General features: G+C 43.8%; 2 pseudogenes; both read right to left on the reverse strand.

The window, feature by feature from the left end:
• Positions 1-3,100: 3,100 nt before the first annotated feature.
• On the reverse strand, positions 3,101-37,449 carry LOC121817529 (pregnancy-associated glycoprotein 1-like; annotated as a pseudogene).
• A 28,485-nt stretch (positions 37,450-65,934) lies between these two features.
• Positions 65,935-72,089, reverse strand: part of LOC132657125 (pregnancy-associated glycoprotein 1-like) — a 9,125-nt pseudogene continuing 2,970 nt past the window's right edge.

Below are 72,089 nucleotides of genomic sequence, written 5' to 3' on the forward strand. Positions count from 1 at the left end.
AGATCTGCATAGCTGCTATAGATTGAATTTTGTTTCCTGCAATTCAGACGTTGAATCCTTAACTCCCGATGTGATGGTATTCGGAGGTAGGGTCTTTGGAAGGAAATTAAGTTGATATGGGTTTTTGATGGTGGGGCCCTCATGATGAGATTAAACTCTTCCCCTCTGTTTCTCTCTTATTTTGCCTCTTCCTCCATCTCCTCCCCGACCACACATGAGAACATAGAAAGAGAGCTGAGGCAAGTCAAGAAGATTGTCTTCACCAGGAACCTGATTGTCCACTACCTTGACTTGCACTTCTAGTCTCTGCTTTATGACAACCTATGGGACTCAGAGGGTAGTTTTGTAGTTATTGATGCCGAATGTTGAAATACAGGGTTCATGAATACTATTCCTTCTTATTTGTGTTATGTTTGACATCATTTTGTAATAAGTTTCCAAAAGGTGCATTTTGAAGGCTCTGTCTTAGTGGTACCCTGTGAGGCCCAAGAAAAGCAGATTCAGGCAGGCACCCCAAAGACTGAGTGGTTGGAGACCCTTTTGCTCTCTGTCCAGCTCTTCTGTCCTCTGATCACCATCCCCCACACCCAAGGACCCCACCCTCACCCCCATCTGCACTCCCCCCTGCTAACTTGCTTGTTCATCCTACTGGAGACTCTAATGAGCCAGGTCAGAGCCTGGAGGTAGAAGGAATGGGGACATTTTTAGAAAGAATGAACTGGGCAGCCCCATCCCTGGTTTTCTCTTCTATGGTGTCATCTGCAGGTAAGGGAGAGGGCCTGGGTATGGAAGGAGCCACTAGTGGGGCTCTGGGGACATTTGGAAGGAAAGGGAGGAGGACTTCATAACTCAGGAACCAAGACATGGGCAGATTGCTCAGGATCCAAGAAAGAAGGAAGAAGCACTGGGAAAAGAATGGTGCCAACCAGAGGGCCAAATCCACCCAAGTCTTCTAGTTAACCTTGCTGGAGGTCATGTTCTTCTTGTTGCAATTCCTGGTCTGGACATAAAGGGGATAGAGCTGTACTCACTATTAATGAGTCACGGCGAGAGGGACAGCTTCCCCCAGGGGCCCTTTGGTTCCACTATAACTATGGGCATCATCTCAAGCTGGGCGGCAAAACGGCAGGTCATCCAAGCACTTAAAATACTTCCTAATTTTCTAACCATCCTGGTGGGTCTTGTGTCCAGAGTTCCTTTTAGAAAGTTAATTCATCATCACAAATCGAGTTTCTGCAGAGGAAACTACAAACTTCCCAGTTGGTAACTTCTGACTTTTAGCTACCTGATCCTATCCCGCAGAACCCAAATGGTGGTAAGTTCCAGTGGGCAAGGCCTCTAAGGTCCTCCATCTCACAGCAGCTATATGCTAAATGGTCTTCCACTCCCAGTTCTGAGCCCAGGATCCATGGATATCACCAGGCATGGCCCCCTGCCCACTAGAGGCAGCCTCAGCATCCTTGGCAACACGTACCTCTGAGCCACTTGTCCACTGATTGATGCTGAGCTTCAGTCTGGAACACGTGTTCTGGGGCAAGTCCAGTCTCCCTCATCCAAGACATGGGAAACTGAACCCTGGGGTGTATGACTCACTCTAAGGCTGCAGGTAAGTTAGTGAAGACCTGGGAACCAGAAACTCTTGTTCCCAGGCTAGGAGACCTTCAGGAAGGGAAAGATGAGAGAAAAAGAAAGATGAGAGAAAGCTCAATTGCATCCACTGCTAGGCAGCTCTCAGAGGTCTGCAGGCACCAGAGTGGAAGTTCCTTCCCCATTGTCCCTCAAGTCTGGTTGTGATTCCATCAGAAGACTTGCTTTCTGGTAGCAGCAGGTTCTTCGAGGTTCCAGGCACAGTGGGGGAGCCCCAGCTGGAGTGTCCCCAGGAAGCAGTCATGCAGATGGTGCCCGACTCACTCCCAGCTCAGCAGGCCCAGAGTTTCTGCTCCTTATTTACACAACACAGACCCTTGAGACACTGGGTCACATGGACCTGCATTCACAGTGAGGAGCATTCCATGTTCAGCTCTCTGAGAATTTAGATGCAGTGTCTTACCCTTTCCTCAGGGAACCCCTGCCTGAGCGAGGTTTGGATTGAGACAAGCCTATAATCAAGGTACTTGTTCCCTCTTTGATGCTCAAAAAAGATCTTGAAGCTTTGAATGCTTTGAGAGGGGGTGAACCAGTCATGTTCTTTGGGGACTTTGCTTTATGGATCTGGTTGGAGAAAAAGGACAGACACTCAGGACAAGGGTGGACATCTCTGGGTATCAGCTGGTTGTGAGTTAAATTCAAGCCACCAGACTTCAGGATCTGGTGCTGATGTTATTCACAAGTCAAATTCAGAGAAGGAATAGGAAGGAGATTTTGCCCAGAGTGCAGTGTTGTCAGCTGGCCATGGGATCACACAGGGCAAGACCGGACAAGAGCTAAGGTTTGTCTCTTGGCTCTATCAGTTCCCTGGAGTTTCCACCCATGAGAACAGGCACACAGAGATAGCCAGAGTCATTGGTGATGCCCCTGGCAACCTGATGCCGCTGGTGATAACCAGCTTGTGTACACAGCCCTGGGCCCAGGGCTGACTCAGCCCTGTGGCAGCACCAGGGTCTCCCTTCTGGGGAGCATGAGATGGTTCACTGCTGGTAATTCACAAATGAAGTATGTAACGAGGTCCTGGTTAGTGACCTGTGGCCAAATTCCAAGCATGAAAGCAATATTGGAACTGGAAAAGTAGCTATTCATTAAGCTTTGTTACCTTGGGCCTTTACAGTGACTGTTTCTCACATCTAGAATGTTCTTCTCTCAGCTTTTTGCTTTACTGGCTTCTTCTCAATGTTTAGCATCATCTCAAATGTGTCTCCCTTAGGCAGGCCTTCCCTGGCCACTCCAATCTCACAAGCACAGAGCGTGATCCATTCAAAAAGCCCTCAGACACTGACTGTATTTCCCTCTGTGCTTTTCATGGGCACCTTTAGAGCTTGCAGTTATTGAAATCAGTTGGAGTTAGGCTCCTCTCCCTAGTGGTTCAGACTTGGTTCTAAATCCTCATTGATTATTATGCACCTCCCAGACCCAAACAGAGGCACCCATTTGTTTTAGCACCATTAAGAGTGAAACTTTTTATTCTTTACTGAGAATAGGGTTTGCAGAGCACCAAACACAGTTCACCAGCATTGCTGGGCAGGAGTGCCCTAGTGTGAGCTAGTGTGTGTTAGGAGCGGCCTGATTGATTCCTGAACCAGTCCAAGCAGTCACACTGCTGGAGCCAGGCCAATCCTGTCATTTCCTCAATCATAAACAGAGAAATACAGCCTTAGGAAGATGTCACCCAGGATCCAGGTCTCTGTAGATGTACTCACTCTGTTCTCTTTAAAGGTGCCAAAGCAGTGGCCTCGAGAATCCTGGGGGAGTCAGAGACACACACCAGTAAGCCTGAGTCCTTACCTGCTGCTGCTGCTGCTAAGTCACTTCAGTCATGTCCGACTCTGTGCGATCCCATAGACGGCAGCCCACCAGGCTCCCCCGTCCCTGGGATTCTCCAGGCAAGAACACTGGAGTGGGTTGCCATTTCCTTCTCCAATGCATGAAAGTGGAAAGTGAAAAATGAAAGCGAAGTCGCTCAGTTGTGTCCAACTCTTAGAGACCCCATGGACTGCAGCCTAACAGGCTCCTCCAGCCATGGGATTTTCCAGGCAAGAGGACTGGAGTGGGGTGCCATTGCCTTCTCTGAAGCCCTTACCTGCAGCTGCCCTCAATATCCAGACTCAGCATACTTTTTGGTTTTATTTCCCTCTTTTGGTAAGTATCAAGTAGTTTTCTCAGCAGCTGCGGATGTGAGGGTTCATCCAAAAATGAAAAAGGCAAAGATATGTGGTTGCCATATGGCAGGAGAGTTGGGGAGGGGAGGATAGGGAATTTGGGATTATCAGAAGCAAAGAAATATACCGAGGATTGATAAAAAACAAAGTCCTAATGTATAGCACAAGGAACTGTATTCAATATTCATTGATGAATTGTAATGAAAAGAATAAGAAAAAGAATATATATTTTTGTATGTGCGTAACTGAGTCATTTTGCTGTGCAACAGAACTTAATGCAACCCTGAAGATCAGCCTTACTTCAATACATTTGTTTAGAAAAGAAGAGTGTCCCATAGTCCTCCTCACACTTTGTTTCTTTCCTCTGACTCCTGCTCCTTGCTTCGCTGCAGAGAATACCTGTTTTTCTCCTGCATCTGCACAACCTTTTTTTTTTTTTTTAAGCTTCTAATTTTGTTTTGGAGTATAGCCAATTAACAATATTTTGAATTTCAGGTGGACAGTAAAGGGACTCGGTCATATGTATCCATGTATCCTTGTCTCAAAGAAACCCCCCGCCCCCATCCAGCCTGCCACATAACTTTAGCAGAGTTCCCTGTACTCCTCAGGAGCTGGTTGTTGGTTAGCCATCTTAAATACATTAATAGTAGTGCACACAACAGATTCTCTAAGACTTTGCTCAGGCCCTCTGGGGAGACTCCTTGGACCCATACTCACTCTCTTTGGCCACTCCAGGCTAGGTTGGGTGACTTACTCTGGTGCTCCACTCCCACTGGTTGGTCCATAGCCCTCATCACCACTAATCTGTCCCCTTTAAGAGCACCTTGGGATGCCCTTTTCATGGAATTTAGTGTAAATTAGCCTAGACGCAAACAGGTCTCCTTATAGCTCCATGAACTGTGGGGTTAGAATTACTGAAATTCCCTCTCTTCCTCAAAGCCTTCTTTGAGCCCATCAGCCTGCTCTGAACTCCCACTGGGAGCTGACATGAAGCCTCCACCCTGTGCCGGGGCTGAGCAGTCACTGTGTACCCTTTATTCACCTTAGCATCCAACCTCCCCACAGAGGGGACTGATACCCCAACTCCCAGAGGGGGAACTGGGCTTAGCAAGGGGCAGTTGCAGCCAAGAACTATGGTAACCAAGAACTTATCATTCAAACCAGGAAAACTTTGAGAAGTGAAGGGAGACAGTTACTTTATGGTGGGACAGCGCACCGGGACTGTCCCTAGCCATTCTCCTTGTCACATGGCATATTTCATGGAATGCTAGAGCTGACTTTTCTTGTTCATGTATCTGAGGGCTCTGATTGATTGAAGCTCTCTGAGGACTGAGGACCTGAGTGTTCCCCTCTCCTTGTGACTCCCACCATGCCAGCATCGGGTGGTGTCTCCACATTTATTTCAGAATGATCAGTGGCCCAGACTACCCTTTAATCTCAAGTGATTGGTCTTGTGGGAGGCTCTGGCCCAGTCACAGGGGCTCAGCAGCATCTGCAATGGTGTGACATGGTCTGCAGAGGGCAGCCTCCTCCCAGCAGCAGCGAAAGGGTTCCTGCAAGTTCCTATTTGAGAACCAAACTTCAGGGTGAGGTCCCCTCACCTTGAGGATGTAGACTCCAGCTGGCATTGGGTAGTTGATGCCATTGATGGTGAAGAGAATTGAGGGCAGGGTATTGATGGCAAAACATGAAACATAGTGCTGTTAGAGAGAGAAGGAGAGTGGTTGGCCCTGGAGACCCTTGTTGTGTGTGGAGACTGGGAGTGACCCCGTGGTATAACCTCTCACTTCGGAACCCTGTGGCCTGGTGTGATTAGCTTCTGGATGTTGTTTACCAGTCTTGTTGGGCCAAGGATCACTGATGTCCCAGTGTCCATAATGACATGACATCCTCCAGAATAAGCAATAACCTTTCTTTTCATGGAGATGCTGAGACATCAGGACAAAGCAGGTGTCAAGGTTTCTCTGAATCTCCCCAGAGCTGCCCTCTCCCCGACTGTTTCCTGAACAGCCCTTCATCTCTTGCCCTCTTTTCCTTTGCTCTGGACATGACACCTTCCTTGACAGCCTTGAATGCAGTACTTGACTACATCAGGCTCTTTTGCACCTTGACACAAGTTGGTCTTCCTTTATAAAAGACCCTCCTCCTCTTTGACTAGCTAACTTCTTCTCATCTTCCAGATTCCAGCTGAACTGTCACGGTTTCAAGAAAGTCTTTCCAATGGTATATATCAGTCTCTTGTCTTGGTCACTTTCTGTAGACCCTTCCTCATGTCTAGCATGTACCAAAGTGACAGTTTACTATGTGTGTGTGAGTCATTTCTTGTACATCTGCCTTCTTAGATGTGAGGGAAAGTTTTATTCTCATCACGTCCCTAAAATGCCTGGCACACAGTGGATACACAATGTTAGTGTGATGAATGAGTGAATGAAGACTGTGAAAATAATGAATGAGGACCATCAAGAGAACTGTATCCAGTGTAGAACAAAAACAGGTTAAACGCACAGTGAACATGGAGGTTCCCAGGGGTAGCAGATTCTCATAGGGGTGGGGGAGACTGGCTGCCCTGGGAGAGGGTGTCTCCCTGCACTGCTCACTCACCCAGCTCAGATACTGAGGCCAGGTGATAATTGACTAGCCCAGGGGACCTCCAAAGGACAGATCAGCATTGTCTGAGGATACTACTCAGAATCCCATCAATTATTTCCCCTTGTTTTCAAGTCATTTATGGATCCCACCTTCCTGATTCTCTCAGTTATAACACCTGCTGCACTGTGTGCCCAGGGTAGATAGCTATAGTTATGTGGGGTGTCTTTTATTATGAATTGCTTTCAGATCTCAATACTGTGGCCAACCTCTCTCCACTGCTGGCTAGCTTCTCCCTAAGGAGACCAGTTTTCCCCATTTGTTCAGCACTTTCCCTGTTTTTAAACTGACAGTGATCTGTAATGAGAACTTACTCTGTCCTGGGTAAACCTGGACAGTTGGTCATCTTATCATAACTCTGTTTGGGCTGAGGAAATTCTCCCTAATCCTTTTTTCACCAGACTGTAGGGTCCTCTAACTGTGCTCCCCACATCACACTCAGGGGTGCAGTGCTCCCCCCGCTGCACAGGCCTCTCTGGACCCTGTGAAGGACCCTGGTCAGGAGGCTTGGAGTGATTATGAATCCACAGATGGTTTGTATATCTTTGTGTTTGTGTGTTTATTTGTGTGTGTACTCCTCTGTGGCTCTGTGTGTGTGCTTGTGTGTCCCTGCCTGGCTGTGCATGTTTATCTGTGCCTGCATGTGTTTCTATGTGCCTGCTGATGTGTTGACATGTGCCTGCTTGTGTGTTTGTGTGTGCCTTGTGTCTGTATGTGTCATTGTGGGTGGTGTATATGTCTGTTGACTGTGTGTCTGTGAGTCTGCCTGTGTCGATGTACACATGTGGGAGCATCACTTGAGGTAGCCCTCAGAGGGAGAGGCTTGCTGGTCCATGTTTATATGCTGGTCAGCAATTTTGTCCAATGGTACCCAGTTGAGTCCTTCCTGGTAGTAGTCTTTGTCCACACCACCAAACATCACCACAGCCACTTACCCTGCATCTGTAGAGAGAATGAAGACAGGGATCCTTGGAGGACAGTAAATAGTACTATTAGGGCTCTGCTTGTCCATGCATCAAGGCCCTAATAAACTCCTTGTTTACAGAAGCAGAGATCAAGCCCAAGAGGGCTTGAGAACCTGGCTGAGGCTAGTAACTGGCTAATGAGTGGACAGAGGTTAGAAGCTGAGTCACCTGGCTGGGATCCACCTACCCAGGCTTCTGAAGAGACCCTGGACCTCCTGAGACCTAAGTGCTCAGATATACCCTCAGAGGACAGTATGCTGAAGGGTTTTGGTCTTCTGCTTGTCCAATTTGTCATTTTTCAGAAAAATCAAGGACTGAAAGCACTAAGAGTGTGGCTTCTGGTCACCCATATTGGCTTCATTGGCCATGACCTGTGCTATCTATAGGGCCCCACATCAGCTGGGCCGGCCGCCTCTGTTATCCCTGTCTTGAAATTTCCAATACTTGATGAACAATGGCTCCCACACTTTCACTTTTTACTGGCTCCCGAAAATTGGGTAGCTGGTGTTTGGTTCCCAGTGAACTGATAGTGAGGAAGGAAAGATTTCTGCCACCCCTCTCCTTCCTTCCATATCAAATCCATCAGCAAATCCTGTTGTCTTTTCATCCAACTTGTATCCTGACACCTTCCATTGGTCTTTCCCTTTCCTCACCCCTAGACAAAGCTGCTTCTTTTGAGCCCAGGAGCACAGTTGTGTTCCAATAAAACTTTATTTATAAAAGCCAGTGGTGAAGCCAGGTGAGGGCTGGGGCCATAGTTATCCTGGGTTAGATTATCTCTCAGGATACTTCTGTATCAAGTGTTCAATAATTTTTGTGCAATGGAAAGCATCTTACAGCTAATTTGGAGAGAGGACTTGTCCAGCTCAGACTTACTTGCTCAAGTAGAAGGCAAAGACAGGCTCAGAAATGGCACCTTGTTTCTTCAGGTTGTCAAAGATGGGGATGGCTCCTATGGCGGACATGCGGGGGTAGTTCAAGCCCAGGAAGCCATCAAAAGGTGTATTATCAAACTTGTTTAACTCCAAGCTTAGGCCAAATGGCTGGTCAGTGCTAACAAGGTCCCCAGTCTGTGGAGAAGAGAGTATTCCCACACAAAGATTTAGGAAGTGGGGCTGGGACTAAGCTGAGGTGCATTGCCATTAGATCCTCAGAGAAGAGCTGAGGCTAAGCTATGTCTTTGATGGACCTCAGATGGTTAGACCAAAGTGGGAGGGAAATTAGGGTTTCATTTGTGTGGGGCTGTGGATTTTAAAACATCTGCTCCTCTGTCAAATTGGCCTCAAGCCTTCAGTCCAGGTGGGGCAACCAAGAGACTCAGGTCAGGACCCAATGGTGCCCCCTTCAGGACAAAAAGAGGAGAGAGCAGGAGAGCCTTCTATTGGCGTCACTATGACTGATGACAGAAACGGGCTGAATTGATTGCATTGTATTTTGGATTCTGCATCTGCACAGGATGGCAAAAGCCAATTACGCAATGTTGCTGGCAGGGTTCTTATGAAATTACCTCGTGGGAAATACACCTTGGGGGATATGTGTGTCTTTGTGTGAGTGTGTATGAGAGAGAGAGAGTAAAAGAGGGAGGGGAACTCCTGAGGTAATTTGGGGGAGGCAGGCCGAAGATTTTATTAGACTCTCAAAGGCCCCTGAAGTGAGAAACCATTTATTAGGCCCCACAACATCTCTGGCTTCCTTCTTTCCCAGCCTGGATGTCTGAAGTGCTTGACTGCCCCCAGGGTCCCCAGATTAGTTTTATCCTGTCCCCAAACATCTTACAGCAGCTTCAGTCCTGACAAGCCAGTCCAGCTCCACCGCATACCACATATGTGACCTCAGCAAGCCCTTGCTGTCTGCAACTCGGTTTCCTCATCTGTATCATGAGCTTATCAAAGTACCTGCTGCGTGGGGTTGTTGCAGGATTAAACAAGTTATTACCATCAAAGTGCCTGGAACAGTCAGAGAATATAAAAGTGCATGCTATTTTCCCCCTTCTTGTTCCCATCAAAATGAACCTTGAGCTGCTCATGGGCAGTGGAGCTATAAGTCCACACCTCAAGGCACTCTCTGGGTTAGCTAATCTGGAAGTTTGTGTGTCACCATTGGCGCTGTCTCCCCAGGGATAGGATCCTGTGAGTAAGATGGCCAATATCTATGGGAGTTAGGAAAGGATGGGTTCTGCCAGCTTGTCCTGAAACTGTTTTGTAAGCAGCAGTCACTCCATAGTCAGTTCTGACTCAGCTTCTCTTTCCACATTACCTGAATAGTGTCATAAGCGAGAAATCCCTTCATTATCCCAGTTCCATAGATGATGCTGAGGGGCGTGTTCATATCCCGAGAGGTGGAAGACTCATAATATTTGAAGGCATTGCGTGTATCTGCAGACACAAGATGAGGGTCAGACAGGTGCCAAAGGCGGAGAAAGGGGTGTCAGGGCAGTAACAGATGAATGGATTGGGAGATGCTTGTACTCATAATGGGATGGACTGCTGCAAGAGATAGAGGGCACACACAAGTCTGATAAGCCTGTATCAAAGATGACCCAAAACTCCTGAGGGGGTATTCCAATGATGATGTTACCCACATAGGACAACTGTGGGGACCAAAAGGGGGTTGGTTAGTGCAGACTTGGCTCCCTTCGATTCCCACACTGCTGCCTCCCTCTGGGTGCCACATGTCTCCTGAGATCACTTTCCAACCAGTGTACAGCTCACAGCCTTTATCTCAGAGGTGCCTGCATTTGTTTTTCTTCCTATGCTATGCAGCATATGGGATATTAGCCCTATGACCAGGCTTTGAAGCAGTACCCCCTGCATTGCAAGCCCAGAGCTTCAAACACTCAACCCAAGGGAAGTCCTAGTACCTTCAGTTGAGGAGCTCTCTAGCCTCCTCTTCAAATCCAGCCTCAGCACCTCCTTCCCCAGGAGGTCCACCTTGATCAATCCCAGCCACTCCCTCTAAACTCAGACCACTCCAATCAACACCACACAGGTAACCCTTTCATTTGACATGTATTTACTCTTTGCCTGTTTCTCACGCTGGCCTGGGCATTCTTGAAGTCAAAATGAGTCCTTAAAAAAATCTAATAAAAATAACCAAAGTGTTAAATTCTTATGGCCTACACAGATTAGGGGTTTAGTAACACTACTACAAAGCTATGGTTTTTCCTGTGGTCATGTATGGATGTGAAAGTTGGACTGTGAAGAAGGCTGAGCACCGAAGAATTGATGCTTTTGAACTGTGGTGTTGGAGAAGACTCTTGAGAGTCCCTTGGACTGCAAGGAGATCCAACCAGTCCATTCTGAAGGAGATCAGCCCTGGGATTTCTTTTGGAAGGAATGATGCTAAAGCTGAAACTCCAGTACTTTGGCCACCTCATGAGAAGGGTTGACTCATTGGAAAAGACTCTGATGCTGGGAGGGATTGGGGGCAGGAGGAGAAGGGGATGATAGAGGATGAGATGGCTGGATGGCATCACTGACTCGATGGATGTGAGTCTGAGTGAAATCCGGTAGTTAGTGATGGACAGGAAGGCTTGGTGTGCTGCGATTCATGGGGCCACAAAGAGTCGGACACGACTGAGTGGCTGAACTGAACTGAACTCTACTGAATAATTTTACTACACACATACTGCTATTATTGCATCTGTTGAAGCTGAGTTCCTCTGCCTGGGGATTCACAATTGCTTTGCAGTTTGCTTTACCTTTTGATCAGAGATGACTCACCCTTCATCAGTGACTGAGTGGCTCACTTAGTTCAGAAGGAACAATCTCCCTCAAACTAATGACACATCTTTGACACAGAAATGGATGTTTACCTACCACCTGGTAATGCTGGGCTCAGTCACCACAGATTGAGAGTTGAGGAGAAGAGTGTCTTCTCCTCTAGGAATAGGGTCCTTGTTCCCCAGTGTCCCTGCCTTCTGCAGGAGCCCCAGCCCCAACATCTGACCTGTCACCTCCAGATGAGACCCAGTACTGGGCCCTAGACCACCAGGGAATGCTGTGGACTGCCATCCTCCCGACACACTCACATCAAGGAAGTTCCTCATGGGTACAGGTGTTATATTTGAATTACGAGTAGAAATCTGAGACAGTCTGTAAGCATGTTCCTCCAGAAAATTGTTCAGCAAGTTTTTTTCACTGAGTATTTCTTGCATTGTCTTCACTTTCCTTAGAGGTATACTTTCAGTGAGCTTTGGGGAAAGAAAACAAGGGAGAATCAACAATTAGCTGTCAGTGTTAAGGTATAATTGTCATTGTAATGGCACTGTTTATTTTCCAGTCATTTTTATGAGTCACCTTATTTTCAGAATTTTATGCATGTACCAAGGCAAAGACACACATTTGAATACAGGTTCTGTTCTGTAACCCTGTGTAAGCCATATGACCATATGTGGGTCTTAGTTTCCTTCTTGTTAAAAAGGTGGAATGTAATAATTCCTACCCTCCAAATAGAATATTTTGGGGATAGGTGAACTGATGGATATAATGTACCTGATAAATAGGAAGTCTCAACAATGACAGCCATTAGCATTGCTGTTGCTGTTCAGGGAAAGCAATGGCACCCCACTCCAGTCCTCTTGCCTGGAAAATCCCATGGATGGAGGAGCCTGGAGGGCTGCGGTCCATGGGGTCACTAAGAGTCGGACACGACTGAGCGACTTCATTTCACTTTCCACTTTCATGCATTGGAGAAGGAAATGGCAACCCACTCCAGTGTTCTTGCCTCGAGAATCCCAGGGATGGGGGAGCCTGGTGGGCTGCTGTCTATGGGGTCGCACAGAGTCAGACACGACTGAAGTGACTTAGCAGCAGCAGCAGCAGCAGCAGCAGCAGCAGCAGCAGCAGCAGCAGCAGCAGCAGCAGCAGCAGCTATGCTGTTGACATCCCACTATATCCTTCTCACAGAAGCTCAGGTAGGGAGGTAGAAGGGGGATTCTTATTCTCTTTTTACAGGGGAGGAATTTGAAATGCAGGAAGTTTGTAAGTTGGCTGTGGTCACACTGCTTGTCAGATATAAACCATATATAAATAACTCTCCCAATTTTTCTCCAAGTTAAAAGTGAGGAGGTGGTTGAAAGAATCCAGGAGATAAGGAACAATTTAGGGAGATTAAGAGGCTTGAGAAGCAAGGAAGAGTCAAAAATGAAAAATTAAAAGAAAAGAAAAACAATACAAGAGATCTGCACTCACAGAGATGTCCAAAGAGATGGAAACATAAGCGAGGGAGATACAGAGATGCAGACATAGACATATACACACTGAAGTAGAGATAAAACAGAAGAGATCTAGAAAAAACTGTGGAAAACTGCTGTTCCTAGGACCACACCTACCTCTTCAGTTCTGAACTGAACAATTGCAAGGAATTCCATTTTCAATAGGTCATGACATGATGAGGCCCAAAGAGTTCTGCAACCATGCAAACCTACACAAGACCCTTGAGACCCACAGTTCCTCTAGCAAGGTACTTATCAATAAATAGGAGTTGAACTTTAAGACCCTCATGATGATTGCATTCCCTTCTAACTCTGATGGGTGAAAGAATAATCAGATGAAAAGAAGCAGCTCAGAAAGGAATATAATGCCACTTACAGTCCCCATACTTACATGACTATGCACTCTGAGGGGGACACCAGCCCAAGAAGTCCAAGCCACTTCATGCTTCTTTCCTGGCTTCAATTACTCAGGGAAGCTTCAGTTGCTGGCATACAGTGGTGACCAGGAGCTTCTAGTGATATATGCTCTGACGTGCCCTAATTGTTCCCTTTAAGCATTAATGGATCTGATAAAAATATAAACCTTTCAAAAATCTTTACCTCCATCAGGGTCCTTGGAAATGGACTATGAAAATCCTCAGAATATAGAGAATTCTACTGTAATCTCTTCCATGGGGCTTGGCTTGGAAAACAAACTGAAGTGCATGGACATCTAAGAGCATGGAGAATCTTGACAAACTGCTAAGGATATCATAAAAATGGATACTAGGGGCCATGCTAGACACTCATGATCTCATGTGGTCTCCCTATCCACTTCATGAGATATGCATTGCTGTCCTCTTTGGAGAGAAGATTACTAGGAGGAAAAGAGGTCAAATGACAGTGTGACGACTTCAGGGGCAGACAAGGGACATACAAGTGGCTTTAGGTAGTGGGTCTAATGGCAGAGATCAGGGGCACCTATGATGCCAGTCTGATTCAAAGATTTAGGGCAGAGCAGTATTTCAGTTGCATGGTTTCAGTATTGGCAGAAATGTCATATGTATCCACAAGATACTTAATATCCAACAAACCTACAGGAAGACCTGTGTGCTGGGGTCTGGGTTAGATGCTGCAAAGTCAAAGTTATCAAGACACAGTTCAGTTCAGTTCAGTTGCTCAGCCATGGCCGACTCTTTGTGACCCCATGAATCTCAGCACGCCAGGCCTCCCTGTCCATCACCAACTCCCAGAGTTTACTCAGATTCACGTCCATCAAGTCGGTGAGGCCACCCAGCTATCTCATCCTTTGTCATCCCCTTCTCCTCCTGCCCCCAATCCCTCCCAGCATCAGAGTCTTTTCCAATGAGTCAACCTTCTCATGAGATGGCCAAAGTACTGGAGTTTCAGCTTTAGCATCATTCCTTCCAAAGAAATCCCAGGACTGATCTCCTTCAGAATGGACTGGTTGGATCTCCTTTCAGTCCAAGGGGCTCTCAAGAGTCTTCTCCAACACCACAGTTCAAAACCATCAATTTTTCAGCACTCAGCTTTCTTCACAGTCCAACACTCACCATCCATACATGACCACTGGAAAAACCGTAGCCTTGACTAGACGGACATTTGTTGGCAAAGTAATGTCTCTGTTTTCCAATATGCTATCTAGGTTAGTCATAACTTTTCTTCCAAGGAGTAAACGTCTTTTAATTTCATGGCTGCATTCACCATCTGCAGTGATTTTGGAGCCCCCCAAAATAAAGTCTGACACTGTCTCCACTGTTTCCCCATCTATTTCCCTTGAAGTGATGGGACCAGATGCCATGATCTTTGTTTTCTGAATGTTGAGCTTTAAGCCAACTTTTTCACTCTCCACTTTCACTTTCATCAAGAGGCTTTTGAGTTCCTCTTCACTTTCTGGCATAAGGGTCGTGTCATCTGCATATCTGAGGTTATTGATATTTCTCCCGGCAATCTTGATTCCAGCTTGTGCTGCTTCCAGCCCAGCATTTCTCATGAGGTACTCTGCATAGAAGTTAAATAAGCAGGGTGACAATATACAGCCTTGATATACTCCTTTTCCTTTTTGGAACCAGTCTGTTGTTCCATGTCCAGTTCTAACTGTTGCTTCCTGACCTGCATATAGGTTTCTCAAGGGGCAGGTCAGGTGGTCTGGTATTCCCATCTCTTTCAGAATTTTCCACAGTTTATTTTGATCCACACTGTCAAAGGCTTTGACATAGTCAATAAAGCAGAAATAGATGTTTTTCTGAAACTCTCTTGCTTTTTCCATGATTTAGCAGATGCTGGCAATTTGATCTCTGGTTCCTCTGCCTTTTCTAAAACCAGCTTGAACATCAGGAAGTTCATGGTTCACATATTGCTGAAGCCTGGCTTGGAGAATTTTGAGCATTACTGTCCTAGCATGTGAGATGAGTGCAATTGTGCGGTAGTTTGAGCATACTTTGGCATTGCCTTTCTTTGGGATTGGAATGAAAACTGACCTTTTCCAGTCCTGTGGCCACTGCTGAGTTTTCCAAATTTGCTGGCATATTGACTGCAGCACTTTCACAGCATCATCTTTCAGGATTTGAAATAGCTCAACTGGAATTCCTTCACCTCCACTAGCTTTGTTTGTAGTGATGCTTTCTAAGGCCCACATGACTTCACATTCCAGGATGTCTGAAATGGACTGGAATGGGCGAATTTAATTCAGATGACCATTATATCTACTACTGTGGGCAGGAATCCCTTAGAAGGAATGGAGTAGCCATCATGGTCAACAAAAGAGTCCAAAATGCAGTACTTTGATGAAATCTCAAAAACGACAGAATGATCTCTGTTCGTTTCCAAGGCAAACCATTCAATATCATGGTAATCCAAGTCTGTGCCCCAACCAATAATGCTGAAGAAGCTGAAGTTGAACAGTTCTATGAAGACCTACAAGACCTTTTAGAACTAACACCCAAAAAAGATGTCCTTTTCATTATAGGGGACTGGAATGCAAAAGTAGGAAGTCAAGAAACACCTGGAGTAATAGGCAAATTTGCCCTTGGAATACGGAATGAAGCATGGGAAAGACTAATAAAGTTTTGTCAAGAAAATGCACTGGTCATAGCAAACACCCTCTTCCAGAAACACAAGAGAAGACTGTACACATGGATATCACCAGATGGTCAACACAGAAATCAGGTTGATTATATTCTTTGCAGCCAAAGATGGAGAAGCTCTATACAGTCAACAAAAACAAGACCAGGAGCTAACTGTGGCTTAGATCATGAGCTCCTTATTGCCAAATTCAGACTTAAATTGAAGAAAATGGGGAAAACTACTAGATCATTCAGGTATGACCTAAATCAAATCCCTTATGATTATACAGTGGAAGTGAGAAATAGATTTAAGGAACTAGATTTGATAGATAGATGGCCTGATGAACTATGAACAGATGTTCGTGACATTTTACAGGAGACAGGGATCGAGACCATCCCCATGGAAAAGAAATGCAAAAAAGCAAAATGGCTGTCTGGGGAGGTCTTACAAATAGCTGTGAAAAGAAGAGAAGTGAAAAGCAAAGGAGACAAGGAAAGATACAAGCATCTAAATGCAGAGTTCCAAAGAATAGCAAGAAGCAATAAGAACACCTTCCTCAGCGATCAAGGCAAAGAAATAGAGGAAAACAACAGAATGGGAAAGACTAGAGATCTCTTCAAGAAAATTAGAGACACCAAGGGAAGATTTCATGCAAAGATGGGCTCAATAAAGGACAGAAATGGTCTGGACCTAACAGAAGCAGAAGATATTAAGAAGAGGTGGCAAGATTACACAGAAGATCTGTACATAAAAGATCTTCACGACCAAGATAATAACGAAGATGTGATCACTCACCTAGAGCCAGACATCCTGGAATGTGAAATTAAGACACAAGTGGTCCTTATGTTCCTTGAACTAGCAATCAAGGGCAGTTCATTGTCCAGGAAGCAAGAGAAATGATACAAGGACTAGGCAGCCATGCTGGACAATGAACTGCACAGGCCTTACTGCTGGAAGCAGTGTCTCTTCTGCTCCAAGCATATTGGAAAGTGGGCCAATTGGCTATGTTTTCAAGAGACGTCAGAATTCTGGATATTTATGTAAAATCTCCTGATTTTAACATTAGCAGCTAACTAATTTTTTTCCCAAAGACTGTAGTGGGAGCCAAATCTCCAGCACAGTGCACTGGATTCAGCCTTCAGTCTGTGCAGGTTTTATTTCTGGCCTAGAGGTGAGAATGCAGTGGCAACAAAGAGGGATTTAATTGAAGCTGGTTGATATAAAGAGAGACTGAATCCATACTAAACATGTTTGTTTCCTTTCTATTTATAAAGAAAGCTCACTAGGGACATATAAACCAACTAATTTAATAGTGTCCAATTTGCTGAAGATAAATGGATATATTTCTCTTAAAATTTCACAGTAGGGTCCATGCCTTGAAACATTTATCGCCAAACAAACATACCAAGAAATAATTTTGAAATGTCTTATCAATACATGAAAACGAAACAACTCAAAGCTCCCACTCAGCCTGAGTTGAATAAGGCTACTTATTAAACTGTTGCTGCAGACAAAGTAAAGATGATAGTGTGTTATGGCTCCTTCCTGGACTCCCGGGGCCTATTTCTGCCTGAGATCTATCCAGGCCTGTCCCTTGGGTACAACAGGAGCTTATCGTGGTCACCAGGCATGTATAGATGGGGCATTGTGTCTTTTTTTTTAATGCTAATTTTTGCACATTGTTTAAATTCAGTTTTGGTGGCTAAATCTCAACAGGAGGAATATGACATCATCTGACAAGTGAAACACACATATGCCCTTTAACTCATCAATTCTACATCTAGCAGTCTATCCAAATGACACACTGGTGAAAATATGAAAAGTCATCTGCACAAGCTATATAGCACACATTTTTTTTAAAGGAAAATATCAGCAAGATTCCAGAAGTTACAAGCCACAGGAGCATGTGCAATAAGGCATGGGACGTCCCAACAACAATATAATGTGGATGGATGGAGGAGTGGAGTGGGTGACATCTTCAGGGTGCACTGTGTATTTATTTTTAATTTTTTTTCATTTAAATATAAATGTATTTATTTTAATTGTAGGCTAATTACTTTACAATATTGTATTGGTTTTGCTAACCATCTCAAAACAGGGGACACATACAGACTGAAAGTGAAGGGCTGGAAAAGATATTCCATGCAAAGAGAGACCAAAAGAAAGCAGGAGTAGTAATACTCATATCAGATAAAATAGACTTTAAAACAAAGATGGTGTATTTAGTTTTTTAAAGAAGGAGTTTCAAAAAAGTTCTTCTAGTTTGCTGCTTCTACATACACATATATATATTTATTTTCATTTAGAAGGAGTAGAAGAACTAGCCCCAAACTACTAAAATGTAACTTATGGGTGAGGGACAAGGAAGTGAGATATACATTGTTTTATACCAAAAGAAAAAAAGGAAAGGAATCTGAAACCATATTCAACAACTTATTGTTGCTGATATCGCTTCTGTTCTTGTGAAAGTATTGTATGTATGTTACAGGTTAAAGCAAGTCAGTAATTAAAGCTAACATTGTTCTGAAGTAAAATTTTCAGTGATTAGAGAAAAGAGCTCACACATACCATAAAGAAGCTTAATTAAAACCCCACTGTCTTAAATCTTGAACTGAGAGCATAAGTTGGTACCAACCAGTTATATTCCTCTTTAATTTTTTTAAAGGAAAATCTGTACTTCTTGCTCTGAACACTGTAAAGCCTAGAAGCAATGACAGCTTGGTAACAATGATTATCCTGAGGTCTAACATGTAGCCTCTAAATGCATTTCCCGCCAGACAACCCATGTATTCTTAAAGAGATGCCTTGATTTCAGGACTGGATAAAGAAATGCACCAAATAATCTTGGGAATCTTGAAGGACCAGAAAGTTGAGGGACTTCAAAGACTGGTGGGGACTGGAGAGAAAGCTTAGGAATTCATATGAAGAGGCCAGAAGTGGGACAATTTTAGCATAAATTCCAATTGATTGAAATAAATTAAATGTATAAATGTCAGAAATTCCACAAGGTAATGACTTTGTTTTTTGCCCAGTTATGTCCAGTTGTCTGCGACCCCATGAACTGCAGCACGCCAAGCTTCCCTGTCCCTCATAGTCTCCTGGAGTTTGTCCAAGTTCATGTCCATTGCATTGGTGATGTTGTCTAGCCCTCTCAGCCTCTGACCCTTCTTCTCCTTCTTCCCTCAACCTTTCCCAGAATCAAGGACTTTTCTAATGAGTTAGCTGTTTGCCACAGATGACCATACTATTGGAGATTCAACTTCAGCATCATTTCTTCCAATGAATATTCAGGGTTGGTTTCCCTTAAGATTGACTGATTTGACCTCCTTGCTGTCCAAGGGACTCTCAGGAGCCTTTTCAAGCATCACAGTACAAAGGCACCAATTCTGTGGCCCTCTGCCTTCTTCATGGTCCTGCTCTCACAAACATATGTAACCAATGGGAAAACCATAGCTTTGACTATATGGACCTTTGTCAGCAGAGTGATGTCTCTGCTTTTCAACACACTGTTTATGTTTTTCAAAGCTTTCCTGGCAAGAACCAATCGTCTTTTGATTTCATGGCTGCAGTCACCATCCACAGTGCTTTTAGAGGCTAAGATGAAGAAATCTGTCACTGCTTCCACCTTTTCCCCTTCCATTTGCCATGAAGCAATGGGGGTGGATCCCATGACATTAGTTTTTTAATATTACATTTTAAGCTGGCCAAATGTGTTCAAATGTTAATAGACAACATCTAATTTGTCACTGCGACAGATTGTAGGGCACCAACTCAGCATTCTGAGCACCAAGAAAGGAAAATAATCATCATATTGATGCTGTTTTTGTGTCTATGAAGCATATTTCATGTAACTACAAACAGTGAAAGGAACCTTATTTTTATTGAAGAATTTCAGAAATTAAAGTTGAAGGAGCAGTAGTAACAGAAAACCACTATTTCAAAACATACTCATGAAGTGGTTCTAGGCAAAGATCTACAATGCCTGCTGAAACCATAAGTGAAATGTAGAAGGGCATGTTCATAATGGATGCATGAGATGGGCAACATCATAACCCACTGCATTCCAGCATCTTTCAAAGTGAAGCAGCAGGAATATGACCTTCTTGAAGTGATACCATAAGATATATATATCTGCATGTGAAATATACCAAAAAAATTTTTTTTGAACTCAATTATCCACCATAGAGATGCCAGAACTTACACAGGACTGGGGAAACAGACTCTTGGAGGGTACAAACAAAACCTTGTATGCACCAGGACCAAGGATAAAAGAGCAGTGACCCCACAGAGACTACCCAGACTTATCCATGAATGTCCAGGAGGCTCCTGTGAAGATGTGGATCGGCAGTGGCCTGCAGCAGGGTTGGGGGCACTGAGTGCAGCAGTGCCTGCATGGGGACTTTTGAAGGAGGTGCCATTATTTTCATTACCTCAACTATAGTTTGGCCTCAGATCAAACAACAGGGAGGGAACACAGTCCCGCCCATCAACAGAAAATTGGGTTAAAGATTTACTTGGCATGGCCCAGTTTTCTTGTCAGTCAGTCTCTCTCATCAGGAAGCTTCCATAAGCCTCTTATCATTATCCATCAGAGGGCAGACAGACTGCAAACCACAATCACAGAAAACTAACCAGTCTGACCAATGGACCACAGCTCTAACTCAATGAAACTATGAGCCATGCCATGTAGGGCCACCCAAGACAGATGGTACATGGTGGACAATTCTGGCAAAACGTGGTCCACTGGAGAAGGGAATGGCAAACCACTTCAGTATTCTTTCCTTGAGAACCGCATGAACAATATGAAAAGGCAAAGAGATAAGAAACTGAAAGATGGACTCCCCAGGTTGGCAGGTGCCCAATATGATACTGGAAATCAGTGGAGAAATAACTCCAGACAGAATAAAGAGATGGAACCGAAGACAAACAACACCCAGTTGTGGATGTGACTGATGATAGAAGCAAACTCCAATGCTGTAAACAGCAATATTGCATAGGAATCTGGAATGTTAGGTCCATGAATCAAGGCAAATTGGAAGTGGTCAAACAGGAGATGGCAAGAGTGAACATTGACATTTTAGGAATCAGCAAACTAAAATGGACTGGAATGGGGAATATTAACTCAGATGACCATTATATCTACTACTGTGGGCAAGATCCCTTAAAAAATTCGGGGTAGTCATCATAGTCAACAAAAGAGTCTGAAATTAAGTACTTGGATGCAATCTCAAAAACAACAGAATGATCTCTGTTCATTTCCTAGGCAAACCATTCAATATCAGAGTAATCCAAGTATATGTCCCAACCAGTAATGCTAAAGAAGCTGAAGTTGAACAGTTCTATGAAGACCTACAATTCCGTTTAGACTAACACACCAAAAAGATTTCCATTTCATCATAGGGGACTGGAATGCAAAAGTAGGAACTCAAGAGATACCTAGAGTAACAGGCAAATTTGGCCTTGGAGTACAAAATGAAGCAGGACAAAGGCTAATAGAGTTTTGCCAAGAGAGTGCACTGGTCATAGCAAACACACTCTTCCAACAACACAAGGGAAGACTCCACACACGGACATCACCAGAAGGTCAACACTGAAAGCAGATTGGTAATATTCAGTTCAGTTCAGTTCAGTCGCTCAGTTGTGTCCGACTCTTTGCTACCCCATGAATCGCAGCACGCCAGGCCTCCCTGTTCATCACCAACTCCGGGAGTTCACACAGACTCAGGTCCATTGAGTCAGTGATGCCATCCAGGCATCTCATCCTCTGTCATCCCCTTCTCCTCCTGCCCCCAATCCCTCCCAGCATCAGAGTCTTTTCCAATGAGCCAACTCTTCGCATCAGGTGGCCAAAGTACTGGAGTTTCAGTGTCAGCATCATTCCTTCCAAAGAAATCCCAGGGCTGATCTCCTTCAGAATGGACAGGTTGGATCTCCTTGCAGTCCAAGGGACTCTCAAGAGTCTTCTCCAACACCACAGTTCAAAAGCATTAATTCTTCGGCGCTCAGCCTTCTTCACAGTCCAACTCTCACATCCATACATGACCACAGGAAAACCCATACCCTTGGCTAAATGGACCTCAGTTGGCAAAGTAATGTCTCTGCTTTTCTTTGCAGCCAAAGATGGAGAAGCTCTATACAGTCAGCAAAAATAAGACCAGGATCTGACTGTGGCTCAGATCATGAACTCTCTATTTCCAAATTCAGACTTAAGTTGAAGAAAGTAGGGAAAGCCATTAGACCATTCAGGTATGACCTAAATCAAATCCCTAATGATTATACACTGGAAGTGACAAATAGATACAAGGGATTAGATCTGATAAACAGAGTGCCTGATGAACTATGGATGAAGGTTCATGACATTGTACAGGAGACAGGAATCAAGACCATCCCCAAGAAAAAGAAATGCAAAAAAGGAAAATGGCTGTCTGAGGAGGCCTTACAAATAGCTGTGAAAAGAAGAGAAGTGAAAAGCAAAGGAGAAAAGGAAAGATATACCCATTTGAATACAGAGTTCCAAAAAATAGCAAGGAGAGATAAGAAAGCCTTCCTCAGCGATCAAAGCAAAGAAATAGAGGAAAACAATAGAATGGGAAAGACTAGAGATCTCGTCAAGAAAACTGGAGATACCAAGGAACATTTCATACAGAGATGAGCTCAATAAAGGACAGAAATAGTATGGACCTAAGAGAAGCAGAAGATATTCAGAAGAGGTGGCAAGAATACACAGATTTGTACAAAAACGATCTTCAAGACCCAGATAATGATAGTATGATTACTTCCCTAGGGCCAGACATTCTGGAGCAAAGTCAAGTGGGCCTTAAGAAGCATCACTATGAAGAAAACTAGTGGATGTGATGGACATTCACTTGAGCTAATTCAAAACCTAAAAGATGATACTGTGAAAGTGCTGAACTCAATATGTCAGCAAATTTGGAAAACTCAGCTGTGGCCACAGGACTGGAAAAGGTCAGTTTTCATTCTGATTCCAAAGAAAGGCAGTGCCAAATAATGCACAATCTACCACACAATTGCACTCATCTCATGGGATAGTATAGTAATGCTCAAAATTCTCCAAGTCAGGCTTCAGCAATACGAGAACCATGAACTTCCAGATGCTCAGGCTGGTTTTAGAAGAGGCAGAGAAACCAGAGATCAAATTGCCAACATCCATTGGAATATTGAAAAACCAAGAGCATTCCAGAAAAACATCTATTTCTGCTTTATTGACTATGCCAAAGCCTTTGATTGTATGGATCACCACAGCGTGTTGAAAATTCTGAAAGAGATGAGAACACCAGATCACCTTATCTGCCTCTTGAAATCTGTATGCTGATCAGGAACCAGCAGTTATAATTAGATATGGAACAACAGACTGGTTCTCAATCAGGAAAGGAGTACGTCAAGGCTGTGTATTTTCATGCTGCTTATTTAACTCATAATTAGAGTACATCATGAGAAACCCAGGCTGGATGAAGCACAAGCTGGAAGCAAGACTGCCAGGAGAAGTATCAATCAGCTCAGTTCAGTTCAGTTCAGTCACTCAGTCATGTCCAACTCTTTGCAACCCCATGATTTACAGCATGCCAGGCCTCCCTGTCCATCACCAACTCCTGGAGTTCACTCAAACCCGTGTCCATAGAGTCGGTGGTGCCATCCAGACATCTCATCCTCTGTCGTCCCTTCTCCTCCTGTCCCCAATCCCTCCGAGCATCAGAATCTTTTCCAATGAGTCAACTCTTCGCATCAGGTGGCCAAAGTACTGGAGTTTCAGTGTTAGCATCATTCCTTCCAAAGAACACCCAGAACTGATATCCTTTACAATGGACTGGTTGGATCTCCTTGCAGTCAAAGGGACTCTCAAGAGTCTTCTCCAACACCACAGTTCAAAAGCATCAATTCTTTGGTGCTCAGCTTTCTTCACAGTCCAACTCTCACATCCATACATGACTACTGGAAAAACCATAGCCTTAACTAGATGGACCTTTGTTGGCAAAGTAATGTCTCTGCTTTTTAATATGCTACCTAGGTTGGTCATAACTTTTCTTCCAAGGAGTAAACGTCTTTTAATTTCATGGCTGCATTCACCATCTGCAGTGATTTTGGAGCCCCCAAATTAAAGTCTGACACTGTTTCCACTGTTTCCCCATCTATTTGCCATGAAGTGATGGGATCAGATGCCTTGATCTTAGTTTTCTGAATGTTGAGCTTTAAGCCAACTTTTTCACTCTCCTCTTTCACTTTCATCAAGAGGCTTTTTAGTTCCTTTTCACTTTCTACCATAAGGGTCATTCATCTGCATATCTGAGGTTATTGATATTTCTCCCGGCAATCTGGATTCCAGCTTGTGTTTCTTCCACTCCAGGATTTCTCATGATGTACTCTGTATATAAGTTAAATAAGCAGGGTGACAATATACAGCCTTGGTGTACTCCTTTTCTTGTTTGGAGCCAGTCTGTTGTTCCATGTCCAGTTCTAACTGTTGCTTCCTGACCTGCATATAGGTTTCTCTAGAGGCATGTCAGGTGGTTTGATATTCCCATCTCTTTCAAAAATTTCCACAGTTTATTTTGATCCACACAGTCAAAGGCTTTGGCATAGTCAATAAAGCAGAATTCCGTTCTGGAATTCTCTTGCTTTTCCATGATCCAGTGGATGTTGGCAATTTGATCTCTGGTTCCTCTGCCTTTTCTAAAACCAGCTTGAACATCAGGGAGTTCATGGTTCATGTATTGCTGAAGCCTGGCTTGGAGAATTTTGAGCATTATTTACTAGCATGTGAGATGAATGCAATTGTGTGGTAGTTTGAGCAATTAAAACTGAGTTTTACCAGTCCTGTGGCCACTGCTGAGTTTTCCAAATTTGCTGGCATATTGAGTGCAGCACTTTCACAGTATCATCTTTCAGGATTTGAAATAGCTCAACTGGAATTCCATCACCTCCACTAACTTTGTTTGTAGTGATGCTTTCTAAGGCCCACTTGACTTCACATTCCAGAATGTCTGGCTCAGGTTAGTGATCACACCATCATGATTATCTGGGTCGTGAAGATCTTTTTTGTACACTTCTTCTGTGTATTCTTGCCACCTCTTCTTAATATCTTCTGCTTCTGTTAGGTCCATACCATTTTTGTCCTTTATAGAGCCTACCTTTGCATGAAATTTTGCCTTGATATCTCTAATTTTCTTGAAGAGATCTCTAGTCTTTCTTATTCTGTTGTTTTCATCTATTTCTTTTCATTGATCGCTGAGGAAGGCTTTCTTATCTCTTCTTGCTATTCTTTGGAACTCTGAATTCAGATGCTTATATCTTTCCTTTTCTCCTTTGCTTTTTGCTTCCCTTTTCACAACTATTTGTAAGCCCTCACCAGACAGTTATTTTGCTTTTTTACATTTCTTTTCCATGGGGATGGTCTTGATCCCTGTCTCCTGTACAATGCCATGAATCTCCGTCCATAGTTCACCAGGCACTCTATCTAGATCAGATCTAGTCCCTTAAATCTATTTCTCACTTCCACTGTATAATCATAAGGGATTTGATTTAGGTCGTACATGAATGGTGTAGTGGTTTTCCCTACTTTCTTCAATTTAAGTCTGAATTTGGCAATAAGGAATTCATGATCTGGTTTTAGAAAAGGCAGAGGAACCAGAGATCAAATTGCCAACATCCACTGGATCATGGAAAAAGCAAGAGAGTTCCAGAAAAACATCTATTTCTGGAACTTTATTGACTATGCCAAAGCCTTTGACTGTGTGGGTCACAAGAAACTGTGGAAAATTCTGAAAGAGATGGGAATACCAGACCACCTGACCTGCCTCTTGAGAAATCTGTATGCAGGTTAAGAAGGAACAGTTAGAACTGGACATGGAACAACAGACTGGTTCCAAATAGGAAAAGGAGTACGTCAAGACTGTATATTGTCACCCTGCTTATTTAACTTATATGCAGAGTACATAATGAGAAACGCTGGACTGGAAGAAACACAAGCTGGAATCCAGATTGCCGGGAGAAATATCAATAACCTCAGATATGCAGATAACACCACCCTTATGGTAGAAAGTGAAGAGGAACTAAAAAGCCTCTTGATGAAAGTGAAAGAGGAGAGTGAAAAAGTTGGCTTAAAGCTCAACATTCAGAAAACGAAGATCATGGCATCTGATCCCATCACTTCATGGGAAATAGAGGGGGAAACAGTAGAAACAGTGTCAGACTTAATTTTTTTGGGCTCCAAAATCACTGCTGGAGAAGGAAATGGCAATTCACTCCAGTACTGTTGCCTGGAAAATCCCATGGACAGAGGAGCCTGGTACGCTACAGTCTATGGCATCGCAGTGTTGGACATGACTGAGCGACTCACTTCTCACTTCTTCTTCTCCAAAATCACTGCAGATGGTGACTGCAGCCATGAAATTAAAAGACGCTTACTCCTTGGAAGAAAAGCTATGACCTATTTAGATAGTATATTCAAAAGCGGAGACATTACTTTGCCGACTAAGGTCTGCCTAGTCAAGGCTATGGTTTTTCCTGTGGTCATGTATGGATGTGAGAGTTGGACTGTGAAGAAGGCTGAGCGCTGAAGAATTGATGTGTTTGAACTGTGGTGTTGCAGAACACTCTTGAGTGTCCCTTGGACTGCAGGGAGCTCCAACCAGTCCATTCTGAAGGAGATCAGCCCTGGGATTACTTTGGATAGAATGATGCTGACACTGAAACTCCAGTACTTTGGCCACCTGATGCGAAGAGTTGACTCATTGGAAAAGACTCTGATGCTGGGAGAGATTGAGGGCAGGAGGAGAAGGGGACGACCCAGGATGAGATGGCTGGATGGCATCATGGACTCAATGGATGTGAGTCTGAGTGAACTCTGGGAGATGGTAATGGACAGGGAGGCCTGGCGTGCTGCGATTCGTGGGGTCGCAAAGAGTCGGACACGACTGAGCGACTGAACTGAACTGAACTGATCTGAGCCACAATCAGCTCCTGGTCTTATTTTTTCACTTGTATAGAGCTTCTCCATCTTTGGGTGCAAAAAATATAATCAATCTGATTTCGGTGTTGAACATCTGGTGATGTCTATGTGTAAAGTCTCCTCTTCTGTTGTTGGAAGAGGATGTTTGCTATGACCAGTGCGTTCTCTTGGCAAAACCTCAGATAATCAGATGATCCAACCTTATGGCCGAAAATGAAGAACTACAGAGCTTGTTGATCAAAATGAAAGAGGAGAGTGAAAAAGTTGGCTTAAAGCTCAACATTCAGAAAACTAAGATCATGGCATCTGGTCCCGTCATTTCATGGCAAATACATGTGGAAACAATGGAAACAGTGAGTGACTTTATCTTGTTGTTGTTCAGTCACTCAGTCATGTCCAACTCTTTGTGACCCCATGGACTGCTTCTCGCCAGGCTTCCCTGTCCTTCACCAACTCCCAGAGCTTGCTCAAACTCAGGTCCATTGAGTCAGTGATGCCATCCAACCATCTCATCCTCTGCCGTCCCCTTCTCCTCCCACCTTCAATCTTTCGCAGCATCAGGGTCTTTTCCAATGAATTGGCTTTTCACATCAGGTGGCCAAAGTACTGGAGCTTCAACTTCAGCATCAGTCCTTCCAATGAATATTCAGGACTGATTTCCTTTAGGATGGACTGGTTTGACCTTCTTGCTGTCCAAGGGACTCTCTAGAGTCTTCTCCAACATCACATTTTGAAAGCATCAATTCTTCAGTGCTCAGCCTTCTTTATGGTCCAACTCTCACGTCCACACATGACCACTGGAAAAACCGTAGCCTGGACTAGATGGACCTTTGTTGGCAAAGTAATGTCTCTGCTTTTTAATATGCTGTCTAGTTTGCTCATAACTTTTCTTCTGAGGAGTAAGCATCTTTTTATATCATGGCTGCAGTCACCATCTGCAGTGATTTTGGAGCCCCCCAAAATAGTCTGCCTCTGTTTCCACTGTTTCCCCATCTATTTGCCATGAAGTGATAGGACTGGATGCCATTATCTTTTTTTTTTTTTCTGAATGTTGAACTTTAAGCCAACTGTTATACTATCCTGTTTCACTTTCATCAAGAGGCTCTTTAGTTCTTCTTCACTTTCTGCCATAAGGGTGGTATTATTTGAGATTATTGATATTTCTCCTGGCAATCTTGATTCCAGCTTGTGTTTCTTCCAGTCCAGCATTTCTCATGGTGTACTCTGCGTATAAGGTAAATAAGCAGGGTGACAATATACAGCCTTGATGTACTCCTTTTCCTGTTTGGAATCAGTCTGTTGTTCCATGTCCAGTTCTAACTGTTGCTTCCTGACCTGCATATAGGTTTCTCAAGAGGCATGTCAGGTGGTCTGGTATTCCCATGTCTTTCAGAATTTTCCACATTTATTGTGATCTACAGTCAAAGGCTTGGGCATAGTCAATAAAGCAGAAATAAATGTTTTTCTGGAACTCTCTTGCTTTTTCCATAATCCAGCAGATGTTGGCAATTTGATCTCTGGTTCCTCTGCCTTTTCTAAAACCCAGCTTGAACATCTGGAAGTTCATGGTTCATGTATTGTTGAAGCCTGTCTTGGAGAATTTTGAGCATTACTGTCCTAGCGTGTGAGATGGCTGCAATTGTGTGGTAGTTTGACCATTCTTTGGCATTGTCTTTCTTAGGGATTGGAATGAAAACTATATCTTGGGGAGCTCCAAAATCAGTGCAGATGATGTCTGTAGCCATGAAATTAAAAGAGCTTACTCCTTGGAAAAAACGTTATGATCAACCTAGACTACATATTAAAAAGCAGAGACATTGCTTTACCAACAAAGATCTGTCTAGTCAAAGCTATGGTTTTTACAGTAATCATGTATAGGTGTTAGATTTCAACTATAAAGTATGCTGAGCACAAAGGAATTGATGCTTTTGAACTGTGGTATTGGAAAAGATTCTTGAGAGTCCCTTGGACTGCAAGGAGATCCAAGCAGTCAATCCTGAAGGAAATCAGTCATGAATATTCATTGGAAGGACTGATGTTGAAGCTGAAACTCCAATACTTTGGCTGCCTGATTCGAAGAACTGATTCATTTGGAAAGACCCTGATGCTGGGAAAGATTGAAGCTGAGAGGAGAAGGGGGAAACAGAAGATGAGATGGTTTGATAGCATCAGCAGCTCAATGGACTTGAGTCTGAGTAAACTTTGGGAGTTGGTGATGGACAGGGAGGCCTGGTGTGCTGCTCTCCATGGTGTGGCAAAGTGTCAGACAAGACTGAGAGACTGAACTTAACTGAACTGGACATGGCCCTACCCATTCGAGCAAGACCCAGTATCCCCCTCAGTTAGTCTCTCCCTTCAGGACATTTCCATAAGCCTCTTATTCTCCATCAGAGGAAAGAGAGAATGAAAACCAGTCACAGAAAACTAACCAATCTGATCACATGGATCACAGCCTTGTCAAATTCAATGAAACTATGAGCCATGCCATGTAGGGCCACTCAAGGCAGATATATCATGGTGGAGAGTTCTAAAAACATGGTCCACTGGAGAAGGGAATGGCAAACCACTTCAATATTCTTGCCTTGAGAACCCATGAACAGTATGACAAGGCAAAAGATAGGACACTGAAAGATGAACTTCCCAGGTTGGTAGGTGCCCAATATGATACTGGAAATCAGTTGAGAAATAACTCCAGAAAGAATGAAGAGACAGAGCCAAAGCAAAAACAGCACCCAGTTGTGGATGTGACTGGTGATAGAAGCAATGTCCAATTCTGTAAATAGCAGTATTGCATAGGAATCTGGAATGTTAGGTCCATGAATCAAGGCAAATTGGAAGTGGTCAAACAGGAGATGGCAAGAGTGAACGTGGACATTTTAGGAATCAGCAAACTAAAATGGACTGGAATGGAGGATATTGACTCAGATGACCATTATATTGTGGGTAAGAATCCCTTAGAAGAATTGGAGTAGCCATCATAATCAACAAATTGGCCTTGGAGTACAAAATGAAGCAGGTCAAAGGGTAATCAGAGTTTTGCCAAGAGAATGCACTGGTCATAGCAAACACCGTCTTCCAACAACAAAAGAGAAGACTCTACACATGGACACCACCAGATGGTCAATAGTGAAATCAGATTGATTATATTCTTTGCAGTCAAGGGGAAAGAGTGAGGATGAGAAAGAGAACTGATGACTTCTGATTTCTTGGGTCCAGGCACTGAGATCTTTGGATCTGCTCTGGTTCCTATGTCCCAGATCCCCAGAATCCTTCCAAATAGTCCCCCCTTTCCTTGAAGCCAGTTGGAGTTGGGCTCCTCTCACTTGTGTTTCAGAATTGGTTCCAGATCCTTCCCAAACATTATGCACCTCCCAGACCCAAACAGAGGCACCCATTTGTTTCAGGACCATTAAGAGTGAAACATTTTATTCTTTACTGAGAATAGGGTTTGCAGAGCACCAAATGCAGTTCACCAGCATCCTGGGCAGGAGTGTCCTAAGTGTGAGCCAGTGTGTGTTAGGAGCAGCCTGATTGATTCCTGAACCAGTCCAAGATTTACACTGCCTGTGCCAAGCCAATCCTGTCATTTCCTCGATCAAAAACTGAGAAATACAGCCTCAAGAAGACTTCACCAAGGACCCAGGTCTCTGAGATGTTATCTTGCTCTGTGCCTCCTCTAAAGGTGGCAAAGCAATGGCCTTGAGAATCCTGGGGGAGTCAGAGACACACACCAGTCAGCCTGAGCCCTTTCCTGCAAATGCCTTCAATATCCAGATTTAGCACAGTTCTTGGTTTTATTTCACTCTTTTGCTTACTATCAGGTGATTTTCTTGGTATCTGGGGATGTGAGGGTTCATCCCACATGAGAAAGGGCCAAGGTATGTGGCTGCCATATGGCAGGGTGTAGAGGATGAGAAGATAGAAAATTTGGGATTATCAGAAACAAAGCAATATACAAAGAAATGATAAACAACAAAATCCTACTGTAGAGTGTAAGAAACTATATTCAATAAACAGCAGTGAAAAAGAATAAAAAAGAATATGTATTTCTGTATGTGTACAACTGAGTCAGTTTGCTGTGCAGCAGAACTTAAAGCAACACTGAAGATCAGCCACCAGTCCAGTTCAGTTCAGTCACTCAGTCGTGTCCCACTGTTTGTGACCCCATGAACCGCCATACTTCAATACAATTTTTCGAAAACAAGAGTGTCCCATAGTTCTCCTTACACTCCCTGTTCCTTTCCTTCTGACTCCTGCTCTTTGTTTTCTCTGCAGAGAATGCTGGTTCTTCTCCTGCATCCCCAGAACCTGTTCTTTATTAAAAAATAACTTTTACTTTCATATTCAAGTATAGGTAATTAACAATATTCTGAGTTTCAGGTGGACAGTAAAGTGACTCAGTCATACATATACATGTATCCTTGTCCCAAAGATTCCCCTTCCATCCAGGCTGCCACATAACATTGAGCAGAATTCCCTGTGCTGTATTCAGTAGCTCGCTGTTTGTTAGCTATTTAAAATACATTCATAGAGGTGCTTACAATTCATTCTTTAAGACTTAGCTCAGGCCCTCTGGGAAGCTTGCTTGGATCCACATTCACCCTCTTTGGCCACTCCAGGAATGGTTGGGTGACTTACTCTGGTGCTCCACCCCCACCTATCAGTCTGAAGCCCTCATCACTCTAATAAGTGCCCAGTGCCCCTTAGCAAAGCACCTTGGGGTGCCATTTGCATGAAATCCAGTGTAGATTTGCCCAGAACCAAGTGGGCTTCCTTGTAGCTAGCTCCATGAGGTGGGGGTTAGAATTACTGAAATTCTGGATCTGCCTCAAAGCCTTCTCTGAGCCCTTCAGAGCTTGCTCTGAACTCCCTTGGGAGCTGTCATGAAGCCTGTCACAGGGTCCCCTTATGTGCTCTAGCATTCAAACTCTCCACCAAGGGGTCGGGTACCCACGTCATTTATCATTCAAACAAGGAGAACACGGAGAGGGAAGGGAGACTGTTAATCCCTAGGGTGGAACGGCACACTGGGACTGTCCCCAGCCATCCCCATGCCACATGGCCTATTTTCAGGGACTTCTAGAGCTGACTTTCATGTTCATGCATCTGAGAGCTCTGAATTGAAGCTCTTTGAGGACTGAGGACCTTAGTGTTCCCATCTCCTTGTGACTCCTACCATGCTAGCATCGGGTGGTGTCTCCACATTTATTTCAGGAAGATCGATGTCCCAGACGGCCCTTCACTCTCAAGTGGTTTATTTAGTGGGAGGCTCTGGCCCAGCCACAGGGCTCAGCAGCACCTGCAATGGTGAGACTAGACCTGCAGATGGCGCCCTCCTCCCAGCAGCAGCCCCCAAAAAGGTTCCTGCAAGTTTCAGTTTGAGAATCAACCCTCAGGACTGTCCCCTCACCTTGAAGATGTAGGCTCGAGCTGGTACTGGGTAGTTGATGCCATTGATGGTGAAGACAAGAGAGGGCAGGATATTGATGGCAAAACATGAGATATAGTGCTGTTAGAGAGAGAGGGAAAGAGGTTGGCCCTGGAGATCCTTGTTGTGCATGGAGACTGGGAGTGACCCTTTGGCATGACCCTTCACCTTGAAACCATGGGGTGTGGCACGGATGAGCCTCTGGATGTTATTAACCAGACTTGTTGGACCTTGTATCAGTGATGTCCCGGTGTCCAAAACAGCATGGCATCCTCCAGAACAAGCAATAACCTTTCGTTTCATGGAGATGCTGCCAGACAGTGGGACAAAGTGGACATGAAGGTTACTCTGAGTCTCCCCAGAGCTGCCCCCTGCCCGACTGTCTCCTGAATATCCCTTCATCTCTTTCCCTGACTCTTCCTTTGCTCTGGACATGGCAACTTGACACCCTTAAATGCAGCACTTGAATACACCAGGCTCTTTTGTACCTTGACACAAGGTGGTCTTCCTTCTTAGAAGACCTCCCTTTCCCTTCTAGATAACTTCTCATCCTTTAGATTTCTGCTTAATTGTCATAATTTTGGGGAAGTCGTTCCCGTGGTGTATATCAGTCTCTTATCTTGGTCCCTCTCTGTAGACCCTTCCTCATGTCTAGCATGTACCAAAGTGATAATTCACTGTGTGTGGGAGTCACTTCATGTACATTTACCTTTTTAGATGTGAGGGCAAGTTTATTCTCATCAGATCCCTAAAGTGCCTGGCACACAGTGGATGCACAATGCTTGTCTGTTGAATGAGTAATGAACACTGTGAAAACAATGAATGAAGAACAATCAGAGAGCTATATCTGAAGTCAAACAAAATGGGTCAAACACACAGTGAAGACGGAAGTTCCCAGGGGCAGCAGATTCTCATAGGGATGGTGAAGACTGGCTGCCCTGGGAGAGGGTGTCTCCCAGCACTGCTCACTCACCCAGCTCAGACACTGAGACCTTGGCCAGGCGATACCTGAGTAGCCCATGGAACCTCCAAAGGACAGAGCCACTTTTTTCTGAGGGTATTACACAGAATCCCATCAATTATTGCCCCTTGTTCTCAAGACATTTCTGGATCCCTCCTTCCTGATTCCCTCAGCTACAGCATCTGCTGCACTGTGTGTCCAGGGTAGGCAATAGGTAGCTATGATCATGTAGGGTGTCTTTTATTATGAGTTGCTTTCAGGTGTCAAGACTGTGGCCAACCTCTCTCCACTGCTGGCTAGCTCCTCCTTAAGGAGATCAGTTTTCCCCATTTATTCAGGACTTTCCCTGTTTTTAAACCAACATTTATACCTACTGAGAGCTTCCTCAGTCCTGTGTAAACATGAATAGTTGGTCATCTTATCACAGCTCTGTTCAGGCTGAGAAAACTCTCCCTGTTCCTCTTTTCACCACACTGTAGGGTCCTCTAACAGAGATCCCTACCTCACACTCAGCAGTGCAGTCCTCCCCTAGCTACACAGGCCTCTCTGGAGCCTGTTAAGGACTCTGGTCAGAGCCCTGGTCAGGAGGCGTGGGGCGATTGTGAACCTATGGGTGGTTTGTGTATCTGTGTGTTTGTATGTGTCACTGCGTGTTTGCTTGTGAGTCTCTGTGTGCCTATGCCTGTTTAAGTGTGTCTGTGTATTTAATTGGTCTGCTTGTGTTTTTATGTGCCTGCTTGTGTGTTTGCATGTGTCTGTGTGTCTGTCTGTGTCTTTGTGGGTGGTGTATATGTCTGTTGACTATGTGTCTGTGAGTGCATTTGGGTGTATCTGCTTGTGTCCATGTACATATGTGGGAGCATTACTTGGGCTGACCCTCAGAAGGAAAGGCCTACTGGTCCATGTTTACACGCCAGTCACCTGCTTGGGTCAGCCACTTGAGCTCTCCCATGTAGTAGGCTTTGTCCACACCACCAAACATCACCACACTGTCCTTCCCCCTGCATCTGTAGAGAGAAGAGAGAAGGGGATCCTTGGAGGACAGTAACAACAGCACTGTCAGGGCTGTGCTTATCCACCCATCAAGGCCCTAATAATGTCCCCATTTACAGATACAGAAATCGAGACGAGAAGCAATTGAGAACTGGACTGAAGTCAGTCATGGGCTAATGAGTGGCACAGAGGAGGTTAGAAACTGGGCCACCTGGCCACTCTCCACCCATTCAGTCTTCTGAAGAGGCCCGGGAACTCTGCGACATGAGTGGTCAAAGATATCCTCGGAGGACAGTGTGCCGAAGGGTTTTGGCTTCGCTCTTGTCTCAGGCCAGAAAAATCAAGGCCTGAGAGTGCGAAAGGTGTGGGTTCAGGCTCACCCAAGGTTGGCTTCCCTGGCCTGTGACCTGTGCTATCCATGAGACCCCACATCAACAGGACCCACACCTCTGCTATCGCTGTCTTGAAATTCCCAATTCTTGTTGAAAAGGGAACCCACACTTCTGTTTGGGTTCCACAATTTGGTTTTACACTGGCTTCTGCAAATTGTGTAGTGGTCCTGGGCACTGAGTGAAATGTTAGAGAGGAAGGAAAGATTTCCACTGTCCCTCTCTTTCCTTCCATTTCAAATTCATCTAGAAATCTTGTTGCATTTTCTTCCAACTCATATCCTGACACCTTGCATTAGTCTTCCTCTCCCTTCACCACCTACACCAACCTGCCGCTCTTGAGCCCAGGAGCAGGGTTGTGTTCCAATAAAATGTTATTTATAAAAGCCTGGGTGAAGTAGGCGGGGCCCTGGGGCCATAGTTTTCCAGATTTTCTCTCAGGATACTTCTGTATCAAGTATTCGATAATTTTCTTGCCATTGAAGCATCTCAAGCTAATTTGGAGAGAGGGCTTGTCCAGCTCAGACTTACTTGCTCAAGTAGAAGGCAAAGACAGGCTCAGAAATGGCACCTTGTTTCTTCAGGTTGTCAAAGATGGGGATGGCTCCTATGGCGGACATGTGGGGGTAGTTCAAGCCCAAGATGCCATCAAGGGTGCACTTTCAAACCCATATTCCTCCAGGCTTAAGCCAAATGGCTGGTCAGTGATAGCAAGGTCCCCAATCTGTGGGAGAGAAGAGTATTCCCACTTAGAGATTTGTGAAGCGGGGCTGGGACTGGGCTGGGTGCACTGCCATTAGATCCTCAGGGAAGAACTGAGGCCCGGCTTTCTCTTCGGTGAACATCAGATAGTTAGACTTAGCTGGGAGGGGAATTTGGGTTCCATTTGTGTGGGTAATAGATGTTAAAACATCTACTCTGTGTGAGTCAAATTGGCCTCAAGCCTTCTACACAGGCGGGGCAACAGAGTCAGGTCAGGACCCAGTGGTTCCCCCTTGAGGACAAAATGAGTAGCGGGCAGATAGCTTTCTCTTAGGCATCGCTGTGATCTGGTGACAGAAGAAGACTGAATTAATTGTTATGTGTTATGGATTCCGCATCTGCCCAGGAAGACAGAAGTCCATTTTACAATGTTTCTGGCAGGGTTCTTATGAAACTACTACCTGGGAAATACACTTTTGGGGATATGCGTGTGTTTGTGCTACTGTGTATGAGAGAGAGACAGTAAGAGATAGAGGGAACTACTCAGGTACTTTGGGGGGAGGCAGGCTATAGGTTTTATTAGACTCTCAAAGGCCCCATACGTTGAGAACACACTTATCAGGCCCCCCTACATCTCTGGCCTCTTGCTTATCCACCCTGGATACTGAAGTGCTTGTCTGCACCCAGGGTCCCCAGATTGGTTTTATCCTTTCCCCAAACAACCACCACCAGCTTTGGTTCTGACAAGCCAGCTCAGCTCCACCACGTATCACATGTGTGACCTCAGCAAGCCCTTGCTGTCTGCACCTCAGCTTCCTCATCTGTATCGTTAGCTAATCAACACATCTGCTGTGTGGGGTTGTTGCAGGATTAAACCAGTTATTACCTGAAAGTGCCCAGGACAGTCTGAGAATATAAACATCAGTGCTTTTCCCCCTCTACTTGCGCCCAGCAAAATGAAACTTGTGCTGCTCATGGGCAGAGGAGCTGCAAGTCCACAGCCCAAGGCACTCTCTGAGTTAACTAATCTGGGAGTTTGTATGTCACCAAGGGTGCTGTCTCCCCAGGGAAAGGACACTGTGGGTAGGATGATCAATCCCTAGGGCAGTTAAGGGAGGTCAGGTTCTTCCAGCTGGTTCTGTATCTGTTTTGTAAGCAGTAGTCACTCCATAGTCAGTCCTGACTCAACTTCTGTTTATACATTACCCGAATGGTGTCATAAGCAAGTAATCCCTTGATTATCCCAGATCCATAGATTATGTTGAAGGTCTCTTGGGTAGGCCGATAGGTGGAAGACTCGTTATACTTGAAGGTATTGTGTTTATCTGCACACATAAGAGATGATTGTCAGGCAGGTGTCAAGGGTGTAGAACAGGGTGGCAGGGCAAGTGAAAGAAGGTAGGTTGGGGTGTGTCTGTACTCACAACAGGCTGGACTGGTGCAAAAGATGGAAGACACCCATAAGTCAGATGAGCCTGTGTCAATGACAACCTGGAATTCCTGAGGGGGTGTTCCAATGGTGATATTACCAACATAGATGAGCTATAGGGTCCAGGAGGAGTGTGTTAGTGTATATTTGGTTCTCCTTGATTCCCACGCTGCTGCCTCCCTCTGGGTGTCACATGTCTCCTGAGATCACTTTCTAACCACTGTGGAGCTCACAGCGTTTGCTCACAGAGGTGCCTGCATTTGATATTTTTTCCTGTGCTATGCTATATGCAGGTTATTGACTCTACAACCAGGCATTGAAGCAGTACCTCCTGCATTGGAAGCCCAGAGTCATAAGCACTGGGCCTCCAGGGAAGTCCTGGTGCCTTCATTTGAGACGATCTCTTGTCTCCTCTTTGAACTTAACCTGAGCACCTCCTTCTCCAGGATGTCCCCTGTGATCAACCCCAGCCATTCCCTCTAAACTCAGACGATGTCCAATCAATACCACACAGGTAACCCTGTCATTTGATGTGTATTTACTCTTTGCCTATCTCTCCGGCTGGCATGAGCATTCTTGAAGACAAAATGTGCCCTTTTCCTAATATAATAACAATAACCATAGTCTTAGATTCTTATTGCCTTACACAGATGAGGGGTTCAGTAACATTTACTGCTGTGGTTCTTGCATCTGTGGGAGTTGAACTCCTCTGCCTGAGGATTCACACTTGCTCTGCAGTTGGCTTTATCTTTTGACCAGAGATGGCTCACTCTTCATCTGTAACTGAGTGGCTCACTTAGTTTAGAAGGAGCAATCTCCCTCAAACTAAAGACCCATCTTTGACACAGAAATGGATTTTTACCTGCCACATGGTCATTGCTGGTCCCAGTCACCACATACGAAGAGTTGAGGATGAGAATGCCTTCTCTTGTGGGTGGGGTCCCTGTTTCTCAGTGTTTCTGCCTCCTGCAGGAGCCCCAGCCCCAATATCCCACCTGCCACCTCCAGAAGAACCCCAATGCTAGGCCACACCCCAGGGCGCATGTGGAGCACCATCCCCCAACACACTCACATCAAGGAAGTTCCTCATGGGTAGAGAAGTTATATTTGAGTTACCAGTAGAAGTCTGGGACAGTCTATAAGTGTGTTCCTTCATGAAAATGTTCAGCAAGTTGTTTTCACTGAGAATTTCTCCCATGGTCTTCATTTTTGTTAGAGGTATTCTTTCACCAAAATTGGGGGGAAAAACAAAGAAGCAACAATTAGCTGTCTCTGTTAAGGTATAAATGTCATTGCAATAGCACTGTGTATCTTCCAATCATTTTTATGAGTGTCACCTTATTGTCAGAATTTTATGCATGTACCATGACAAAGACACGCGGTTGAATACAGGTTCTGTTCCATAATCTTGGGTAAGCCATTTAACCATGTGGTGTCTCAGTCTCTCCCTCAGTAAACAGGTAGAAAGTAATAATTCCCACCCTCCGAATATAATATTTGGGGGATAACTGAAGTGATGGATATAAAGTACCTGATAAATAGGAAGTCTCAACAATGACAGCCATTAGCATTGCTGTTGCCATCCCACTCTATCCTTCTCAAGATGCTCAGGGAGGGAGGTAGAAGGGAAATTCTTATCCTCTTTTTACAGGGGAGGAATTTGAAATGCAGGAAGATTGTGAGTTGGCTGTGGTTACACTGCTTGTCAGATGTAAAACACTGTTTAAGCAGCTCTATCCTTCTCTATGTTGAATAGAAGAGAGGGTTGAGAAAAAGAATCCAGGAGATAGGGAACAAAATAAGGAAATTAAGAGGCTCAAGAAGGAAGGACAATGCAAAAGAAAAATTAAAAGGAAAGAAAACAACACAGAGAGATTTGCACTCACAGAGGCTTCCAAAGAAATGGAGACATAATGAGAGAGACACAGAGATGCAGTCATAGACATATACACTGAAGCAGAGAGAGAACAGAGAGGACATGTTGAATAAAATGTAGAAAAATGTTATTCCACAGGACCATGTCTATATCTGCACTGGCTGTGCACTGAACAATTCCAAGGAGTTACATTTTCAACAGGTCACAACATAACTGGACCCCAAGAGTTGTGCAACCATGCGAATCTATGCCAAGATCCTGGGACCCACAGTTCCTATAGCAAGGTACTTATCAACAAGTAAGAATTGAACTTTAAGACTGTTAGGAAATATTCTTTTCCTTTCAAATCCCGATGGGTGGAAGAATAATTAGAAAAAGAAAAATCCCAGAAAGGAAGATGATGCCACTTGCAGTCCCTGTACTTACATGACTATGCACTCTGAGAGGGCCACCAGCCCGAGGAGCACAAGCCACTTCATGCTTCTTTCCTGGCTCCAAGTACTCAGGGAAGCTTTAGTCCTTTAGCATGCAGTGGTGACCAGGAGCTTCTAGTTATATGTGCTCTAACCTGCCCTAATTGTCCCCTTTAGGGCACTAATGGATCTGATAAAAATACAAGTCTCTCGATAAAATTTTTATTTCCATCATTGTCCTTAGGGAATGGTCTTAGAAAATTCTCAGAATACGAGAATTCTACTTTGATCTCTTCTTTGTCACTTGCCTGGAAAACCAAACTGATCTGCATGGACATCTAAGAGTATGGTAAACCTGCCAACATGAAGAAAAAACTGCTAAGAACATCATAAAAATGAATACTAGGGGCCATGCTACCATTTATAATCTCATGTGGTCTTTCTAGCCACTTTATGAGGTGTGGTTTGTGGTCCTCAGTTGTAGAGGAGATTGCTAGGAGGATAAGTTGTCAAATGGCAAAGCAAAGACTTCAGGGACAGCCCAGGGACATACAGCTGGCTTTAGGTAGTGGATCTAATGGCCGAGATCAGGGTCACCTATGGCGCCAGTCTGCATCAAAGATTTAGGGCAGAAGAGTCGGACACGACTGAGTGACTTTACTTTCACTTTTCATTTTCATGCATTGGAGAAGGAAATGGCAACCCACTCCAGTATTCTTGCCTGGAGAATCCCAGGGACGGGGGAGCCTGACAGGCTGCTGTCTATGGGGTCGCACAGAATCGGACACGACTGAAGCGACTTAGCAGCAGTACTTCAATTGCATGGTTTCAGTATTGGAAGAAATGTCATATGCATCCACAAGATATTTTATATCATCCAACAAATGTACAAGGAAGAACTGTGTGCTGGGTTCTGAGTTAGAGGCTTCAAAGTCAAAGATGATCAAGACAAAAGTAGTGTTTATCTTATGCAAACTAGCACTCTGGTTCTCACAAACTCATGGCCCCAGGAGGCAAGAGAAATGATACTAGGATTAGGTGGCCATGTTGGACCCTGGGCAGCATAGGCCTTACCACTAGAGCAGCCTTTCCTCCACTTCAATCATGCTGGAAAGCAGGCCAGTTGGCCATGTTTGCAAACGATGCTAGAAGAGTGGATCTTTATGTATAATCTACTGATTTTAATGTTAGCAACTAATTCCCACCCCCCCCCCCCCCCCCCCCCCCCCCCCCCCCCCCCGCGAAGAATACAGTGGGACTGTAATCCCCACAATGGTGCCCTGAGTTCAGCCTTCATTCTATGCAGGTTTTATTATTGGCCTAGAGGTGGGAGTGCAGATGGGATGGAGAGGGATTTAATTCAAATTAAGTGATTTAAAAAGAGACTGAATGCATACTAAACATGTTAGTTTTCTTTCTATTTATAAAGAAAGGTCATCGGGGACATATAAACTGATGAATGTAACTGCTGAAGATAAATAGATATATTTCTGATAAAATTTCCCAGTAGGGTCTATACAGTGAAAAACTTTGTCTGCCAAAACAAACATACAAAAAAAATATTTTGAAATGTCTTACCAACCAAAGAAGACAAAACTGTTGCAGCCCAGGTAAAGATGATCATGTTTTATGACTCCTTCCAGGACTTCCAGGGCCTATTCTTGCATGATACCTATCCAGGACTGTCCCATGGGTAAAAAGGAACCTCTCCTGGTCACCAGGTGTGTATAGATGGGACAGTGTGTCTCAAGCCTCATTTTTGCACATTGTTTAAATTCAGTTTTGGTGGTTAAATCCCCACAGGGGGAGTATGACGTCATCTGACAAATGACACACATATATGCCCTTTGAACTTTGGTGTTGGAGAAGACTCTTGAGAGTCCCTTGGACTGCATGGAGATCAAGCCAGTCAACCCTAAAGGAAACCAGTCCTGAATATACATTGGAAGGACTGATGCTGAAGCTGAAGCTTCAATATTTTGGCCACCTGTTGGGAAGAACTGACTCATTGGAAAAGACCTTGATGCTGGAAAAGATCAAAGGCAGGAGGAGAAGGGGATGACAGAGGATGAGATGGTTGGATGGCATCACCGACCACTGATCAGTGGACATGAGTTTGAGTGAGCTCTGTGAGTTGATGATGGACAGGGAAGCCTGGCATGCTGCAGTCCATGGGGTTGCAAAAGTCAGACACAGCTGAGCAACTGAACTGAACTGAACTTGCCCTTTAACTCAGCAATTCTACATCTAGGGATGTATTCAAATAATACACTGGTGAAAATAGAAAAAGCTGTTTGAACAAACCATCTACTGCATATTGTTCTTAAAAGTAAAATATCAGCAAGGTACCAGAAGTGACCATCCACAGGGACATGTGGAATAAGGAACAGGGCATCCCAACAACTGGGTATAATGTGGATGGAGGGAGGAGTGGGTTGGGTGACTTCTTCGGAGTGCACTGTTTATTTAGTTTTTAAAAGAAGAAAGTTCAAAAAGGTTGTTATAGTTTGTTTCTTCCATATACACATATATGTCTATTGTCATTTAGGATGAGTAGGAAAATTAGCAAAAAACTACTAAAATGTAATTTATGGGTGAAGGACAGGGAAGTGAGTTTTCTTTTTGTTGTTGTTTTATACTTTGATATTCAATGATGCAAATGTGTTACCAAATCAAGAAATAGATAATCACATCCATCAAATTGAGGACAAAGCCTAATAAGTATAATGGTATCAGGTTGGTAACTAGGTGCATATAACAAAACATTACTTAAATGGCTTTAAAACTCAGAATTATGACTCTATATTCAGAGGAATATCTTCTAAGGACAAACAAAAATACTGCCCATTCAAAACAAAACCAAAGAAAACCAAAAGAAAAAAAGGGAAAGGAATCTGAAACTATATTCGACAACTTATTGTTGCTGATATTGCTTCTATTATTATGACAGTATCATATGTATGTTACAAGTTAAAGCAAGTCAGTAATTAAAGCTAATGTTCTGAAGTAAGACTTCCAGTAGTTAGAGAAAAGAGGTTCACACATAACATAAAGAAGCTTATGTAAAACCCTGCTGTCTGAAATCTTGAATTGAAATCATAAGTTTGTACCGACTGATTATATTCCTTTTTTTTTTTTAAGGAATATCTCTACTTCTTGCTCTGACCACTGTAAACCCTAGAAACAACAACAGCTTGATAACAGTGACTATCCGGAGGTCTAACATGTAGCCTCTAAATGCATTCCCACCAGACAATCCATAGCTTCTTAATGAGATGTGTGATTCAGGACTGGGTAAAGAAATGCACCAAATTATTTTGGGAATCTTGAAGGACCAGAAAGTTGAGGGACTTCAAAGACCAGTGGGGCCTCGACAGAAAGCTTAGGAATTCATTTAGCATAAATTCCAATCGATTGAAATAAATTATATGTATATATGTCAGAAAATTCAAATGGTAATGTTGTTGTTCAGTTGCCCAGTCATGTCGAGATCTCTCTGACCCCATGAACTGCAGCACGCCAGACTTCCCTGTCCCTCACCATCTCCTAGAGTATGCCCAAGTTCATGCCCATTGCATTGGTGATGCCATCCAGCCCTCTCATCCCCTGACCCCTTCTTCTCCTTCTGCCCTCAATATTTCCTAGCATCAGGGACTATTCCAATGAATCAGTCTCCAACACAGGTGACCAAAATATTGGAGATTCAACTTCAGCATCATTCCTTCCAATGAATATTCAGGGTTGATTTCCCTGAAGATTGACTAGTTTGATCCCCTTGCTGTCCAAGGGACTCTCAGGATTCTTTATCAGCATCACAGTAAAAAGTCATCAGTTCTTCGACACTCTGCTTTCTTTATGGTCCTGCTCTCACAACTGTATGTAGCCAGTGGGAAAACCATAACCTTGACTATATGGACCTTTGTCAGCAGAATGATGTCTCTGCTTTTCAACACACTGGTTATGTTCGTCATAGCTTTCCTGGCAAGAAGCAACCATGTTCTGATTTCATGGTTTAAGTTACTATCCACAGTGCTTTTAGAGGCTAAGATGAAGAAATCTGTCACTGCTTCCACATTTTCCCTTCTATTTGCCATGAAGTAATCGGGGTAGAGCCCATGACCTTAGTTTTTTAATATTTAGTTTTAAGCTGGCCAAAGGTGTCTAGATGTTAATAGACAACATCTAATTTGTCACTGTGACAGATTGCTAGGGCACCAACTCACCATTCTGAGCACTAAGAAAGGAAAATAATCAATATTGAAGCTGTTTTTGTATCTATGAAACATATTTCATGTAATTACAAACAGTAAAAGGAATATTATTTAGATTAAAGAATTTCAGGAATTAAATTCAAAGGAGTAATAGAAATAGGAAAGCACTATTTTGAAATGTTCTCATGAAATAATTCTAGGCAAAGGTCTACAATGGACGCTGAAACCATAAGTGAACTATAGAAGGGGATGTTCATAGTGGATTCATGAGGTTGGCAACATCTTAACCCACTGCATTCCAGCATCTACCAAAGTGAGGCAGCAGAAAAATATGAGCCTCATGAAGTAGTATCATAAGAGATATATATCTGCATATGAAATATTCCAATAACAATTTTTAGCTCAAGTATAGATTAGGCTGTGAAAGTGCTGCACTCAATATGCCAGCAAATTTGGAAAACTCATTAGTGGCCACAGGATTGGAAAAGGTCAGTTTTCATCCAATGCCAAAGAAAGCCAATGCCAAAGAATGGTCAAACTACTGCACAATTGCACTCATCTCACACGCTAGTAAAGTACTGCTGAAAATTCTCTGAGCCAGGCTTCAGCAATACATGAACTGTAAACTTCCACATGTTCAAGCTGGTTTTAGAAAAGGCAGAGGAACCAGAGATCAAATTGCCAACATCTGCTGGATCATGGAAAAGCAAGAGAGTTCCAGAAAAATATCTATTTTTGCTTTATTGACTATGCCAAAGCCTTTGACTGTGGATCACAATAAATGTGGAAAATTCTTAAAGAAATGGGAATACCAGACCACCTGACCTGCCTCTTGAGAAACCTATATGCAGGTCATGAAGTAACAGTTAGAACTGGACATGAAACAACAGACTGGTTTCAATTAAGAAAAGGAGTACATCAAGGCTGCATATTGTCACTCTGCTTATGTAACTTATATGCAGAGTACATCATGAGAAACGCTGGGCTGGAAGAAGCACAAGCTGGAATCAAGATTGCTGGGAGAAATCTCAATAACATCAGATATGCAGATGACAGCACCCATATGGCAGAAAGTGAAGAAGAACTAAAGAGCCTCTTGATGAAAGTGAAAGAGGAGAGTGAAAAGTAGGCTTCAGCCTCAACATTCAGAAAACTAAGATCATGGCATCTGGTCCCACTTCATGGGAAATGGATGGGGAAACAGTGGAAACAGTGTCAGACTTTATTTTGGGGCTCCAAAATCACTGCAGATGGTGACTGCAGCCATGAAATTAAAAGACGCTTACTCCTTGGAAGCAAAGTCATGACCAGCCTAGGTAGCATATTGAAAAGCAGAGACATTACTTTGCCATCAAAGGTCCATCTAGTCAAGGCTACGGTTTTCCAGTGGTCATGTATGAATGTAAGAGTTGGACTACAAAGAAAGCTGAGTGCCAAAGAATTGATGCTTTTGAACTGTGGTGTTGGAAAAGACTCTTGAGAGTCCCTTGGACTGCAAGGAGATCCAACCAGTCCATCCTGAAGGAAATCAGGGCTGAATATTCACTGGGAGGTCTGATGCTGAAACTGAAATTCCAATGCAATTGGCCACCTAATGCAAAAAACCAGCTCATTGGAAATGACCCTGATGCTGGGAAGGATTGAAGGCAGGAGGAAAAGGGGAAGACAGAGGATGAGATGGTTGGATGGCATCACCGATGCGATGGATAGGAGTTTGAGTGAAGGAGATCAGTCCTGGGTATTCACTGGAAGGACTGATGCTGAAGCTGAAACTCCAATACTTTGGCTACCTGATGTGAACAGCTGACTCATTAGAAAAGACCCTGATGCTGGGAGGGATTGGGGGTGGGAGAAGGGGATGACAGAGGATGGGATGGCTGGATGGCACCACTGACTCGATGGACAGGAGTTTGAGTGAACTCCGGGAGTTGGTGATCGACAGGGAGGCCTAGCGTGCTGCGATTCATAGGGTTGCAAAGAATTGGACACAACTAAGTGACTGAACTGAATTGAACTGACTGATAGATCAGACATCCTTGAGTGTGAAGTCAAGTGGGCCTTAGGAAATATCACTATGAACAAAGGTAATGGAGGTAACGGAATCCCAGTTGAGCTATTTCAAATCCTAAAAGATGATGCTGTAAAAGTGCTTCACTTAATATGCCAGCAAATTTGGAAAACTCAGCAGTGGCTACAGGACTAGAAAGGTCAGTTTTCATTCCAGTTCCAAAGAAAGGCACTGCAAAGAATCTTCAAACTATTGCACAATTGCTCATTTCACACATTAGCAAAGTAATGCTCAAATTCTCCAAGCTAGGCTTCAACAGCACATGAACTGAGAAATTCCAGATGTTCAAGCTGGATCTAGAAAAGGCAGAGGAACCAGATATCCAATTGCCAACATTTATTGGATCATAAAAAAAGCAAGAGAATTCTGGAAAAATACCCACTTCTTTACTGACTACACTAAACTTTTGAACATGTGTATCACAACAAACAGGAAAATTCTTAAAGAGAATGGAATAACAGACCTACTTTTCTGCCCCTGAAAAACCTGTAGACAGGTCAAGCAACAGCTACAGTTGGATGTGGAACAATGCATTGATTCCAAATAGGAAAGGAGTACATCAAAGCAGTATATTGTCACCCTGCTTATTTAACTTATATGCAGAATAAAACAGAATATGCTGGGCTGGATGAAGAAAAAGGTGGCATCAAGACTTTAGGGAATAATATCAATAAGCTCAGATATGCAGATGACATCACTTGAAGAGGAACTGAAGAGCCATTTGATGAAGGTGAAAGCAGAGAGTGAAAACGATGGCTTGAAACTCAGCATTCAAAAAGCTAAGATCATGGCATCTGGTCCCATCAGTTCATGGTTAATAGATGGGGAAAAGATGGAAACAGTGACAGACTTTCTTTTCTTGGGCTCCAAAATCACTGCAGATGGTTACTGCATCCATGCAATTAAAAGACACTTGCTCCTTGGAAAAAAAGTTATGACAAACCTCCTGTGGTCATGTATGGATGTGAGAGTTGGACTGTGAAGAAGGCTGAGCCCCGAAGAATTGATGCTTTTGAACTGTGGTGTTGGAGAAGACTCTTGAGAGTCCCTTTGACTGCAAGGAGATCCAACCAGTCCATTCTGAAGATCAACTCTGGGATTTCTTTGGAAGGAATGATGCTGAAGCTGAAGCTCCAGTACTTTGGCCACCTCATGTGAAGAGTTGACTCATTGGAAAAGACTCTGATGCTGGGAGGGATTGGGGGCAGGAGGAGAAGGGGATGACCGAGGATGAGATGGCTGGATGACATCACTGACTTGATGGACGTGAGTCTGAGTGAACTCCGGGAGATGGCGATGAACAGGGAGGCCTGGCGTGCTGCGATTCATGGGGTTGCAAAGAGTCGGACATGACTGAGTGACTGAAATGAACTGAACTGAGATAGCATATTAAAAGGCAGAGACATTAGTTTGCCACAAAGTTCTGCATAGTTAAAGCTATGGTTTTTCCAGTAGTCATGTATGCATGTGAGAGTTGTACCATAAAGAAGGCTGAGCACCAATGAATTGGTGCTTTTGAACTGTGGTGTTGGAGAAGATTCTTGAGAGTCCCTTGAACTACAAGGGGATCAAACCAGTCAGTCCTAAAGGAAATCAGTCCTGAATATTCATTCATCAGTCCTGAAGGACTGATGCTGAAGCTGAAGCTTTAATACTTTGGCCACCTGATGTGAAGAAATGACTCATCTGAAAAGATTCTGATGCCAGTAAAGATTGAATTTGGGAGGAGAAGGGGACAGCCGAGGATAAGATGGTTGGGTGGCATCACCAACTCAACGGGCATGAGTTTGAGTAAACTCCAGGAGTTGGTGATGGACAGGGAGGCCTGGTGTGCTGCAGTCCATGGGGTAACAAAGAGTTACAAATGACTGAGTGACTGAACTCAACTGAAATGAACTGAATGTGTCCTGCTTGAGGACAGTTTCTCCTTCCTGATTCTGACTAATCTTGCTATCTCACTGCTGCTGCTGCTGCTAAGTCGCTTCAGTCGTGTCTGACTCTGTGCGACCCCATAGATGGCAGCCCACCAGGCTCCCCCATCCCTGGGATTCTCTAGGCAAGAACACTGGAGTGGGTTGCCATTTCCTTCTCCAGTGCATGAAAGTGAAAAGTGAAAGAGAAGTTGCTCAGTCGTGTCTGACTCTTAGCGACCCCAAGGACTGCAGCCTAGCAGGCTCCTCCGTCCATGGGACTTTCCAGGCAAGAGGACTGGAGTGGGGTGCCATTGCCTTCTCCGCTTGCTATCTTAGAATGTATATTATGGGAGTGGGTCTGGTAGGATCTTTCTATTGTTAAGTTCTAGTCCTATTATCCTAAAATGTAAATTGTAGGAGTGGGTCTGGTAAAATTTTTACAACCTCGAGACATTCTTTTGATTTATTGTAATCACTAAATTAAAAAAGTATATAATTCCCTTGCTGAAGACTAGTGAGTGGGGCACTCTCTGCCCCCCTTTTGATGTCTGTGTCAGAAACTTTCCCTGTCTCTCACTTATTTTAAAAAACTCTTACACAAAAGCTCTTGAATGATCAAGCCCGATTCCTGGTCCTAAAGCTAAATCTTCTTCAGAGATCATGAATCTGACATTGTTCACCATAAGCTATCAGTATGAGATGTTTATTTTCTTTGGAACAAAATACCGTATTTTGTACATAATAGCATTTTCCCACAAATACTCATTATGTATAGTTTGTGAAATGGTCATCTCTTCCTTAAAATGCTTCAGGAAAAATGAATAAACTGTAAAAACAGGAAATTAAACGAGGGTTTGTCTTGATTTAAAAGCAGATCTGCATAGCTGCAATGGATTGAATTGTGTCCATCCCCAAATTCTGATCCTTAAATCTTGATGTGATGGTATTAGGAGGTATTGCCTTTAGGAGGTACTAAGTTGACATGGGATTTAAATGGTGGGGCCCCCATGATGGGATTAGCCTCTACCTCTTTTTCTCTCTTCTCCCTCTTCCTCCTCCCGCTCCCACATCACATATGAGAACATCGTAAGAAGAGAACTGATGCAAATCAAGAGTATCTTCACCAGGAACCCAACTGCCCACCACTTTGATCTTGCATAGTCTCCAGGCTATGACAGTCTGTGGGACTAAGAGTAGCTTTGTAGTTATTGATGCCAAATGATGAAATACAGGGTTCATGACACTATTCTTTCTTGTATTTGTTATCTTTGAAACCATTTTGTAATAAGAAATTTACACAATGTCCATTTTGAAGTTTCTGTCTTTAGTGATACACTGTGGGGCTCAAGGTAGCAGATTCAGGCAGGCTCCCAGTGAGACAGTGGTTGGAGACACACATGCTCATTATTCCAGGTCTTCTCCTGTCATCTGAAAATTGCCAACTGCACCTAACAACTCTACCCCCACCACTATCTGCATCTCTACTCCTGTGCTAAGCTGCTTAGTTATCCAGCTGGAAATCTTAATGATTCAGGACAGGGTCTGGAGAAAGAAGGAATGTGGTTATTATTAGAAAGAATTAACTGGACCACCCCTCCCTGGTTTTTCTCTTCTTTAGTGCTATCTGCAGGTGATAGGCATGGAGAAAGCAATGGCAACCCACTCCAGTATTCTTTCCTGGAGAATCCCATGGACGGAGAAGCCTGGTAGGCTATAATTCATGGGGCTGCTAAGAGTTGGACACGACTGAGAGACTTCACTTTCACATTTCACGTTCATGCATTGAAGAAGGAAATGGCAACCCACTCCAGTATTCTTGCCTGGAGAATCCAAGGGAGAGAGGAGCCTGTTGGGCTGCCGTCTATGGGGTCACACAGAGTCAGACATGACTGACGCGACTTAGCAGCAGCAGCAGCAGGTGATGGGCAGGGCCTGGGTAGGGAGGAAGCCAAAGTGGGCCTGTGGGGATAGATTGAAGAGGAGGGTGGAGGAGTTCACAACCTAGTCACCAAGAGGTGGGCAGGTTGCTCAGGACATATGAAGGAAGAAGCATTGGGAAAAGAATGGTTCCTATCAAAGGGCAAGAATTACCTGGGTCTTCTGGTTAAACTTGCTGGAGGACACTTCCTTCCTGCTTGAATTCCTGCTCTAGACATGGAGGGGATAGAGCTGTACTCACTGCTAATGAGTCACAGGGAGAGGGACAGCCTCCCCCAGGGGCCCTTTGATTCCACTCTAACTGTGGGCATCATCCCCAGCCAGTCAGCAACATGGCAGGTCATCCAAAAGACGACCTATTCAAAAAATATTTAAAATATTATGAAATTTATCCAAGAATCTTCTTGCATCTTGTTTCCATAATTCTTTTAGGGGAGCTGATTCAACAGCCCAACGTGAGTATCTGCTGAAATCTACAGCCTTCCCACTTGATAACTTCTGACTTATAACTACTTGATCTCATCCCACAGAACCCAAGTGGCAGAAAATTTCCGGGGGCCAAGGCCTCTAAGGTTTTCCGTGTCACAGCAGCTGTGTCCAAGTGGTCTACCACTTCCTGTTCTGAGCTCAGGATCCATGGACATCACCAAGCAGTCACAGCCCCTTGCATACCAGATGCAGCCTCAGCACCCTCAGCGACATGCACCTCTGAGCCACTTGCTCACTGATTGACATTGAACTTCAGTCTGGAGCAAGTGTTCTGAAACAAGTCCAGTATCCCTCATTCAAGAGCTGGGAAACCAAATCCTGGGGTGTATGGCTCACCCTAATGCTCTAGGTGGGATGGGGAAGTGCTGGGACCCAGGTCCTCTGGTTCTCAGGGTGGAGGAGAGAGCTCCAGGAAGGGAAATATCATCAATTGTATCTACTGCTAGGCCATTCTTAGAGGTCTGCCGACACCAGAGTGAAAGTTCCTTTTCCCTTGACCCACAAATCTGGCTCTGATTCTATCAGCAGACATGCCTTCATGTAGAAGCAGGAAAGCAATACTTGGAGCTGGTTCTGCTGGGTTCCAGGCACAGTGGGGGCAGCCCCAGCTGGAGCGGCCCTTGGAGGCTGTCACGCAGGTGGTGCCTGACTCACTCACAGCTCAGCAGCCCCAGAGCTCTGGCTCCTCATTCACACAACACAGACCCTTGGGAAACTGGGTCAAATCGACCTGGGTTCACACCAAGTAACATTTTCTTCTCAGACTTCTGGCAGCTTAGATGCAGTGTCTTCCTCCTTCCTCAGGGAACCTTTGGCTGAGTGAGATTCAGCGGGCTGCAACTAACCTGGATTTAAGGGATGCGTTCCCTCTTTGATGTTGAAAAAAGACCTTGGCAGTTTGAAGGCTTTGAGAAGGGGTGAACCAGTCATGTTCTTTGGGGACTTTGATTTATGGATCTGATTGGGTAAAAGAGACAAAACGCAAGGCTGGGCTTTTCTGGGTCTGCTGATTGTGAGTTATATACCAGCCACCAGGCTTCAGGGTCAGTTGCTAATGTGAGTCACCTTTGTAGAAGGAGTAGAGGAAAGAGATTTTGGGCAGAGAGCAGTGTGGTCAGGGGCCACAGGATCACACAGGGCAAGATGAGACAAGAGCGATTCCCTGTTTCTTGGCTCTATCAGTTCCCTGGAATTTCCACCCCTGAGGACAAGCACACATAGATAGAGTCACTGGTGGTGACCCTGGCACCTGATTCCCCTGGTGATAACCAGTTTGTGTACACAATCCTGAGTACAGCAGCCCTGTGACAACCTCAGTCTCCCTTCTGGGGAGGATGAGATGGTGCATTGCTGGTAACTCACAAGTGAAGTATGTAATGAGGTGCTGGTGGGTGAGCTGTGACCATCTTCCAAGTGTGGAAGGAAGATTGTAGGTGGAAGAGTAGTCATTTATTAAGCTTGGTTACCTTAGGCTTTTGTAGTGGCTGTTTCCTGCATCTAGAATATTCTTCTCCTGGCTTTCTGCATGGCTGGCTCCTTCTCAACATTTAGCATCATCTCAAATGAGTCTCTCTCACGCTTACCTTCCCTGGCCACTCCACTCTCACAAGCACAGAGCCTGATCCATTAAAGAGCCCGTAGACACTGCCTGTACTTCCCTCCTTCAAGAACAGAATTATAATTAGCAAAGTGTAAGGTGGGAGAGGGATAAATTGAGAGTTTGAGATTAATATAATCACATCACTACATATAAAATAGATAATCAACAAGGACCTACTATATGGCACAGAAATTCTACTCAATATTCTATAACAGGTATGGGAAAAGAATCTAAAAAAGAATGGATGCATGTGTATGTAGAATGGAATTAATTCCCCATACAATTAATACTAACACAATATGGTAAATCAACTATAGTCCTATATAAATTAAAGCCACTTAAAAAAAAAAAGATTACATCTAGAGACCCGTGGGGCTCTTTATACTCACAGGTTTCCAGATATGATGCTGCAGAGGGCAGAGTAGTGTAGAAATCTTGACATTATCCGAGATGGCATTTTCCTGAGCTTTGGTATCCTTTTTCTTATAGTGTCATCTTTGATTTGTCTTTAGAGGATCTAATACAATGGCCTGTAGACATAAGCTAGGTGTTAGTTGAAGAATGAGAGGTAGGTGTTGGAGGGAGTATGAAATATCAGCTCCCTAGCCTTGGCTTGGGGCACAACTTATGTTTCAGAGTTCCTTGTGGGAACAGGCTGCAGCTTCCCTCTCCAAGACTTGCAAGGAATCAGACCAGGGGTGGTTTCATCCTTTCTCCTGTCCTTCTTCCCCTGTGACCTCACTGGTTTCTTTTGCAGAAATTAAAAAAAAAGTTTTGGCTGCACTCGGTCTTCACTGCTCAAGTCTTCTCTATCAGCAGTGAGCAGGAGCTACCCTGTAGTTGCTGTGCTTGGGTGTTTCATTCCAGTGTTTTCTCATGTTGCACATCACAGATACTAGGGCACACAGGCTCAGTAATTGTGGCCCACTGGCTTAATTTGCCTGCGGCATCTGGAATCTTCCCCAACCAGATCTCCAATGCATATTCCAAGCACCCAGCAGATAGACTCCTAATCACTGGATTAAAAGGGAAATCCTTCTGGGAGGGACTTGGAAATCAATCACTTTACATGAAACTTGGCACTATGGCCTATTTTTGAGGAGACTGATAGAGTGTTGTCCCCTACTGCAAGCAACCTCCTGAGATCAGGACTGATTTAGGTTCCCCTCCTAAGTGTTCCTACAGCATCTTGAAGCTGTCCCTGCCATGTGGCTTTGTTCTTACTTGAGTTTCTGAAACCCACACTAGATCACAGTTTCCAGAGGGCAGGGCTGTCACTTGACTCACTTGTAAGTATACGTCAGTAGATCTTGTCTCATTATACCAGACTCTAATGTCAAAACAAGGCTAACACAAAGATCAGTTGTTCTATTATGAGTGCTAGGCTACAGGTTCAACTTCTGTAATCAGACCCTAAATAACATTGTTTTAAATACACTTAAATACAATTTCATCTCTTGTTCTTATAATAATAGTCCAGGTCACTCCACAGTGATGAGGACCCACTTCTTTCTTGTTGCATCTTCCACCTGTGATACTTACCTCTGGTCTAACGTAGCTTCTCCAGATCCTGTCATTACATCTGTCTTCCAGCTGTGGGACAGACAATACTTCTATTTGGAGGTGATGTATCACTTCTACTCTAATTCCACTGGCCAAAGTAACTTCCATGGTCATGGCAAACCTGGGGGTGGTGGGCACACAGGAGGGCAGGGAATGTGATCCTACTGTAAAACATTCATGATGAATAACAAGGGCCACCACCCTTCATTCATGTCCTTGTGCTTTGTTCTTCTTTGGTTCTCTCTACCATGCTCTCAGCCTGTTTTAGCCTGTAGATATGCATATAGATGTGATTATGAGAGGATATGGCCTCGACTGAACAAATACAGAGAAAACAAGAAAGAAAAGAAAAAGATAAAGATTAAAAATTCAAAATCTATAAGAAAGCATGTTTGAAATCATTATTCTGCATTTATACAACTTAGGTATGACTGTGGTTTATGAATCAATTTATAAAATAAAGATAAAACAAATTTAAAAAATAAATATATTCACTAAACCCAACAAAATAACAAGGCTATACCATATTAACCACATAGTAGTATCAAGATTAAGTTTGGATGCACATTGCAAAAACCTAAAACACCATAATTTTAACAAGATAAACTTGAATTTTCTTCTTCTGAAACAAATCTGGAGGGGGGCCATCCAGAGCTTGAGTGGAGTCCATCTCCAACGTTATCTGGTGGTCCAATACAACTGCAGGTGTTCCAGCCATCACAAGTGAAATCCAGACAGCAATTTGGCAGATGGTGGGGAGGGAAGAGACTCATCTCTTAGCTGAGTCAGCTCCTTGAAAGCAGCCTTCCAAGAAATCCCTCTTACAGGTTCGCTATATCACAAAGTCACCAGTCATGACCAAGAGCACAGGCAGGTAGGAAATGCAGTCTTTTAACTACTGGGAACATTGCCACATTACAAAATACACTTGGTTTTGAAAAAGGAGTAGAGAATAGAGAATTTTGTAGGCAGCTCTAAGCCCTTGGCTCAAAGAGAAAAAACATTTCTGGATGGATCAGACTGAATTGCTGCACACAGTTTTGGAGCCAGGAAAAGGAGAAGCAGTGAGAAACAGATAGATGGATATGACTTGTGTTCCAGGAAAAAAAAAATGACAGTAGCGATCTGATCAGATCAGATCAGAGTACTGATCTCTGGTCAGTAGAGGTCTTCTAAGGACTGAAGTGAGAATTATACATACCGCATGACCATTTGTTTTGAAAACTGCTTTTCCAATTCTGGTTCCAAATCTCTATCAATACCTCAGCTTCTTAAATATCTTGTCTTTGTTACCTCACATTCTGATCTACCTGTCTCACCTTCCTTACTTCTGTTCACATCACTTCTCTATTCAGCCCATCAGTATAACAAGATCCAGTACTGAGGAGCTTAATCAACACTTCTTGAAGTGGGTAGAAATATGATGACTAGTATTACTTTAATATTTTTGTTCTTGATCAAGGTCCTTTGAAGCACTAAGATGGCTAGAATAGGGAGATCTTGTGTTTCCTCTAAAATTCCAACCAAGAATGTGGCATCCTTGGACCTGGAGGTGATGTGTTCACATTTGTACCCACAGGTCTTAGCAGGAGAGTAAGTTCCCTGTATATGAACAGGTTCCATTTCAAATGGCATTCAAAAATCCCAATTTCTTCATAAGTCCAGAAAATTTACTTAGGGACCCAGCTAACACAACTGGCTATATAGCACTGTAGCTGAACAGCCATTGGATATAATCAAGGCCTGGTGCATGCAGACATTGCTGCAAGTGACAGAGAACCAGTGTCCCAGGAGATGGGACAAGATCCAGGGTTGGCTGAAAAGACCAGAAGTACAAAATAAGAAGAAACAAGTTTTCACAGGTTTATGTGAACGATTTAGCAAATACCATCCCAATTTGTGTGTAGTGATTGATCTGTGGTTTAGAAGAGTAGCCCCTGTGGCTTAGGATGAGCCAGATAGGAAAGGAGAGAAGAGACTGAACCATGAAAATAAAACATGTATCCCAGGTCAAATATGTCTAGTATTGAATAGATTTAAGCTCTGTCAATTTATTTGCTCCCTCTCGGGCAGAATTAGAGTCGTAAAAGAGGGAAGGCCATCACTTTATTCTTCTTTTGTCTAGTGAACATTGATTTCTAATGTAATTTCTTTATAAACAGAGGATGTACTTTGTATGATTGAAGTTTTCTAACTTACTGTTCCATATAAACTTTGGGGCTTTTCTGTGCCCAGGCACATGGGGCCCTGGGACCTGACAAGCTCTGTTTCTTCTGTAGAGTGCCATGCATGGGGATCTGCTGTCATCTGGGGCCTGAGTTATATATTCAATCTGGGTTCACATCTGAGGGGTTAACTCTAGTCAGGTTTAATTCTATCATCATGGTGTTTCTTTTCAATATGTCCTATGTTTTCTTCCCATTTCTCGTTTTATCCCTGACTTATTTGTGACTGAGTAGTTTTTACAATTCCCTTTATTAACTATAACTCTTATTTTAAATGGTAGGTTTAAGATTTATGGTATGCACCTTTAACGTCCACAGTCTATCATCAAGTGATCTTTTGTACCTTTACATGTAGAATAAGAACCTAATCATATTATATTCTCATTTCCTCTATCCTGTACTTTTTGCTATTGTTAAACATTTCATTTCTACATCCAGTATAAATTACATAATACATTGTTACTATCCTTGTTGTACACAGTCAATTATTTTCTAAAGCAATTAATTAGAAAGGAAAAACTATTTTATTTAAAAATCATTTATTTATCATTTCTATGACAGTTGGCCATCTCATGTGAAGAATTGACTCATTGGAAAAGACTCTGATGCTGGGAGGGATTGTGGGCAGGAGGAGAAGGGGACGACAGAGGATGAGATGGCTGGATGGCATCACTGACTCAATGGACGTGAGTTTGAATGAACTCCAGGAGTTGGTGATGGACAGGGAGGCTTGGTGTGCTGCAGTTCATGGGGTCGCAAAGAGTCGGACACGACTGAGTGACTGAACTGATGACAGTGTTGGGTCTTAGTGTGGCATGCAGGATCTTCCTTGTGGTAGGGACTCTCTACTTGAGGAGGGCAAGCTCAGTACTTGCAGCATGTAAATTCTATTTGAGACATGCAAGCTTAATTACTCAGTGGCCTGTGGGACCTTAGTTCTCTGGCAAAGATGCAGCATTCCCTGCATTGCAAAGCAGATCCTTAACCACTGGACCACTGGGGAAGTCCATTTATTCACCTTTCAATATACATTACATGTTTATCATTTGGGGTACTGTTCGTTCCTCCTGTGGATCCAGATTTCCATTGCCTTTAAAATTCCTTCTGACTTGAGGCCTTTTAAAAACACTTCTTGTTACATTGGTCTGTTGGTGGTGATGCAGTCTTATAGTTGTATGTCTGAGAAAGTATTCTATCTTGTTTTTGATATGTATTTTTCTTGGGTATAGAATTCTGAGTCAATTATATTTCTCTCAGCATTTTAAGATGTGGTACCAGCATCTTCTGGCTAACATTGTTTCATATGCTTAATCTGCTGTCATTCTTATTTTTGTTCTTTGCCTCTTTTTCCTTCTGGCTACATTTCTCTGGTTGATTGTTTTAAACGATGAATTATGATGTGCCTTTGTGAAGTTGTACTTGAGTTGAGTTTCTATGTTTATGGGTTTAAGTTTTCATCATTTATGGAAAATTTTCAGCCAGTAATTTTGCAGTTCTTTTCTCTATTCTCCTGTCTTTTACTTCCTGTAACATATATTCCAGTTACATATATTCTGGTATTCTTAAAGTTGTTTCAAAGCTCTCTGATGCACAATTATTTTTCCCACAGTCTGTCCTTTACTATTTTACATATATCTATTTAATATGCTCAATATTCTTTACCTAATGAATATAAGGATTATAATTGAAGTAAGATTTTAATGTCTTTCCCTGCTAATTCTGTAAACTATATTTTTAAGTGTGTTTCTACTAATTGATTTCCCCCTCATTCTTAATTTTCCCTTGCTTCTTTGCACATCTGGAATTTAAAAATTTGCACATCTTTTAAAATTTACTTATTTATCTTAATAAGTAATAAATGGAATTCCAGCTGAGCTATTTCAGGGAAGCTATCCTCCTTCCTTGGCACCTCAGTGGCTAAAGAATTCAGCTGCAATGCAGGACACGTGGGTTCGACTGCTGGGTTGGGAAGATCATCTGAAAAAGGGAATGGCTACCCACTCTAGTATTCTGGCCTGGAGTATTCCTTGGACAGTATAGTTCATGGGGTCACAAAGAGTCAGACACAACTGAGAGATTTTCAATTCAGTTCACTTACTGCTCAATATGCCAGTAAACCTGGGAAACTCAGTAGTGGCCACCGGACTTGAAAAGGTCAGTTTTCATTCCAAATCAAAGAAAGGTAGGGCCAAACAACGTTTAAACTGCTGCACAATTTCACTCATCTCACAAACTAGCAAAGTAATATTCAAAATTCTCCAAACTAGGCTACAAACGATACGTGAACTGAGAATGTCCAGATGTTCAAGTCAGATTTAGAAAAGGCAAAGGAACCAGGCATCAAAATGCCAACATCATTGGATCATAGAAAAATCAAGAAAATTCCAGAAAAGCATCTACTTCTTCATTGACTACACTAAAGCCATTGACTGTGTGGATCACAACAAACTGCAAAATTTTTAAGGAGATGGGAATACCAGACCATCTTACCTGCCTCCTGAGAAACCTATATGCATGTCAAAAAGCAACAGTTAGAACCGGATTGGTTCCAAATTGGGAAACAGTATGTCAAAGCTGTATTTTGTCACCCTTTTTATTTAACTTATATGCAGAGTACATCAGGGGAAATGCCCAGCTGGATGAAGCACAAGCTGGAATCAAGATGACTGGGAGAAATATCAATAACTTCAGATATGCAGATGACACTAGCCTTATAGCGGAAATTAAAGAAGAGCTAAAGAGCCTCTTGAAAGTGAAATAGGAGAGTGAAAAAGTTGGCTTAAAACTCAGCATTCAAAAACCTTAGATCACATCATCTAGTCCCACCACTTCGTAGCAAATAGGTGGGGAAACAATGGAAACAGTGAAAGACTTTATTTGGGGGGGCGGGCACCAAAAGCACTGCACATAGTGATTGCAGCCATGAAATTAAAAGACTCTTGCTCCTTGGAAGAAAAGCTATGACAAACCTAGACAGCATAAAATAAGCAGAGACATTACTATGCTGACAAAGGTCCATCTAGTCAAAGCTATCACTTTTCTGGTAGTCATGGATGGATGTGAGAATTGGACCGTAATGAAAGCTCAGTGCCAAAGAAATGATGCTTTTGAACTGTGGTGCTGGACAAGATGCTTGAGAGTCCTTTTGCCTGCGAGGAGGCCTAACCAGTCAATTTAAAAGGGAATCAGTCCCAAATATTCATTCTAAGGACTGATGATGAAGCTCCAATAATTTTACCATCTGATAAGAACTAACTCATTTGAAAAGTCCCTGATACTTGGAAAGATTGAAGGTAGGAGGAGAAGGAGACAACAGAGGAAGAGATGACTGGATATGATCACTGACTCCATGGACATGAGTCTGAGCAAACCCCAGGAGTTGGTATGAACATGGAAGCCTGACCTGCCCCAGTCCAAGGAATTGCAAAAAGTCGGACACAATGGAGTGACTGAAATAAACTGAATTTGTCTTAATTAGAGAACAATTAATTTACAATATTATCATGGAATTAGGACAAATAATTTCACAGTTTGTACAGAAATTTTAAATTGGATGTTGAATGTTATAAATTTTACCCTGTCTGATGCTGGATATTTTAAAATTTTGATAAGTATTCTGGCACTGTTTTGGACCACTGTTAATTTTGTGGAAACAACTGTACTTTTGAAGGCTTTCCTATTAGTTTTGTTAGCTGAGATGAGACCAGCCTTTAGACTAGGTTTAATTTTCCACACTTGCAAGGCAATACTGTTTTCAGTCCCCTACCAATGTCCTGTGAATTGAATAATTTCCATTCTGGTGGGTGGGGACACAATTAGACTTGGCTCAATTTGAAAATCAATGGTTGTTCCTTCTAAATATGATCAATACTCTCAGCTGAAAACTGGAGGGCTATCTCCTGCAGACTTCCACAGTTCTCTGTGTGTAGCTCTCTCCTGTGAACTCTAGAGTTCCATCTCTTTCTTTCCCAACTTGGGGAGACTACTTGGATCTGCCTGCATTCCCCCTCCCTGTGCCACGTGTTGCAAACTCGGTCTAGAGTTGGGACAAGTGTAGAGCTCACCTTGCTTGCTCCACCCTCTCAGGAATCCATTCTCAGCTGCTTAATGTTTGATGTACAAAAACTGCTGTTTCACTTATTTTGTCTAGCTGGGAACTGTTTGAGGCAGGAAGATAAATGTGGTCTTGGCTTCTCTCTGTCTGCCAAAATGGAGACTGCACTCATTGAGCACCTTGTGCATGTTAGGCACTGACCTCCATGAAGGGGTGCAGACATGATGGGGAACATACGTTGGATCCTTGGGGAGCCCCAGTCTTGCTGAAGTAACATGCTGATTCCTACATAATAATTGCTATGTGGTATGTACAGAGGACCATCAGGGAGCAGGAAGAAGTCTTTGGAGAAGGAGAAAGGAACAGCTCCTGGATAGTTGACAGTAATGTGTTGGTAGGCCTTTTCAGGCTGGAGAAGCTGTAGGGAAGAAATTCTAAGCCAGGTGGAGGGAATGGTAAGAGCAAAGGCAAGGCGGCAGTGCTGGGAGCTCCCAAAGAACAAGATTCCAGCTCTATTAAATTTTATCGATGCTCAATATTGCCAGGTGATAGAAACATGAGTTTTGTTTTGGAAGTGGTAGAGCAATATTCAACGGAAGGACTGATGTTGAAGATGAAGCTCCAATACTTAGGCTACCTGATATGAAGAGTCAGCTCATTGGACTCTGATGCTGGGAAATATTGTGGGAAGGAAGAGAAGGGGATGTCATGATGAGATGGTGGGATGGTATCACTAACCTGATGGACATGAGTTTGAGGAAACTCTGGGAAATAGTGAAAGACAAGGAAGCCTGGCTTGCTGCAGTCCAAGTAATCACAAAGAGTCAGACTTGACTTAGCAATTGAAGAACAACAACAAGAACATAAGATCCAGAGAAGCTGGTGTCCTGGTGGGAAGGGAGAAAGATTTAGAAGCAAGTGGAGACTGCTGGGCACTGATGCAAGTCCTTCAATTGCAAGCTAAGGAGCACAAGATTTTGAATGTGTTACAAAACGTTAAAAAAAATAAAAAGACTGTTTTCTGCAGGAGTAAGAGCTTTGACTGAGTTTGTTCTCTAGATTTTGTTGGGGGATGTGGAAAAGACCTGGAGTGGACTGAGTCTGCAGAAACCAGGTGACCAGTTGCTGGATGACCAGGATCATGGTAGACATTCTGCACTGGGTGGAAAACAAATCCAGAGAAAAAGTCTCCCTTCTGGAGTGTACATGCCAATGTATGAAGTTGTTGCGGCAGATCACTTAAATGGTATTTTGAGGCAAGCAAGAAATGCATGATGGGGGTTTGCTTTGGTCAATTCCTGTGTACAGTTAGATGACTGAAAGTCTGGTTACACCATTTCTTCATTTCACATATTTCTTCATTAAACAGAAAGTGTAGGAAGATTTATAAGGCAACTGCAGATGTTTTAGACATGAGGGACCAAACAGGGCAGTTCCATTTAAGAGACTGAAATTTTACTGTGCAGGTTGCCATAGTAACAGTTCTTGTGCTATGCTAGAGATGTGGGAAACTGTCAAGAGACCAAAAGCCTTTACAACTCTCTTTGTAGTGTGATTTCAGGTTAGAAATATTTGGCAAGAAAAGGCTGACTGGTAAGGCTGAGGAAGGGAGTAATCTGAGCCAGTGTTTTAGCTTCTATTGGAGCACCAAAACAGAAACATCAGCTCAGTCAGAGTTCTGTGTCATGGCTCAGAAATAGATGTTATTTTGCTTGACTCAGTATTTAGTTTTGGGGATTGCAGCCAGAAGCTCTAAACAAAAGATTGCCCCATCCCAGGAGGCAGAATAATTCATATTTAATTCAGAGTCAGGAACTCAGAAAGCCTCTCTGGACCACTTGCATGCACACATGCAGTCTAAAAGGTGAAATTATCATCATGGTGCCCATCTTCTAGATGAGGAAACTGAAGTTAAGGGACTTGATCAAGGTTACACAGCTAAGCATGTGAGAAGTCAAGCACAAACCCAGTACTCAAATTGTGTGTTTTTGCTCCATACCCACGGCGGGTGGAGAGAGGTGATCTAGCACTGTTTAGGAAGAAGCAAGAAATATTCAGGTTTAAATTGAAGAAAGTAAGAAAATCACTAGAACATTCAAGTATGACCTCAGTTCAGTTCAGTTCAGTCACTCAGTCATTGCTGACTTTTTGCGACCCCATAAATTGCAGCACGCCAGGCCTCCCTGTCCATCACCAACTCCTGGAGTTCACTCAGACTCATGTCCATCGAGTCGGTGATGCCATCCAGCCATCTCATCCTCTGTCGTCTTCTTCTTCTCCTGCCCCCAATCCCTCCCAGCATCAGAGTCTTTCAAATGAGTCAACTCTTCGCATGAGGTGGCCAAAGTACTGGAGTTTCAGCTTTAGCATCATTCCTTCCAAAGAAATCCCAGGGCTGATCTCCTTCAGAATGGACAGGTTGGATCTCCTTGCAGTCCAAGGGACTCTCAAGAGTCTCCTAATCCCTTACAATTATAGACTGGAGGTGACAAATAGATTCAAGGGATTAGATCTGGTAGGCAGAGTGCCTGAAGACCTATGGGTGGAAGTTTGTAACATTGTACAGGAGGTGGTGACCACAACCATTCCCAAGAAAAAGAAATGGGAGAAGTCAAAGTGGTTGTCTGAGGAGGGCTTAAAACAGCTGAGAAAGAAGAGAAGCCAAAGTCAAATGAGAAAGGGAAAGATATAACCAATGGAGTGCAGACTTCGGAGGATAGCAATGAGAGACAAGAAAATCTAGATATAGAGCAAAGCAATGGAATTGTAATGACTAGAGATCTCTTCAAGAAAACTGGAGATACCATGGTAACATTTCATGCAGTGATGGACGCAAAGGACAGAAAAGGCAAGGACCTAGCAGAAGCAGGAGAGATTAAGACAAGGTGGCAAAAATACACAGAAGAACTACACAAAAAGGTCTTAATGATCCAGATAGGCATGATGCTGGGGTCACTCATGTAAAGCAAGACATCCTGGAGTATGAAATCAAGTGGCCCTTAGGAAGCATTACTCAGAGCAAGTTAGTGGAGGTGATGGAATTCCAGCTGAGCTGTTAAAAGTCCTAAGAGATGATGCTGTAAAAGTGCTTCACTCAATATGTTAGCAAATTTGGAAAACTTAGCAGTGGCCACAGCTCTGGAAAAGGTCATCCTTATTTCAATCCCTAAAAACAGTAACTCCAAAGAGTTTTCAAACTACCGAACAATTGTGCTCATCTCACTTGCTAGGAGGTAATGCTCAAAATTCTTCAAGCTAAGCTTCAACAGTACATGAACTGAGAGATTCCAGCTGCAGAAGCTGGAATTAGAAAAGGTGGAGGAACCAGAGATCAAATTGCCAACATCCATTGTATCATACAGAGAGTAAGGGAATTCCAGAAAAACATCTACATCTGCTTCACTGACTATGCTAAAGTCTTTCACTGTGTGGACGACAACCAACTGTGGAATATTCTTAAAGAAGTGGGAGTCCCAGATCACTTACTTGTTTCCTGAAAAATCTGTATGCAGTTCAAAACTGACAGAACCAGACATGGAACAGCAGCTGAATGATCAAAATTGGGAAAGGAGCATGACAAGGTTTTTGTCACTCTGTAGTTTAACCTATATGTAGGACATATCTCCAAGAAAATTAGAGATACCAAGGGAACATTCATGCAATCATTGGCACAATAAAGGACAGAAATGGTATGGACTTAACAGAAGCAGAAGATATTAAGAAGAGGTGGCATGAATACACATAAGAACTATGCAAAAAGATGACCCAGGTAACCACAATGGTGCGATCACTCACCTAGCCCCAGACATCCTGGAATGTGAACTCAATGGGCCTTAGGAAGCATCACTACCAGCAAAGCTAGTGGAGGAGATAGAATTCCAGTTGAGCTACATCAGATCCTAAAAGATGATGTTGTTAAAGTGCTGCACTCAATACGGCAGCAAATTTGGAAAACTCAGCAGTGGCTACAGGACTAGAAAAGGTCAGTTTCATTCCAATCCCAATGAAGGGCAATGTGAAAGAATTTCCTCTCAATTTCACTCATTTCACACGCTAGCAAAGCCATACTCAAAATTCGCCAAGGGCAGTAGTGTGAAAGAACTGTCCTATCAATTTCACTCATCTCATATGCTAGCAAAGTAATACTCAAAATTCTCCAAGCTAAGCTTCAACAGTCCACAAACTATGAACTTTCAGAAGTTCAACCTGGATTTAGAAAAGGCAGAGGAACCAGATATCAAATTGCCAACATCCATTGCATCACAGAAAAAGCAAGAGCATTCCAGAAAAACATCTTCTTCTGCTTTATTGATTGAGCCAAAGCCTTTGACTGTGTAGATCACAACAAACTGGAAAATTCTTCAAGAGGTGGAAATACCAAACCACCTTACCAGCCTCCTGAGAAATCTGTATGCAGGTCAAGAAGCAACAGTTAGAACCAGACATGGAAAAACAGACTGGTTCCAAATCGGGAAAGGAGTACATCAAGGCTGTATATTGTCACCCTGCTTATTTAACTAATATGCGGAGTACATCATGTGAAATGTCAGGCTGGATGAAGCACAAGCCGGAGAAATATCAATAACCTCAGATACGCAGGTGACACCACCCTTATGGCAGAAGGTGAAGAGGAAATAAAGAGCCTCTTGAAGAAAGTGAAAGAGGAGAGTGAAAAAGCTGACTTAATACTCTACATTCAGAAAACTGAGTTCATGGCATCTGGTCCCATCACTTCATGGCAAATAGATGGGGAAACAGTGGAAACAGTGGCAGACTTTATTTTCTTGGGTTCCAAAATTACTGCAGATGGGTACAACACCCATGAAATTAGAAGACACTTACTCCTTGAAAGAAAAGCTATGACCAAACTAGACAGCATATTAAAAAGCAGAGACATTACATTGCTGACAAAGGTCTGTATAGCCAAAACTATGGTTTTTACAGTAATCATGTATGAATGTGAGAGATGGACTATAAAAAAGGCTGAGCACTGAAAAATTGATGCTTTTGAACTGTGGTGTTGGAGAAGACTCTTGAGAGTCCCTTGGACTGCAAAGAGACCAACTAGTCATTCCTAATGTAATCAATCCTGAATATTCATTGGAAGGACTGATGTTGATGCTGAAACTCCAATATTTTGGCCACATGATAGGCATAGCTGATTCATTGGAAAAGACCCTGGTGCTGAGAAAGAGTGAAGGGAGGAGAAGAAGGGGATGACAGAGGATGAGATAGTTGGATAGCACCAACGACTTGATGGACATGAATTTTAGTAGGTCCCAGGAGTTGGTGATGGACAGGCTGCAGTTCATGGGGCTGCAAAGAGTCGGACAGAAATGAGTCACTGAACTGAACTGAGGACACATCATTCAAAGTGCTGGGCTGGATAATCCCAAGCTGGAATCAAGATTGCTGGGGAAATAACAACAGCAGATATGAAGATGTTACCACCCTAAAGGAAGAGGAACTAAAGAGCCTCTTGATGAGGGTGAAAGAGAAAAGGAAAAAGCTGCCTTAAAAACTCAGCATTCAAAGAACTAAGATCATGGCACTCAGTCCCAGCATTTAATGGGAAGTAGATGGAAGAAAAGTGGGAACAGTGGTAGATTTTATTTTCTTGGGCTCCAAAATCACCATAAGCCTTGGCCACAGCCATGAAATTAAAAGACACTTGCTCCTTGGAAGTAAAGCTATGACAAACCTGGACAATGTATTAAAAGCAGAGATATCACTGACAAAGGTCTGTAGTGTCATAGCCATGGCTTTTTCCAGTAGTCTTTTACAGATGTGAGATTATAGAATGGAGAGCACCTAAGAACTGGTGTTTTTGAATAGTGGTGCTGGGGAAGATTCTTGAGAGTCCTTACAGAGCAAGGAAATGAAACCAGTCAATCCTAAAGGTAAGCAATCTTTGACCCCTGCTGTCCCAGATGAGGCCTCTGTCAAGGGTGTCCAGGTGGGAAGAACTGATGCTTCCACTCCAAAAGTGCCTAATCATGGCAGCTCCAACCAAATGGTTTGTAGCACCACACCTGGAGGGAGCTCAGAAAGGCTGAAGCCTCTGTGTACCCTGGGTGCCCCAATATATGAGTTGCATTCTCCCCAGCAGAGTTGGAGGCCAAGGAAGGGGCATTTGAGCCCTGCAGGAGGAGGATGACTCAGGGATCCACAGGGGCCATCACTTGTCAAGTGGGACTGGACAGGACACAGCAAGCGTGTGTGGCAGAGAGCTGGTGACTGGGGTGTGGGGACAAAAACAAATCCTTTCAGTATGATGGACTCACACAGAACCCCTGGAGCAGAATCCCACTGCCAGTGTTCACCTGAGATGGGATGATTAGAATATTTTCATTATCCCTTATAATTCCTCGGAATGAGGAGATGGTGGAGTTGGTGGTGGAAGAGTCATAAACTCTTACATAGTCTAGACCATTCCCTAGCCACTATCTTTGCGGCTACAACTACCCAGCTCCAGTCACGTGGTTCTGCAGGAAATTGACAATCATGTTTGCTGCTGAGTTAGGGCCACATGACCATGTAAAGCCACTCATAGGACCCCATGGCACTGCCAGGATGGTTGGTTTCCAGCTGGACATGTGATCTGAGGTGGGCCATTCAGAGCACTCCCTAGAATCCTGATGTCTCTGGAGCTTCTCTTCTTATGGGTTAGACTTCAGGATACAAAATCCTAGGGCAGGTAGCTCTGGAGTTCCTCACTAGGTGTAGAAGCCTTAGGGAAGAAAGCTGTCAGGCTAAGACAATCAAAGAAGAGAGAGAGGAGAAACAGCAAGGATGAAAAAGAGAAAACTGATGACTTCTGATTTCTTGGGTCCAGTCACTGAGATCTTTGGATCTGCTCTGGTTCCTATGTTCCAGATCCCGGAATCCAGCCAATAAGTTCTCCCTTTCCTTGAAGCCAGTTGGAGTTGGGCTCCTCTCAGTTGTGCCTCAGACTTGGCACAAGATCCTTCTTGATCATTATGTACCTCCCAGACACAAACAGAGGCACCCATTTGTTTTAGCACCATTAAGAGTGAAACCTTTTATTCTTTACTGAGAATAGGGTTTGCAGATCACCAGATGCAGTTCACCAGCATCCCTGGGCAAGAGTGCCCTAAGTTTTTGCCAGTGTGTGTTTGGAGCAGCTTGATTGATTCCTCAACCAGTCCAAGCATTTACGCTGCCTGAGCCAGGCCAATCCTGTTATTTCCTCGATCATAAACTGAGAAATACAGCCTCAGGAAGATGTCACCCAGGACCCAGGTCTCTCTGTGTTTAAAACTTCTGTGCCTCCTTTAAAGGTGCTAAAGCAGCCGCCTTGAGAATTCTAGGGAGTTAGAGACACATACCAGTCAGCCTGAGACCTTACCTGCGACTCCCCCGATATCCAGACTCAGCACACTTCTTTGTTTTATTTCCCTCTTTTGGTAAGTATCAGGTGATTTTCTCAGCAGCTTTGGATGTGATGGTTCATCCAAAACAAAAAGGCCAAAACATGTGATTGCCAGAAGGAAGGGTGTGGGTGAGAGGAGGACAGGGAGTAGGGGATTATCAGATGCAAAGTAATATACAGAGGAATGATAAACAACAAAGTCCTACTGAGAGCACATGGAAATATATTCAATATCTAGTGATAAACTGTAATGAAAAGAATAAGAAAAGAATATATATTTTTGTATGTGTATAACTGAGTCAGTTTGCCATGCAGCAGAACTTAAGGCAACATTGAAGATTAGTTATACTTCAATACAAATTTTTAGAAAAACAAGAGTGTCCCATAGCTCTCTTCACACTCTCTTGTTTCTTTCCTACTGACTTCTGCTTCTTGTTTTCCTTGCAGATGTTGCCCGTTCTTCTTCATCCCCACAACCTGTTCTTTATTAAAAACCTTCATTTTGTATTTGAGTGTAGGTGTTAACAATATTTTGGGTTTCAGGTGGATGATGAAGTGACTCAGTCATATACATGTATCCTTGTCCCAAAGATACCCTCCCATCCCGGCTGCCACCTAACATTGAGCAGATTTCCCTGTGCTATACAGTAGCTCATTGTTGGTTATGCATGTTAAATACATTAATAGCAGTTCTCACAACACGTTCTTTAAGTCTTCACTGAGGCCCTCTGGGAAAACTCCTTGGAGCCACACTAACCTGCTTTGGTCACTCCAGGAATGGCTGGGTGATTCACTCATGCTCCACCCCACCGGTCAGCCTGTAGCCCTCATCACCCCTAGAAAGTCCCCATTGCCCCTTTGCAGAGCACCGTTGGTGCCATTTGCATGAAATCTAGTGTAGATTTGCCTAGAGACAAGCAGGCCCCTTATTGTGCTATGAGTCTGTGGGGTTAGAATTACTGAAATTCCTTCTCTTCCTCAAAGCCTTCTTTGAGCCCATCAGCCTGCTCTGAGCTCCCACAGGGAGCTGACATGAAGCCTCCCCCCTGTGTCAGGGCTGTACAGTCACTGTGCGCCCTTTGGTCACCTTAGCATCCAACTTACCCACAGAGGGCTTAGGTATCCCAACTCACAAAGGGGGCACATGGGCGTAGCAACAGAAAGATGCAGCTGAGACTAGGGTATCCAAACAAGGAAAACTTCGAGAAGGGAAAGGAGACTGTTAATCCCTATAGTGGGACAGTACATTGGGACTGTCCCCAGCCATTCTCCTTGTCACATGGCCTATTTCAGGGATTGCTAGAGCTGACTTTCTGTGTTCATGCATCTGAGGGCTTTGATTGAACTGAAGTTCTCCGAGGCTGAGGTCCTTAGTGTTCCCCTCTTCTGGTGATTCATACCAGGCCAGCACGGGGTGGTGTCTCCACATCTATTTCAGGAAGATCAGTGCCCCAGACTGACCTTTACTCTCAAGTGGTTGGTTTTGTGGGAGGCACTGACCCAGGTACAGGGGCTCAGGAGCATCTGCCATGGTGTGACATGGCCTGCAGAGGGTGCCTTCGTCCCTGAACCAGCTAAAGGGTTTCTGCAAGTTCCTATATGAGAACCAACCCTCAAGGCTGTCCCCTCACCTTGAGGATGTAGGCTTGAGCTGGCAGAGTGTAGTTGATGCCATTGATGGTGAAGATAATAGAGGGCAGGATATTGATGGTAGAACAGGAAACGTAGTGCTGTTAGAGAGAGAGGGAGAGAGGTTGGCCCTGGAGATCCTTGTTGTGTGTGGAGACTGAGAGTGACCCTGTGGCATGACCCTTCACCTTGGGACCCAGGGGCATGGCGCCGATCAGCCTCTGAATGTTAGTGACCAGTCTTGTTGGGCCGTTGATCAATGATGTCCCTGTGTCCACGAGGCCTCGCAACCGCCAGAACAACCAATAAGCTTTCCTTTCATGGAGATGCTGAGAGATAGTGGAACAAAAAGCATCAAGGTAACTCTGAGTCTCCCCAGAGCTGCCCCCTTCCAGACTGTCTCCTGAACAGCCCTTCAGAGATGTCAAGGCAACATCTCTCTCCCTGACTCTTTTACTTTGCTCGACATGACACCTTCCTTGACATCCTTGAATGCAATATTTGAATATACCAGGCTTTTTGTACCTTGACACAGCTGGCCTTCCTTCCTAGAAGACCCCCTCTCCTTTGACTAGCAAATTTCTTCTCCTCTTCCAGATTCCAGCTTAACTGTCATGGTTTCAGTGAAGTCTTTTCCTCGGTGTACATCAGTCTCCTGTCTTGGTCATTCTCTGTAGACCCTTCCTCATGTCTAGCATGTACCAAAGTGACAATTCACTATGTCTGTGAGGCATTTCTTGTACATTTGCCTTCTCAGATGTGAGGGTAATTTTTTTCTCATCACATCCCTAAAGTGCCTGGCCCAGAGTGGATGCACAATGCTTGTCTGTTGAATGAGTGAATGAAGACTGTGAAAATAATGAATGAGGACCACCAGAACTGTATCTGGTGTTGAACAAAAATGGGTCAAATACACAGTGAAGATGGAGGTTCCCTGCAACAGCAGATTCTCATGGGGTGGAGGAGACCAGCTGCCCTGGGAGAGGGTATCTCCAGCACTGCTCACTCACCCAGCTCAGACACTGATGCCCTGGCCATGCGATACCTGAGTAGCCCAGGGACCTCCAAAGGACAGGTCCGCATTTTGTCTGAGGATACTACACAGAATCCCATCAATTATTTCCCCTTGTTCTCAAGCCATTCCTAGATCCCACCTTCCTGTTCTCCCAGTTACAGCAGCTTCTCCACTGTGTGCTTAGGATAAACAATAGGTAGCTAGGTTAAGTGGGGTGTCTTATTATGAGTTGCTTTCAGATCTCAAGACTGTGGCCAACCTCTCTCCACTGCTGGCTAGCTTCTCCCTAAGGAGACCAGTTTTCTCCCATTTGTTCAGGATGTTCCCTATGTTTAAATTGACATTTATATGAACTGAGAGCTTCCTCAGTCCTGTGTAAACATGGACAGTTGGTCATCTTATCACAGCTCTGTTCAGGCTGAGGAAATTCTCTGATTCTCTTTTCACTACACTGTAGGGTCCGCTAACCATGTTCCCCACCTCACACTCAGGGGTGAAACCCTCCCCAGCTGCACAGGCCTTTATGAACCCTGTTAAGGACCCTGAGAGAGCCCTGGTCAGGAGGCCTGGGGCAATTATGAATCCATGGGTGGTTTTTGTATCTGCGTGTTTCTGTGTTTGTGTGTGTATTTGTATGTGGCTCTGTGTGTTTGCTTGTGTGTCCATCTGCCTATGCAATGTATGTCTCTGTGTGTTTGTATGTATCTGCTTGTGTGTTTATATGTGCCTGCCGTTGTGTTTGTGTGTCTGTGTGTCTGTATGTGTCACCGTGGATGGTGTATATGTCTGGTGTATGTCTGTGAGTGCATTTGTGTGTGTCTGCTTTGTGTCCGTGTACTGGTGTGGGAGCATCACTTGGGTGACCCTCAGAGGGAGAAGCTTACTGGTCCAAGTTTATACGCCAGTCACCCACTCGGGACAATGGTATCCAGTTGAGCTGTCCCTTGTAGTAGGCTTTGTCCACCCCACCCAACATCAGCACACTGCCGTTCACCGTGCCTCTGTAGAAAGAAGGAAGAGGGTGATTCTTGGACGACAGTAACAATTGCACTGTCAGGACTGTGCTTGTCCACCCATCAAGGCCCTGATAATGTCCCTACTTACAGATGCAGACATTGAGGCTATGAGCGATTGTAAACTGGACCAAGGTCAGTTACTGACTAATAAGTGGCACAGAGGAGGGTAGAATCTGGGCCACCTTCCTGGGCTCCACCTACCCAAACTTCTGAAGAGTTCTGGACCTTCTGTGACCTGAGTGCTCAGAGATACCCTCAGAAGACAGTGTGTTGAAGGTTTTGGCTTCCCTTGTCTCAGGCCAGAAAAATCAAGGCCTGAAAGTGCTAAAGGTGTGAGTTCAAGGCTCACCCAGGGTTGGCACCACTAGCCTGTGACCTGTGCTGTCCATAGGGCCCCACACTCAGTAGGGGACTCAACCTCTGCTTTCCTGGCTTCAAATCCCAATACTTGTTGAAAAAGGATTCCCACACTTTCATTTTGGGTCCCACACTTCTGTTTTGCACTGGCTCCTGCAAATTGTGTAGCTGATCTGGGCTCCCAGTGAAATGTTAATGAGGAAGGAAAGATTTCCACCATCCCTCTCTTTCCATCCATTTCAAAATCATCAGTGTATCTTGTTGCCTTTTCTTCCAACTCACATCCTGATACCTTGCATTAGGCTTCATCTCCACTCACCCCCTACTCCAAACCGCTGCTCTTGAACCCAGGAGCATGATTGTGTTCAATAAAGCTTTATTTATAAGGGCCAGTAATGATGCAAGGTGGGGCCCTGGGAACATAGTTTTCCTGGGTTAGATTATCTCTCAGGATACTTCTGTATCAAGTGTTCGATAATTTTCTTGCCACTGAAACATCTTAAGCTAATTTGGAGAAAGGGCTTGTCCAGCTCAGACTTACTTGCTCAAGTAGAAGGCAAAGATCGGCTCAGAAATGGCACCTTGTTTCTTCAGGTTGTCAAAGATGGGGATGGCTCCTAAGATGGAGTTGTTGGGGTAGTTCAAGCCCAAGATGCCATCAAAGGGTAACCCATTAAATCCATACTCCTCCAGGCTTAGACCAAATGGCTGGTCAGTACTTACAAGGTTCCCAATCTGAGGGAGAGAAGAGTGTTCCCACTTACAGATTTGTGAAGTAGGGCTAGGACTGGGCTAGGGTGCCTTGCCATTAAATCCTTAGAGAAGAACTGAGGCTGGGCTGTGTTTTTGGTAGACCTCAGACGGTTAGACCAAGCTAAGGAAAATTTGGATTCCGTTTGTGAGGGGTTGTGGATTTTACAGTATTGTAAAGTAAAATAAAGTAAAAATAAAAATTAAAAAAATAAAAATAACAACAACAAAACAAACAAACAACAACAACAAAAATCTGCCCCTCTGAAAAAACATCTGCCTGAGTCAAATTGGCTTCAATTCTTCTGTACAGTTGGGGCAAAAAAAAAAAAAAAAAAGTCAGGACAAAAAAAAAAAAAAAGTCAGGACAGGACCTAATGGTGCCCGTTCGGGACAATATAAGTAGGGAGCAGAACAGTCTTCTCTTTGTCATCACTATGACCTCATGACAGAAATGGACTGAATTCACTATAATATACTGTGGATTCTGCATCTGCCCAGGAAGACAGAAGCCAAAAATACAATGTTGCTTGCAGGGTTCTATGAAGATACTGCCTGGGAAATACACTTTTGGGGACATGTGTGTGTTTGTGTGAGTGTTTGTGAGAAAGAGAATAAAAGAGAGAGGAGAACTACTCAGGTACTTTGAGAGAGGGAGGTCATAAGTTTCATTAGACTCTCAAAGGTCCCCAAGAGTGAGAACTCATTTATCAGGCCTCTCTGACATCTCTGTACCACTTCTTTCCATCTTGGATATCGGAAAGACTTGACTGCCACCAGGGTCCCCAGATCAGTTTGATTCTGCCCCCAAATACCCCACGGCAACTTAAGTCCTGAAAAGCCAGCCCAGCTCCACTGCTTACCACATGTGTGACCTCTGCAAGGCCCTTGCTGTCTGCACCTCAATTACCTCATCTGTATTATGAGCTAATCAAAGTACCTGCTGTGTAGGGTTGTTGCAGGATTAAACCAGTTACTACCCGAAAGTGCTTGGAACATTCTGAGAA

The sequence above is a fragment of the Ovis aries genome, chromosome 21, assembly GCF_016772045.2.
Source record: "Ovis aries strain OAR_USU_Benz2616 breed Rambouillet chromosome 21, ARS-UI_Ramb_v3.0, whole genome shotgun sequence".
Lineage (NCBI taxonomy): Eukaryota > Metazoa > Chordata > Mammalia > Artiodactyla > Bovidae > Ovis > Ovis aries.